The sequence below is a fragment of the Bufo bufo genome, chromosome 4 (assembly GCF_905171765.1).
Source record: "Bufo bufo chromosome 4, aBufBuf1.1, whole genome shotgun sequence".
Taxonomy (NCBI): Eukaryota; Metazoa; Chordata; class Amphibia; order Anura; family Bufonidae; genus Bufo; species Bufo bufo.
In genome coordinates, this window is record NC_053392.1 from 2690312 (window position 1) to 2762400 (window position 72089).

At 46.1% G+C, this 72089-nt stretch overlaps 1 protein-coding gene and 1 long non-coding RNA gene across 2 annotated transcripts; both read left to right on the forward strand.

Annotated features, from left to right (window-relative positions):
• Positions 1-23840: 23840 nt before the first annotated feature.
• LOC120998455 lies at positions 23841-27680 on the forward strand. The gene is made up of 3 exons (XR_005778400.1): positions 23841-23851; positions 23935-24058; positions 27660-27680. It is a non-coding gene; the product is annotated as an uncharacterized LOC120998455 (long non-coding RNA).
• Positions 27681-27956: 276 nt separating this feature from the next.
• LOC120998377 (zinc finger protein 300-like) lies at positions 27957-30927 on the forward strand. The gene is made up of 2 exons (XM_040429047.1): positions 27957-28011; positions 29277-30927. The coding sequence occupies exon 2, from the start codon at positions 29309-29311 to the stop codon at positions 30335-30337; it is 1029 nt and encodes a 342-aa protein (XP_040284981.1). The 5' UTR covers positions 27957-28011; positions 29277-29308; the 3' UTR covers positions 30338-30927.
• Positions 30928-72089: the final 41162 nt, after the last annotated feature.

Here is a 72089-nt window from a genome sequence, read left to right on the forward strand (position 1 = left end):
TTTCTGCTTTCTTCTGTGCAGCCTCAGCTTCCATTTCTGCTTCCCTCTGTGCAGCCTCAGCTTCCATTTCTGCTTTCTTCTGTGCAGCCTCAGCTATCATTTCCGCTTTCTTCTGTGCAGCCTCAGCTTCCATTTCTGCTTTCTTCTGTGCAGCCTCAGCTTCCATTTCTGCTTCCCTCTGTGCAGCCTCAGCTTCCATTTCCGCTTTCTTCTGTGCAGCCTCAGCTATCATTTCCGCTTTCTTCTGTGCAGCCTCAGCTTCCATTTCCGCTTTCTTCTGTGCAGCCTCAGCTTCCATTTCTGCTTTCTTCTGTGCAGCCTCAGCTTCCATTTCCGCTTTCTTCTGTGCAGCCTCAGCTTCCATTTCTGCTTTCTTCTGTGCAGCCTCAGCTTCCATTTCCGCTTTCTTCTGTGCAGCCTCAGCTTCCATTTTTGCTTCTCTCTGTGCAGCCTCAGCTTCCATTTCTGCTTTCTTCTGTGCAGCCTCAGCTTCCATTTCTGCTTTCTTCTGTGCAGCCTCAGCTTCCATTTCTGCTTTCTTCTGTGCAGCCTCAGCTTCCATTTCTGCTTCTCTCTGTGCAGCCTCAGCTTCCATTTCTGCTTTCTTCTGTGCAGCCTCAGCTTCCATTTCTGCTTTCTTCTGTGCAGCCTCAGCTTCCATTTCTGCTTTCTTCTGTGCAGCCTCAGCTTCCATTTCCGCTTTCTTCTATGCAGCCTCAGCTTCCATTTCTGCTTCCCTCTGTGCAGCCTCAGCTTCCATTTCTGCTTTCTTCTGTGCAGCCTCAGCTTCCATTTCTGCTTCCCTCTGTGCAGCCTCAGCTTCCATTTCTGCTTTCTTCTGTGCAGCCTCAGCTATCATTTCCGCTTTCTTCTGTGCAGCCTCAGCTTCCATTTCTGCTTTCTTCTGTGCAGCCTCAGCTTCCATTTCTGCTTTCTTCTGTGCAGCCTCAGCTATCATTTCTGCTTCTCTCTGTGCAGCCTCAGCTTCCATTTCCGCTTTCTTCTGTGCAGCCTCAGCTTCCATTTCCGCTTTCTTCTGTGCAGCCTCAGCTTCCATTTCTGCTTTCTTCTGTGCAGCCTCAGCTTCCATTTCCGCTTTCTTCTGTGCAGCCTCAGCTTCCATTTCTGCTTCCCTCTGTGCAGCCTCAGCTTCCATTTCTGCTTTCTTCTGTGCAGCCTCAGCTTCCATTTCTGCTTCCCTCTGTGCAGCCTCAGCTTCCATTTCTGCTTTCTTCTGTGCAGCCTCAGCTATCATTTCCGCTTTCTTCTGTGCAGCCTCAGCTTCCATTTCTGCTTTCTTCTGTGCAGCCTCAGCTTCCATTTCTGCTTCCCTCTGTGCAGCCTCAGCTTCCATTTCTGCTTTCTTCTGTGCAGCCTCAGCTATCATTTCCGCTTTCTTCTGTGCAGCCTCAGCTTCCATTTCCGCTTTCTTCTGTGCAGCCTCAGCTTCCATTTCTGCTTTCTTCTGTGCAGCCTCAGCTTCCATTTCTGCTTTCTTCTGTGCAGCCTCAGCTTCCATTTCCGCTTTCTTCTGTGCAGCCTCAGCTTCCATTTTTGCTTCTCTCTGTGCAGCCTCAGCTTCCATTTCTGCTTTCTTCTGTGCAGCCTCAGCTTCCATTTCTGCTTTCTTCTGTGCAGCCTCAGCTTCCATTTCTGCTTTCTTCTGTGCAGCCTCAGCTTCCATTTCTGCTTCTCTCTGTGCAGCCTCAGCTTCCATTTCTGCTTTCTTCTGTGCAGCCTCAGCTTCCATTTCCGCTTTCTTCTGTGCAGCCTCAGCTTCCATTTCTGCTTTCTTCTGTGCAGCCTCAGCTTCCATTTCTGCTTTCTTCTGTGCAGCCTCAGCTTCCATTTCTGCTTTCTTCTGTGCAGCCTCAGCTTCCATTTCTGCTTTCTTCTGTGCAGCCTCAGCTTCCATTTCCGCTTTCTTCTGTGCAGCCTCAGCTTCCATTTTTGCTTCTCTCTGTGCAGCCTCAGCTTCCATTTCTGCTTTCTTCTGTGCAGCCTCAGCTTCCATTTCTGCTTTCTTCTGTGCAGCCTCAGCTTCCATTTCTGCTTTCTTCTGTGCAGCCTCAGCTTCCATTTCTGCTTCTCTCTGTGCAGCCTCAGCTTCCATTTCTGCTTTCTTCTGTGCAGCCTCAGCTTCCATTTCCGCTTTCTTCTGTGCAGCCTCAGCTTCCATTTCTGCTTTCTTCTGTGCAGCCTCAGCTTCCATTTCTGCTTCCCTCTGTGCAGCCTCAGCTTCCATTTCCGCTTTCTTCTGTGCAGCCTCAGCTTCCATTTCTGCTTTCTTCTGTGCAGCCTCAGCTTCCATTTCTGCTTTCTTCTGTGCAGCCTCAGCTTCCATTTCTGCTTTCCTCTGTGCAGCCTCAGCTTCCATTTCTGCTTTCTTCTGTGCAGCCTCAGCTTCCATTTCTGCTTTCTTCTGTGCAGCCTCAGCTTCCATTTCTGCTTCTCTCTGTGCAGCCTCAGCTTCCATTTCCGCTTTCTTCTGTGCAGCCTCAGCTTCCATTTCTGCTTTCCTCTGTGCAGCCTCAGCTTCCATTTCTGCTTTCCTCTGTGCAGCCTCAGCTTCCATTTCTGCTTTCTTCTGTGCAGCCTCAGCTTCCATTTCTGCTTTCTTCTCTGCAGCCTCAGCTTCCATTTCTGCTTCCCTCTGTGCAGCCTCAGCTTCCATTTCCGCTTTCTTCTGTGCAGCCTCAGCTTCCATTTCTGCTTTCTTCTGTGCAGCCTCAGCTTCCATTTCTGCTTTCTTCTGTGCAGCCTCAGCTATCATTTCTGCTTCTCTCTGTGCAGCCTCAGCTTCCATTTCCGCTTTCTTCTGTGCAGCCTCAGCTTCCATTTCCGCTTTCTTCTGTGCAGCCTCAGCTTCCATTTCTGCTTTCTTCTGTGCAGCCTCAGCTTCCATTTCCGCTTTCTTCTGTGCAGCCTCAGCTTCCATTTCTGCTTTCTTCTGTGCAGCCTCAGCTTCCATTTCCGCTTTCTTCTGTGCAGCCTCAGCTTCCATTTCTGCTTTCTTCTGTGCAGCCTCAGCTTCCATTTCCGCTTTCTTCTGTGCAGCCTCAGCTTCCATTTCTGCTTTCTTCTGTGCAGCCTCAGCTTCCATTTCCGCTTTCTTCTGTGCAGCCTCAGCTTCCATTTCCGCTTTCTTCTGTGCAGCCTCAGCTTCCATTTCTGCTTCCCTCTGTGCAGCCTCAGCTTCCATTTCCGCTTTCTTCTGTGCAGCCTCAGCTTCCATTTCTGCTTTCTTCTGTGCAGCCTCAGCTTCCATTTCTGCTTTCTTCTGTGCAGCCTCAGCTTCCATTTCCGCTTTCTTCTGTGCAGCCTCAGCTTCCATTTCAGCTTCCCTCTGTGCAGCTACAGCTTCCATTTCCGCTTTCTTCTGGGCAAAAACTGCCTGGATTTTTGAAGCTTCTGCATCAGCGCGGGCTTTGATGAGTCGTTGGCTGAGAGTAGAAGATGTTGATCTTAAGGATTTGGAAGATCGTGTGGAGCGCTTAGAAGTTGTGCGATTTTTACATCTGTTTTTGTCCTTGTTTGTATTACTAGATCGTCTCTTTCAAGATTGAGCTCATTCAATTCCTGTAATTCTTTTAAGGAATTTTCTGTGTTGTACCGCTTTACGAGATCAGCATATTTAGCAGACAGTCTTTGGTAGTTCTCATAGGCTGCATTCAACTGCTTAACAGCGCCCTCTAGGTGCAATACCTTATGAGTTGGTTGAGACAGAGCTGACATGCATTCAATAGTTTTAGACCATGAGTGGCTGATGTTCTGCAGCAGTTCTTCTTTGTCAGCCTCATAGTTCTCTTGGACTTTCCAGGTTGGCTTCACTAAACGTTTTTGTTTTATGTGGCCTTGAGGATCTGACTCCTGAGCTGTTGGAAGTTCAGGTTCTTTCTGTGTATTAGGTTCCTCAGAGTGTACATTGCCTTGCTGGTGCATTGTGATGGCAAGCAGAGGGTTAAATCACAAGGTATGTGTTTGCATAGAAATGTATCAATCTTCTGGTTCTGGGAGAGGGTTTCCTAGGCAACCGGTGGGAGGGGAGTCAGAGAGAAGTTTAGCAATGGCTGCTGCAAAGTTAGTTTTGATTGCATACAGAGCTTAGGCTACTTTCACACTAGCATTCAGAGTGGATCCGTCTGATGTTTCATCAGACGGATCCGCTCCTTTAATGCAGGCGTTCGCATCTGTTCAGAACGGATGCGTCTGCATTAAAACTTAGAAAATTTTCTAAGTGTGAAAGTTGTCTGAGCGGATCCGTTCAGACTTTACATTGTAAGTCAATGGGGAACGGATCCGCTTGAAGATTGAGCCATATGGTGTCATCTTCAAGCGGATCCGCCCCCATTGACTTACATTGTAAGTCTGGACGGATCCGCTCGCCTCCGCACGGCCAGGCGGACACCCGAACGCTGCAAGCAGCGTTCAGGTGTCCGCTCACTGAGCGGAGCGGAGGCTGAGCGCTGGCAGGCGGATGCATTCTCAGTGGATCCGCGTCCACTGAGAATGCATTAGGGCCAGACGGATGCGTTCGGGACCGCTCGTGAGCCCCTTCAAACGGTGCGCACGAGCGGACACCCGAACGCTAGTGTGAAAGTAGCCTTAGATTGACTTGCAGGCAGAATGCATGTGACAATACAGTCTAGGAGCTGATTATATAACAGTTGCATGAACAGTTTCTTCAATAATCTGTGCAGAAAACTGATGAATCTTATGCTGAGATTTACTTGCTGGCTGGAGTATACAGGCTTGTACATATATTCTGCTATATTCCAGTGTCCATATACATCTCACTATACATGCATTGCTAGCAAGGATCCCTTGAAAGATATTTTGCAGATCTTGTAAGATCCCTTCTCTGATTTTTTGACTGTTCTGCCTCTCCAATCTAAGCATTGAAAGTGTGATCTCTGTAACTTACAGTTCTGCTGAGATAGCGATAACCATAACCTTAGGTGAATTGGCTGACAGTGACTCGATCCAAACGACACCTTGTAGATCGTGAAGAAGTTTATTCCAAACTGTGCAGATCATACACCGATGAACAGATGGATAGGTCAAAAAATTATGCTGTGAGCAGCTAACAGAGCAAGTAGCTGAGATGAGGGGTGAAGCCAGAATGAAGAAGAGGGGAGGAGACAAGAGAGAGAGCAGAAGCTAGGGGAAGAGAGAAGGGACACACATAATGAAAAGGCAAACCATGCATGTGTAACATGATATGCACGCAGTGTGAATACCGATCCTTTCTGCAGTGTGAATACCGATCCTTTCTGCATGCAGTGTGAATACCGATCCTTTCTGCAGTGTGAATACCGATCCTTTCTGCAGTGTGAATACCGATCCTTTCTGCAGTGTGAATACCGATCCTTTCTGCAGTGTGAATACCGATCCTTTCTGCAGTGTGAATACCGATCCTTTCTGCAGTGTGAATACCGATCCTTTCTGCACGCAGTGTGAATACCGATCCTTTCTACACGCAGTGCGAATACTGATCCTTTCTGCACGCAGTGTGAATACCGATCCTTTCTGCAGTGTGAATACCGATCCTTTCTGCAGTGCGAATACCGATCCTTTCTGCACGCAGTGTGAATACCGATCCTTTCTGCAGTGTGAATACCGATCCTTTCTGCACGCAGTGCGAATACCAAACCTTTCTGCACGCAGTGTGAATACCGATCCTTTCTGCACGCAGTGCGAATACCGATCCTATCTGCACGCAGTGTGAATACCGATCCTTTCTGCACGCAGTGTGAATACCGATCCTTTCTGCACTGTTCTGCCTCTCCAGTCTAAGCATTACAATGTGATCTCTGAACTTACAGTTCTGCTGAGATGGTGATAACCATAATCTTAGGTGAATTGGTGGACAGTGACTCGATCCAAACGACACCTTGTAGATCGTGAAGAAGTTTATTCCAAACTGTGCAGATCATACACCGATGAACAAATGGATAGGTCAAAAAATTATGCTGAGAGCAGCTAACAGAGCAAGTAGCTGAGATGAGGGGTGAAGCCAGAATGAAGAAGAGGGGAGAAGACAAGAGAGAGCAGAAGCTAGGGGAAAGATAGAAGGGACACACATAATGAAAAGGCAAACCATGCATGTATAACATGATATGCACGCAGTGTGAATACCGATCCTTTCTGCAGTGTGAATACCGATCCTTTCTGCAGTGTGAATACCGATCCTTTCTGCACGCAGTGTGAATACCGATCCTTTCTGCACGCAGTGCGAATACCGATCCTTTCTGCACGCAGTGCGAATACCGATCCTTTCTGCACGCAGTGTGAATACCGATCCTTTCTGCACGCAGTGCGAATACCGATCCTTTCTGCACGCAGTGTGAATACCGATCCTTTCTGCACTGTTCTGCCTCTCCAGTCTAAGCATTGAAAGTTTGATCTCTGTAACTTACAGTTCTGCTGAGATGGTGATAACCATAATCTTAGGTGAATTGGCTGACAGTGACTCGATCCAAACGACACCTTGTAGATCGTGAAGAAGTTTATTCCAAACTGTGCAGATCATTCACCGATGAACAAATGGATAGGTCAAAAAATTATGCTGAGAGCAGCTAACAGAGCAAGTAGCTGAGATGAGGGGTGAAGCCAGAATGAAGAAGAGGGGAGAAGACAAGAGAGAGCAGAAGCTAGGGGAAGATAGAAGGGACACACATAATGAAAAGGCAAACCATGCATGTATAACATGATATGCACGCAGTGTGAATACCGATCCTTTCTGCAGTGTGAATACCGATCCTTTCTGCAGTGTGAATACCGATCCTTTCTGCACGCAGTGTGAATACCGATCCTTTCTGCACGCAGTGTGAATACCGATCCTATCTCCATGCAGTGTGAATACCGATCCTTTCTGCAGTGTGAATACCGATCCTTTCTGCAGTGTGAATACCGATCCTTTCTGCAGTGTGAATATTTAGAAAACCTCAACGGTAAATTGAAGGCCCAAATTGAGGTTAGCAAAACATTCTCCCAAGACCCAGAATTTACTAATAAGGAGAAACAATTCCAATATTATCTAAGAGAACGGAAGCATAGACAATTCAACAGGGATTTGATTGAGTTTAAAGAAAATAAGGTCTACATACTCTTAAAAGATAAATTATCAGTCAGATAAGCAGCATCTGATCTCTCCACTACAGAAACCGATTTCTCTGATAGCGAACATGAACAAGTAGGAAGACCCCTTAAAAATAAAACTGGGAACCCGAATAGGAGAGGTGGGGGGAGAGGAGGTAGAGGTCAAACTACAGGCCTCCCAATCTTTTTTTTAGAACAGGGGATAGCTTATCCCCCAAGGAATTGATCAAGTACAAGGCAACAACAGGTTAATCTATCAGACAGAGTACTGAACATAGAAACATAGAACGTGTCAGCAGATAAGAATCATTTGGCCCATCTAGTCTGCCCAATATACTGAATACTATGAATAGCCCCTGGCCCTATCTTATATGAAGGATGGCCTTATGCCTATCCCATGCATGCTTAAACTCCTTCACTGTATTTGCAGCTACCACTTCTGCAGGAAGGCTATTCCATGCATCCACTACTCTCTCAGTAAAGTAATACTTCCTGATATTACTTTTAAACCTTTGCCCCTCTAATTTAAAACTATGTCCTCTTGTACCAGTTTTTCTTCTTTAAAATATTTAAAAACCCTTTTGAAATGACTGTGTTAAGCAAAGGTCTCTCCTTCGTTCCGACACGTCACTGTGACATTATTACATGGTTTAAGGACTTACATTTATTTGTCCAAAAGCTCAGATGGCATAAATTTTTCAAAAGTATCTATAAGTGACAGTACCAGGACCTAGGAATCCCTCTAGATCTATTATCAGATGTTAGACTTTTACAGAGCCTCACCGATGGAGACAGTAGACCCGAGGGTGAGGGCCCATTTACTTCATTACAAAACAAAAGTAAGAATATGCCCCCATCAGGTGACATATCATGTCTTGATGTCTTTCTCCAGGTTGTGTCGGAAGACTTATCTAGACTTCCTCGAGTCACCTCATCACAAAACTGTACAACAGAGGAATGGTCGGCAATCACTTCCTTGAGAAATGACTCTTCAATGAGAATTAAACCTTCAGACAAGGGGGGTAACACAGTTATCATGAACTCTGGCGATTATCAAAAAATGTGCGAACAGCTATGATGGGATAGGGGGAACTATGACATACTTACCTCCAACCCCACCAAACCATATCTGATTGAACTTAGAGATATCCTTCTTGATGCTAAGTCTAGAAGACTCATTTCTGAGGAATTTGACTTCTTATATCCAAGATTCCCAGTAATTGTGACTTTTTACAGTTTTCCCAAAATCCATAAGGGACTAGCCCTTTAAAAGGAAGGCCGATTGTCTCCGGTGTTGGGAGTATTGGACAAAACCTAGGGATCTATATTGATCGCATCCTTATGCCATTCGTGGTCTAATTGCCATCTTATGCGAGGGACACTATTGACCTCCTCAAAAGATTAGATGGGATTACTATTGGTAGACAGTCTATCCTGGAAAGCATCGATGTTGAAGCACTCTATCCATCTATTCCACATGAGGTTGGTCTTTGTGCCGTCAAATACTACTGAGGGGACGACAATTATGTGAGCATAATATTTTTGTTCTGAGACTCCTCTAATACTTACTCACCCATAATTTCTTTTTTTTCAACAGAAAACTGTACCACCAGCTCAGGGGCACAGCTATGGGCTGTTCTTGTGCTCCATCTTACGCATATTTGCTCCCAGGCTGGTGGGAGTCAACCATTGTCTTTGGTGACGGGTTATCGTTATGTACCGGGGCCATATCACTATGGGCCCGGTACATAGATGACATCTTTATTATCTGGAATGATACTGAATCTGCCTTTTCCAGTTTTGTTGACACACTCAATATCAATGACATCCACGAGTCTAATTCTAAAACCCTTACCTTCTTGGACATACTCATTTCCAGGAAGGGACCACTTCTATCTACAGAAAACCGACTTCGATTAACTCGATTCTCCACTGGAATAGCAGTCATCCTATCCCCCTTAAGAGGGGTATCCCACGTGGACAATACCTGCGCCTTCGTCGTAATTGTTCTGAGAAAACAGACTTTGTCAGACAAGCTAATGACCTCAGGGCTAGGTTTCAATCTCGAGGTTATCCAAACCATACGCTTAGAACAGCATACCAGACAGCACATACTGAATTGCTGGTACCTAAGGACAAGACCAGTGTAGATCAAAAGATCCGCCTGATCACCACATTACCCCCTTTGACGGTGCCGCAAATCAGGCCGGAAGGATCCTAAATAGACACTGGCCTATCCTTCTGATGGACCTGACATCAGGGGTGTTATTCATGAGCATCCACAGGTTACATTTAGAAAGGGTAGCAGTCTCAGGGATCTTCTTGTTTTACCTACATTTATCGAATTCCGGAATACCTTCATAGTATTTATTTACTCCTGACAAACAGTAATGTCTTAGATAATCCCGAGAGAAGATTTATTCCGCTTCACTTTCTGACTGTTTCTTTAATGAAAAGAAAAACAACATTTCGTTATTTCAGGTCACTTAAAGAAGACGAAGACCTTTCACCAGTTTGTACGCGTCAAAGTCATTGAGAAAAAACAGCTCACCTTCTCCCTGGGTGTGACGCGCTACGCTGTGATTGGACAGCGCCACAGCCAGATAGAAGAAACGCCCACGGAGAAAAGCTGATGTCTCCTCCCCGGTGTTCCGATGCTATTAATTAGCATACAGCGCGCCTAAACAGAACGAGGGGCACAGCGGCGCAGCGGAGGAGCGGATCAAGAAAAAAAATAGTGATATCACATCTACTGAACATGGGCTACAGTGTGAGGTATCACTTTTCTAAAGTACAAACTGGTAAAAGGTCCTCTTTAATTCCTATTCTCAGTTTAAGACACAGTTTCTCCCATCTCCACATGCATTTTTCAAAACCTTTCATTCAATGTCCCCTTTCCCTTAGTCTCCTTGGATTTTCTATGCAGCCCCCCCCCCCCCCCCCCCCATATTCTTAAAGGGGTTTTCTGAGATTTTAATATTAATGATCTATCCTCAAGATAGGTCATGAATACCAACAGTCCCATTCACTTCTATGGACGTCTCTGTAGTATTCAAGTGTATAGGAACGAGCCGTCCCATTGAAATGACACTGTAATTACACTGATCACTGCTGCAATTTTGATGGAGAGCAGGTAAACAATGAAGGGAAGCTGCGCTCACGTGAAATGCAGCCTTCTCTTAAACCAGCTGATTGGTGGGGGTGGTGGGTATTGGACCCCCGCCGATCTGATCCTGAGGATAGGTCATCAGCATTAAAATCCTGGAACACCCTTTAAGACTGGGGGATGGGCCTTATCTATGTCCAGTCCAGACAGATCAACCCCTGGATAAAGGGAAAGTCATTCTTAAAGGGAACCGTCCGATACGTCATAGACACTCCACGCAATGCTTGTACCATCTAAGAAGCTTCTAACCCAGTCTCAGCCCAGTTCATCAGCCCATGGTCACTCAACACTTCATTGCATCTAACACATCAAATCTCCAAACTAAAGGTGCTTCAACATCTTCTCACATCCGTTTATCGCTGATTGTTCCTTTACACGTTCAACTCTACTACATGCTGGAACAAAGGCCAGTACCCCATTTTTGCCTATTTTACTTTTGCTGGATCTTATTTTCTACGCTCTTCTCTGGTTCCCAGGACAGATGACAAGCCTCACAAAAGCTACAATACAGAGAAGACCTGGAGTCTCACCTACAGAGAGCTCCTTCTAGTTGCCGGACCCATTGTCCACACTTCCTGTAACTCCCAGGACATTTATCAATAGTTCAAAACAGGGTTTAAGGTACCAAATGTCTCACCTACTGAACCAGACCTAAATCTCCCCAGGCACACGGCACTTGCAGGGAGATTTTATTCTAGGGCAATCTTAATACAGATTATCCCTCTGTCCTGCCCAGACAATTCTCTGCAATGCCCCATACTGGCTCACGAGCGGTTACCAACTTACCCCTGAATGCACCCTCACTACCAGCAAAGCCTATGTTCACCGCAGCGAACTTCCCAGTACAGATATTGCTACTTGCAAGAGGCCTAACAAGTCCTTGACTGACACCTTTGGACAACAGATTTGAGACATCCCAGGTCCTCGCCTACAAAGGACAGTCTTCTGGAATAGGTGCAGGACTTATCAAACACGCATGGCTGTCAATAACCTTACCTCTGATCAAACACAATCTTTACATTAAACATGTCACAATTGGGGCGTGGCCTGAGCATGGATCAGTGAAAACCCACTTTACAGTCCCCCTCATCTGCCTTTTAAACACAACGACACCGCTCTATCAGATTTGAAGAGGATGGTGAGACGTTCCGGCTGCCGCGGGTCCACATATCTGACCTCGGAACCACACATCGCAAGGTATTTCTCCCACACTTCGGCTCACCTGCCCGAATCTTCCAAAATGGCGCCTGCAGAGGAAAAAGTAGCAGCGGCACTCGCTCCCCTAAGCCACGCTCCTTCCCCCAATTTACCGGCTCCAGCGCAGTCGGCCTCCCTGTCGCAGACGACTCCGGCTGCTGGTCCAGCTGCAGTGGCTCCCGCGTCCATAGGCCGCAAGAACAGTCGGCCCTCCCGTCCAAGACGGTGACCTCGGGAGCGCAAGAGATAACTGCTCCCACGCCACAAGATCATACTCAATGCCTTAACATGCCGGCATAATTTCAAATGCCCCCCCCCCTCCCCGGCCTCCTGCATCAGCTACCGGAGACCTTCTCTCACGGCTCCTGGAGATTCCACCTGGCTCTATGGAAGCAGATGATGCCACCTCTCTACCTATGACGGTGAGTGAAATGCCCCATGGCGCCATACCCAGTCCTCACACTTGAACTCTGCCGGCCTCTCCACCTCTCTGCTGTTGTCTGAGACATTGGCCCCACATCCTGGCGGCATCCAACTTCCCCTAGTGGCACAGCCATGTACACTTTCACCACATGCCCAGGATTATTTACCCGCTGCGAACAGGGATGATTGGCCCTCCCAGAGCTCACATGTAGATCTCCCTTCTACTCCTGCTATTTTTCACTCTCCAGCCGTTTCTGACTCTTCAGAGACTCCATCTTCTGCCTCTTCCTCGCTTGGTAGATGTAAAGGATCTCCTGGCACCCGACCGGGTACCTCCGTTGATGGATGCTCCCAGTGCCTCCCGAGGACTCCAAGCACTCCGCTCTACACCAAAACCACTATAGGAACAAGGAACAGGAACAGCTCTTACAAGAGCTAGGGGTTATAGCCAGGGGAATATAGCAAATCTTCAGCGTATAGCAATCCCCACACACATGAGACGAAGCTCTATGTTGAAGGTAAAACAGGAACTCTTTATTGAACACACAGCATTGACTTATATACACGACATACTGAGGACATGACATAGCAGCCAATCCTGTACAGTTTAAACACAAAACTAACCCTATTCAACAAACACACTGGCATTGTCTGTGACGCAATTAACAAACACACTGGCATTGTCTTTGATGCAATCAACAAAATACAATTACCAAAACACATTGGGCTCTGCCTGTGATACAATTACCAAACATAATGGGCTAACTTAATCACTCACAGACAGAAAACACACATTTTCCCCAAAACACAGAAAACACCTCAAAACCCCAAATATCCCCATAATGTATACATCCATGGATAGCTCTGATCTGGGTGAACAACATATCCAAAAATCACCCAGATGCGAGCAGGGGTTCCCGAATTCCATGGAAGTCACATTTGGCCGACCGCAAGCATGGCTTTCCTGCCCAAAACAGTTCCACAGATTTAAGCTGTGCGGCCGGTCTGTCTTCTGCTTCAAAGTTAGTATATGGGCCATAATCCTGAGGCAAGATGCTGGCAAACAGGCCCCTCCAAAACCCAGTGGCGAGGTTATTTTCGCCACAGTAGACTATCCAAGCACCCGAAACTAAGAGATATATGGTCGCTACTCGGTACTCTTCCTACTAAGACAGATCTGGAGGTGATTATACAAAGGGTCGAATCTAAGCATGACCAGGCTACAGCAGAGTTTAAGGCCGACCTATCAGACATTTATACTAAACTGGCTTCACAAGCTCAAGTTTCAACTGAGCTGGATGCTCGTCTCACGAATGTGGAAACAACCACGGCCTCTCAAAAGGCTTTAAACAGACATCTGCTTTTACAGCTGGACAACCAAGAAAACAGGGGTCGACGCAATAATATCAAGCTGCGTGGGATTCCCGAGGAGGTCCCCATAACTGATTTGCGCAAACCTGTGTCCACTATATTCAATTCTCTTCTCTCCAGTTCTGCGGAGTCAGAAATAGAGCTCGATAGAGTTCACAGGGTCCTAGGCCCTAGGCGTCCAGAGAACTCAGCTCCGCGTGATGTTCTGTGTAGAGTCCATTTCTTCAGAGAAAAGGAGGAACTTTATAGTAAAGGCAGGGCCCTAGATTGTTCACTGGATCACAGATTCAAATCCTACCTTATGTGTCTAGGAGAACTTTGCTTATGAGGCGTTCTCTCAAACCTCTCTTGCAAGTTATCACGAATGCTGGAGCCACCTATCGCTGGGGCCATCCGTGCACCTGATCATCCGTAAGAATGGAACGACTTTTGCCCTACACACCCCGGACCAGGCGGGGGATCTTGGACGGTTCCTGGACATCCCGCCCATCTCACTGCCGGACTGGTTTGATGTTCCGATCTTCTCAACTCCAGCAACTGGGCTCCCACCGCGTATGAGAGTCGGACCTCTAAGAGACCGTTCCCAAGACTCGCAATCTCCAGAACAGGGGACTTCCTCAAAAGTAGCCCCGGGACCTATTGGCTGAGGCGGGCCCCCATCAATCGACCTGCAGCGCCTAGTATAGACCTCGATTGAGAGTAAATACAGTGGCCAGTATGTGATACCTGCATCCTTGATGGTTTTTCCGTTGGTGGTTCTTAAACCCTTGTTCTTTACTGTCCTCTGTATCTTCAATCTCCTTTCGTTGTCTGAATATGTCCGGCCCGGGGAAAGGGACGCATCTCAGATTGCTCTCCTTCACCCCTACTAGGACCGTGAGTCTTGGTTCTCTCATTTTGGGCTTGCCAAGAGTCGCATAGCGGAAACCTTCTTCCACAGTTCTGTTTAGTTAAGTTCTAGTTTATTCATTTAGTATATTTTCCTACTACTTAGCTTGTTAATTTTTGTCTTACCTGACCTGGATTAGCTGGTTTGGGTATTTGGCCTTACAGGCATACTTACCTTTCTTTGAATTAAATTTTGTGTACTGTCCACCTATCCTCCTGTTTTTTCCTTCCCCCCTGTTGTTCTTCTCTCCCCCCTTTTGTTCTCTTACAGGCCTTGACTATGTCCGATATTACCTTCGCATCAATCAACGCCAATGGGCTGAATACGCCTGAGAAACGCTCCTCTATTCTCTGGCTCCTGTGGTGTAAAAAGGTACAAATTGCCTTCATTCAGGAGACGCATTTTCGCAAAAATGTGATACTGATTTTTAGATCCCCCAGACACCCCGATGCATACCATAGCTGTTACAATGTATTGAAATCGAGAGGCGTGAGTATCCTCATTGCTAGATCCACCCCCTGGGAATTGTTGGATACTAGCTCTGATGACACTGGCAGGTTTCTGTTTGTCAAAGATCATATAGCGGGTCAATTGTATACCTTGGCCAATATATACTGTTGTGCCTTTTCATAGGTAAATATATTCATATCCAATTCATTATTGTCAAGATGGATGTTCATTACCTTTAAGAGCCATGCTCGACTATAGTTGCAATTTTGTATGTCTTGAGTAGGCCGAAGTAAGGTCACACAAAGGTTTCTGCTCTTTAATGTTATTTTTCTCATGAATGTACAAGTCTGAGAAGATGCCTCCTTGTCTACTTATAAATTTATGACGGGAGATAAAGATAAGCTCTATGCAGCTGGTGATAATTACCTATACAATTAGGCATTTATTAATGAAGCAAAATATATAATATTCATGTATTCATATAATGAGCCTTAGTTAGTCCTTAGCATAAGACAATCAGTAGGACATATATATATATATATATATATATATTTGTTTATATTATATTGTTATATGTTACGAAGACAACATGTATCCAGTATATTATATATATATTTCTCATTAGCAGAATATCTGTCTCAAAAAGAGTGTCTGTGAAGATGTCTGTTTTGTAACAATTAATCACATCTTTGGTATGACAGAGGAGGTACTGATATCTCTGTGAGAAAACAAGGCCATTTATGATCCATAAATCAACAGTGTGAGAAACATTCAAAGAGACGCCTAGAGGTCTGTCTCTAATTGCTACAAGTGTCAGAATTAATCCCTATAGCTTTGAATTAAAGCTTCTAAGGTCAAAATGTATATTCAGACTTACATAAGTTAACCCTTTATACTATGATGCAAATAGCTTACACAGCAGTGCCACCTAGGTATGAGTAGGTGACATTACAACAGTAGCAAAAGTGCATTCTGGGTAAGGTTATGATGTCACATTTTTATCAATGGTCACGCCCATCTGACAATGATTGGAACGTTCCAAACTAGAAAGGTGTGTCTAACTGATAAGTTTGTGATCATAAGCCATACACAGGTAGGTAGGAGAAAAGGAGAGAGAAGAGAAGTTGAGCTCTCTAGAGAGGTCTATCAAGATGAAAGCCATGGTGAGATGTGCTATGATGGACCACCCAGCTTTCCTAGGAGCAGAAGTGAGATTCCTACTAGGACTTGGTAAGAGACACAGAAAATTATATTTCATTTTATTAAGACTAATTTGATAGTGTGGGCGAAATTATACCATCTAGATTGGCGAATAAATAAATGATTAAATTAATTGATCATCTCCATATTGAGATGTAGTCTTAGGATATTGTGAGGCTTCATTCTACCTGCAGAAGAATCTAGACTCATAATCTAGCAAAGCATTAAATAATTGCTTATATATATATATATATATATACATATTGATAGAACATTCTTCGCCAAGCTAAGTGATGGATTCCCACAGGAAAGACTTGTTTCAAGTCCTTCCCATTTAAGATCCTAGATCCCTGTTATTTGTCTTAATAGTCTTACCAAAGTTATATGTGTGAAAATAGTCCAGGATGGGGCGGAAGGATACAGTTATCTCTTCTAAGTTATATCCTTGGATGGATTTACCCATCTTGAAGTCATGTGATGTGTAGTTGGTTAGAGGCGGGAGGAATGTATTTAGCATTCTATATTGATGTCTAGGATTAGACATGCCCATCCTGATATCATGAGGTTTTCTCTGAACAGAAGTGATATATATAACTTATGTTCCTACTTTGATATCCTAACCTAATAATAGCTTGATTATAATGTGACAAGTTATTTCCACTCACATGTATTGTTAAGCTTGTAATGCTTTATATTAACGCTATATATATTCATTTGCATGTATCATTGTGTTTATTTACTTATATATGTTTATAATCTTGTAACCAATAAATCTGCATATTTTTATAATACCTGTGTATTATTGTATAATGCAGAACTACATTTTATCATTAACGTCATCTCACGTCAAAAAGAACTTATTTATCTGAGGAAATAGTCGGACTCAGATGTGAATTGTATCAATTAGGTTGTCTACAATTCACCAGGTCATGATTTTAAGAATTTATGACAAATTTAATTTAATAACAAATTTAATAAATTTAATTTTTTATGGTTAATTATTTTTATGACCATAATTAATCATTCTTAATTGAATTATTACCCCCCGACAATACTTGCCCAATATTAAGCAATCAGGGCCCTGGCAGGTATCCTATCTAAATTGGACAGCTTTGCAGAAGGCACACTTTTGGTCGGAGGAGTTTTAAATGTCGCTTTGGACCCACTTGAAGATGTCTCTAGAGGAATCTCTCATCTAGCTTACTCCTATCTCTGTCGCATTAAAAATCTGGTGGATGTGTGGCGAGCGGTCAACCCAGACGCTAGAGACTTCACCTACTACTCTGCAGCTAGGGACGTTTACTTCAGATTAGATTATTTTCTGCTGAGACACTCGACCGTTCCACTCATCGCCTCTTCCTCAATTGATCCCATGACGTTCTCGGATCATGCCATGCTCCATGTTTCTTTGAAATCCCTCTTCCGTCTCCCAGATCTTGGCAATGGCGCCTGAACGAATATCTATTACAAGATTTGGAAGTCTCTCAAGAGTTTAGCTCGGTTTTATCTCGCAATTTTGAGGAAAATCAAGTTGACAATGCCTCTCCTCTTACGGTATGGGCTGCACACAAATGTGTAGTAAGGGGGAGTTCATCAAACATGGAGCTCGGCGTAAGAAAGAGAGGGCGTTTGAAATATCCCAGATTCTGACGGAAATTGCCGATCTAGAGCAGGCACATAAACGTTATCAGCTGGTTACGATAGCTCCCATTTCGACCAAGGCCTTCTTACAGATGACACAAAGTCTGTGAATATTTCTTTAAGAATTGGAGCGCTCCAGTGGAAAAATCTTTCTATACAGAAACCGCCGAGCACAGTTCCCGCGATACCTCGCCAGAGTCACGGACTAGAGGTACGTCACAGATCACGTGAGGCGTGGGCGTTCTGGGATACGAACAGTCCGGTCATCAGTTCCCACGATACCTCGCTACGGACTAAGCCAAAAGCACGCCACAGACCACGCGACTTCGGCGTTGACCTAAACAACGCGGGACTGTGTATATCATAGTAGTTAGGTATGCAGTATTAATCCCTACTTTGAATTATCATCTGGGCCAAGGTAAGATCTATTTTTTCTACCTCCGAGCATACAGCACTTTATTCACCCACTGAATTGGGTTGCGACTAAAGCTATTTTGGGAACCGACTTTATATAAAGTCCTTTTCAAATTGCGGACAGGGCTCGCAACCACAGAACTAAGTGATATTCCTCTCTATACATACACTTCTTGAGAGGAAGGACATTCAACTTGTTTTCTTCCCATTAAAGGAACCTCATGCAAAAGAATATTATTGGATTTATTTGACCATAAGAACCCAATATTATTGGATCACTTTTATGAAACATCATATATCATTGCTGCAGCAATTTTTCAGTTTATTTTAAACTATGGACCTTATTTTAAATCGAGTTTTATACATATGTATTTTGGCAATTTTATTGTAATTTGAGTTTTTGTGAATTAAATTGTGTGATCACTTTATATCATATTATATATTTTGCTTCATTAATAAATGCCTAATTGTAGAGGTAATTATTACCAGCTGCATAGAGCTTATCTTTATCTCCCGTCATAAATTTATAAGTAGACAAGGAGGATTCTTCTCAGACTGGTACATTCATGAGAAGAATAACATTAAAGAGCAGAAACCTTTGTATGACCTTACTTCGGCCTACTCAAGACATACAAAATTGTAAATATAGTCGAGCATGGCTCTTAAAGGAAATGAACATCCATCTTGACTAGAATGAATTGGATATCAATGCATTTACCTATGAAAAGGCACAACAGATTAAAAGAGATGAAGGCACAGACACGGTGAGATTCAGAGAGATGAAGGCACAGACACGGTGAGATTCAAAGAGATGAAGGCACAGACACGGTGAGATTCAAAGAGATGAAGGCACAGACACAGTCAGATTCAGAGATGAAGGCACAGACACAGTCAGATACAGAGATGAAGACACAGACACTGTGAGATTCAGAGATGATGGCACAGACACAGTGAGATTCAAAGAGATGAAGGCACAGACACGGTGAGATTCAGAGATGAAGGCACAAACATGGTGAGATTCAGAGATGAAAACACAGACACAGTGAGATTCAGAGATGAAGGCACAGACACGGTGAGATTCAGAGATGACGGCACAGACACGGTGAGATTCAGAGATGACGGCACAGATACAGTGAGATTCAGAGATGAAGGCACAGACACGGTGAGATTCAAAGAGATGAAGGCACAGACACGGTGAGATTCAGTGATGAAAACACAGACACGGTGAGACTCAGAGATGAAGGCACAGACACGAGTGGGATTTAGAGATGAAGGCACAGACACAGTGAGATTCAGTGATAAAAACACAGACACAGTGAGATTCAGAGATGACGGCACAGACACGGTGGGATTCAGAGATAAAGGCACAGACACAGTGAGATTCAGAGATGAAGACACAGACAGGGTGAGATTCAGAGATGACGGCACAGACACGGTGAGATTCAGAGAAGAAGGCACAGACACAGTGAGATTCAGAGATGAAGACACAGACACAGTGAGATTCAGAGATGAAGACACAGACACGGTGGGATTCAGACATGACGGCACAGACACTGAGATTCAAAGAGATGACGGCACAGACACGGTGAGATTCAGAGATGAAGGCACAGACACGGTGAGATTCAAAGATGAAGGCACAGGCACGGTGAGATTCAGAGAAGACGGCACAGACACAGTGAGATTCAAAGAGATGAAGGCACAGACACGGTGAGATTCAGAGATGAAGGCACAGACACGGTGAGATTCAAACTTACTCTGATTGAAGACACATACAAAGCCTTTACAGACAATCACATTGACTGTTTTCTATGACATTTTATTGGACAATCAGAAGACAGAGTTACTGAACCAATCATCAATCTCACAGAGAGGACCTATAGGTACATATGGCGCAGAAGACAATTATCACCTCAACTTCTTGGAACGTGCGAGCTTCTGCTTCTTGTGATAAGACTTGACCACCAGAACTGCTGCCCTCAGCCAGTACTTTAAGTTCATGAGCTACTACAACGATCAGAGACACAAAATGGGGGGTGAGAACGGAGACGTCAGCCAGGTTGTCCTCACTTAGGCTCCATTCAGACGTCCATATGAATGGTCCGGGTCCGTTCCGCAATTATGCCAAACAGGTGCGGATCCATTCATTTTTAATGGGGCCGGAAAAGATGTGGACGGCACACAGTGTGCTGTCTGCATCCGCACTTCTGTTCCACGGCCACAAACTTCCGTTCCGCGGCTCCGCAAAAAAATAGAACATGTCCTATTCTTATCTGCAATAGCGGACAAGAATAGGCGTTTTCTATTATAGTGCTGGCTGTAAATCGCGGTGCCTAAGAGAAAGGGGCAGCCGTCCCTAAACCCCTTATAAACATCCCGGCCCTACCAACTCCACAACCAATCAAGAACCAGGGGAGGAGGGTGATATAGAGTGCAGTGCCTCCCTAACTTTCCTGTCCTGCTCTACCTGACCCCCCCTCTTATCAGATAACACCACTAGCCTATCTGCTGCTAACTAACTTAACCCTGAAGCTCCCAAAAATTCTCGACAGTCCAGGTTGCCATCTTTTAACCCCTCTGCGCTAACTAGGATCCGCAAAACACTTATGGACGTGTGAATGGACCCTAAGGACTCATGCACATGAATATATTTTCTATCCGTGTCTAATCCGTAATTTTTTGCGGACCACATACGGAACAATTTATTTAAATGGGTCAGAAAAAAAAACTGAAGGTACTCCATGTGCATTCCGATTCCGTATTTCTGTTCCGCAAAAAAATAGAACAAGCATTACGGAGAAGGACAGGACTATTCTACCAGGGGCGGCTGTTCAGTTCCGCAGAATACATACGGTGGTGTGCATGAGGCCTAACAATGTGATAACCCTGCCCCGGCTCTCTCCTGTCTGGCTGGTGCACTTCACATCTCACATCACAATCTCGTAGGAACCTCGCCAAGAATTCCCCTCTACCATGGGCTGTGTGCCCGGGACTAACGCTCCGACTTCTACGGGCTGATCACTTCTTCTGCGCTGGGCCTCCTGCAGATATGACAGCAGCTATAGATCCTGGCGTCTGGCCGATATCCTCTAGGACACTGGGATATGGAGTAGACGCTGCCTCCCATGTGTCCAATGTCCAACGCCCCTGGGATGAAGACCCTGAAGACCCCAGGACACCTCTCTGATGGACCCCAGTAACTACGGTAACAGGCAGTCCAATCACCACCATCCTTCTCACTCACTTATCTCACTACATGCTTCACACATTACAGGAGAAGGTAGAAGAGGGGAGGACTACAACCCCCAGCAAGTCCAGGACATCATGTGATCTCAGAGGACATTACAGGAGAAGGTAGGAGAGGACTACAACTCCCAGCAAGTCCAGGACATCATGTGATCTCAGAGGACATTACAGGAGAAGGTAGGAGAGGACTACAACTCCCAGCAAGTCCAGGAAGTCATGTGATCTCAGAGGACATTACAGGAGGAGGTAGAAGAGGACTACAACTCCCAGCAAGTCCAGGACATCATGTGATCTCAGAGGACATTACAGGAGGAGATAGAAGAGGACTACAACTCCCAGCATGTCGAGGACGTCATGTGATCTCAGAGGACATTACAGGAGGAGGTAGGAGAGGACTACAACTCCCAGCATGTCCAGCCTGTTATTATGTGATATCAGAGGACATTACAGGAGGAGGTAGAAAATGGGAGGACTACAACTCCCAGCATGTCCAGCCTGTTATTATGTGATATCAGAGGACATTACAGGAGGAGGTAGGAGAGGAGAGGACTACAACTCCCAGCATGTCCAGCCTGTTATTATGTGATATCAGAGGATAATACAGGAGGAGGCAGAAGAGGACTACAACTCCCAGCATGTCCAGCCTGTTATTATGTGATATCAGAGGACATTACAGGAGGAGGTAGGAGAGGACTACAACTCCCAGCAAGTCCAGGACGTCATGTGATCTCAGAGGACATTACAGAAGGAGGTAGAAGAGGAGAGGACTACAACTCCCAGCATGTCCAGCCTGTTATTATGTGATATCAGAGGACATTACAGGAGGAGGTAGGAGAGGAGAGGACTACAACTCCCAGCATGTCCAGCCTGTTACTATGTGATATCAGAGGACATTACAGGAGGAGGTAGAAGAGGACTACAACTCCCAGCATGTCCAGCCTGTTATTATGTGATATCAGAGGACATTACAGGAGGAGGGAGGAGAGGACTACAACTCCCAGCATGTCCAGCCTGTTATTATGTGATATCAGAGGACATTACAGGAGGAGGTAGGAGAGAACTACAACTCCCAGCATGTCCAGCCTGTTATTATGTGATATCAGAGCACATTACAGGAGGAGGTAGGAGAGGACTACAACTCCCAGCATGTCCAGCCTGTTATTATGTGATATCAGAGGACATTACAGGAGGAGGTAGGAGAGGACTACAACTCCCAGCATGTCCAGCCTGTTATTATCTGATATCAGAGGACATTACAGGAGGAGGTAGGAGAGGACTACAACTCCCAGCATGTCCAGCCTGTTATTATGTGATATCAGAGGACATTACAGGAGGAGGTAGAAGAGGACTACAACTCCCAACATGTCCAGCCTGTTATTATGTGATATCAGAGGACATTACAGGAGGCGGTAGAAAATGGGAGGACTACAACCCCCAGCAAGTCCAGGACATCATGTGATCGAAGAGGACTACAACTCCCAGCATGCCCAGCCTGTTATTATGTGATATCAGAGGACATTACAGGAGGTAGGAGAGGAGAGGACTACAACTCCCAGCATGTCCAGCCTGTTATTATGTGATATCAGAGGACATTACAGGAGGAGGTAGGAGAGGACTACAACTCCCAGCATGTCCAGCCTGTTATTATGTGATATCAGAGGACATTACAGGAGATAGAAGAGGAGAGGACTACAACTCCCAGCATTTCTCTGGCTTTCATCTCTCACTCTTCTCCCTTTTTGTCTGTCCTTACAAAGCTCCGCCCCTCCTGATCACATGGCAGTGACGTCATCACAGGTCCTACATTTCCTCTACTCCCCACTGCTGAGCTCCGCCCCTCCTGATCACATGATGGTGACATCACAGGTCCTACATTATTCTCAGCCCCGCCCCTCCTGATCACATGGCGGTGACGTCATCCCAGGTCCTGCAGCTCTTGCAGTGCACAGATACAGAGCAGGTCCTGGTCAGGGTCTCTCTTCTTCTCTCCAGAATCCCCCTTTATCCCCGGGGTCTCTCCTTGTCCTGGAGCATCTCCTCCAGCTCCTCCACCAAGGATGGACAGGAAGGAGATCAGCAGAAGAATATTAGACCTCACCTTGGAGATCATCTCCCTGCTGAGCGGAGAGGTAAACCTTTCTAGATTTCTCTCCTCTTTATTGTATTCTGGAGAATCCATCATAGGAAGTGATAGGAAGAGGCTCCTGGAGAACGGCCTCCAGACCTTCCAAGGGACGGAGAAGCTGAAGATCGGCCACCGCGGAGCCATGAGGAGGGAAGTAGGCAGGTTGTCCCCAGTGTGGCCTGGAGGGAGGATTTCTACCACTAGTCTGACATCTAGATGATACTAGAAGGAGGCCTCCACTACGTCTAGAGGAAAGAAGGCTTCTCCACAACATAGAGGAGGAGTCCTCACTGTAAGAGCAGGGGGACTATGGAGCTCTCTGCCAGAGGGAGGGGGATGGGGGATTCTCTAGAAGAGTCCAGAAGGGGCTGGAGGGGAAGAATATTCCAGCTTCTAGGGACTAGATTACTGGAGATGGGGCCATGATCCCGGGAGGGATTCTGAGGGGAGATCTGGAGTCAGTGTCTCTCTCCATCCACAGGATTACACCCTAGTGAAGAAGACATCGGGGAGGACTCCCATCATCCAGGAGTCAGGAGGGTGGACCCCCATCACAGAGCCTCCCCCCCTGATACATGAGGAGAAGGTCCTAGAACTCACCCACAAGATGATGGAGCTGCTGACTGGAGAGGTGACCCTGCTGGGAATACTGGGAGGTTCTCCAGTAACAGCACTGGAGGAGTCTGGGTGATGACGGTGTCATTGTGTTGTCAGGTTCCTGTAAGGTGTCAGGATGTGGCGGTGTATTTCTCCATGGAGGAGTGGGAGTATATAGAAGGACAGGAGGATCTGTACGAGGAGGCCATGATGGAGGAGCCCCGGCCTCTGACATCACCAGGTGAGAGGAGACCTTCCTGATGATAGAGGTGTAAGGCTCTTCTGGATAGTACTGTAATAGAAATAGAAATAGTAGAAATCCGCTCTCATCAGACTTTGTGTAAGGAAAGGTAAATCTCTCAACCGCAGTCAGACAAAGGTGTTACCATCTTGAGTTCTGCTGAGCTCTCCCCCTCCTCCCCAGTCTGCTCACCTTTTATTGTTTACTCACAAAAGGTGTAACAATAGAAAAGGGGCTGGCCCATTACTCGACCACTTACTTCATGTAACAAGGATACAGGAAGTGATGACACATAGAAACATAGAATGTGTCGGCAGATAAGACCCATGTGGCCCATCTAGTCTGCCCAATATATCTGAATCCTATGAATAGTCCCTGGCCCTATCTTATATGAAGGATGGCCTTATGCCTATCCCATGCATGCTTAAACTCCTCCACTGTATTTGCAGCTACCACTTCTGCAGGAAGGCTATTCCATACATCCACTACTCTCTCAGTAAAGTAATACTTCCTGATATTACTTTTAAACCTTTGCCCCTCTAATTTAACCCTATGTCCTCTTGTAGCAGTTTTTCTTCTTGTAAATCTTCTCTCCTCTTTTCCCTTGTTGATTCCCTTTATGTATTTAGCAGTTTCTCTCATCTCCCCTCTGTCTCGTCTTTCTTCCAAGCTCTACATGTTAAGGTCCTTTAACCTTTCCTGGTAAGTTTTATCCTGCAATCCATGTACTAGTTTGGTAGCTCTTCTCTGAACTCTCTCTAGAGTATCTATATCCTTCTGGAGATATGGCCTCCAGTACTGAGCACAATACTCAAAGTGAGGTCTCACCAGTGTTCTGTACAGCGGCATAAGCACTTCACTCTTTCTACTGCTTATACCTCTCCCTATACATCCAAGCATTCTGCTGGCATTTCGTGCTGCCCTATTACATTGTCTTCCCACCTTTAAGTCTTCTGAAATAATTACTCCTAAATCCCTTTCCTCAGATACTGAGGTCAGGACTGTGTCAAATATTCTATATTCTGCCCTTGGGTTTTTACGCCCCAGGTGCATTATCTTGCTCTTATCCACATTAAATTTCAGTTTCCAGAGTTCTGACCATTCTTCTAGTTTTCCTAAATCTTTTTCCATTTGGCGTTTCCCTCCAGGAACATCAACCCTGTTACATATCTTTGTGTCATCAGCAAAAAGACAAACCTTACCATCGAGGCCTTTTGCAATATCACTTATGAAGATATTAAACAAAATTGGTCCCAGTACAGATCCCTGTGGAACCCCACTGGTAACATGACCTTGTTTTGAATGTTCTCCATTGACTACAACCCTCTGTTGTCTGTCACTCAGCCACTGCCTAATCCACTCAACAATATGGGAGTCCATGCTCAATGATTGCAGTTTATTGATAAGTCTTCTATGTGGGACAGTGTCAAAAGCCTTACTAAAATCTAGATATGCGATGTCTACTGCACCTCCACCGTCTATTATTTTATTCTATAAGATTTGTTTGACATGATCTCCCTGAAGTAAACCCATGTTGTTTTTCATCTTGCAATCCATGGGATTTTAGATGTTCCACAATCCTATCCTTTAATAGGGTTTCCATTAATTTGCCTGCTATTGATGTCAGACTCACTGGTCTATAGTTGCTCGATTCCTCCCTACTACCTTTCTTGTGAATGGCACGACATTTGCCAATTTCCAATCTTCCGGGACGACTCCTGTTACTAATGATTGGTTAAATAAATCTGTTAACGGTTTTGCCAGCTCACCACTAAGCTCTTTTAATAATTTTGGGTGTATCTCATCAGGCCCCTGTGACTTATCTGTCTTCACCTTAGACAGCAAACTTAGAACATCTTCCTCTGTAAAGATACATGCGTCAAATGATTTATTAGTCATTCTTTCTAGTGGAGGTCCTTCTCCTTCTTTTTCTTTTGTAAAAACTGAACAGAAGTATTCATTAAGGCAGTCGGCTAGCCCTTTATTCTCTTCTACATACCTTCCGTCCTTTGTTTTTAATTTAGTTATTCCTTGTTTTAATTTCCTTTTTTCATTTATATATCTGAAGAATGTCTTATCCCCTTTTTTCATAGACTGAGCTCGTTTTTCTTCTGCCTGCGCTTTAGAAGTTCTTATAACTTGCTTGGCCTCTTTCTGCCTAATCTTGTAGATTTCCTTATCTTCATTGCTCTGGGTTTTTTTATAATTACAAAATGCTAGCTTTTTATTTTTAATGATTTGGGCCACTTCTGCTGAGTACCACAGTGGTCTCTTCCTTTTTTTGCTTTTATGACAAGTCTAATGCAATTTTCTGTTGCCTTCAATAATGCACCTTTTAAGTAGTCCCATTTCTCCTGGACTCCATGTAATCCGTTCCAGTCTGATAAGGACTCATTTATGACTAATTTCATTTTTGAAAAGTCTGTTTTTCTAAAATCTAAAACTTTTGTTTTTGTGTGGTGGGACTCTTTCACAGTTCTTATATTAAACCACACTGACTGGTGATCACTAGATCCCAAGGTTTCGCCTACAATGACATCATATACCGAATCCCCGTTTGTGAATACCAAATCCAAAATGGCCTCCCTCCGGGTTGGCTCCTCAACCACTTGTTGTAGAGATAACCCCAGTAGGGAATTTAGAATATCTGTACTCCTGGTAGAACTTGCTATTTTGGTTTTCCAGTTTATATCTGGAAGATTGAAATCTCCCATAATGATAACTTCTCCTTTCATTGTCATTTTAGCTATTTCTTCAACTAGTAGATCATCTAGTTCTTTAACTTGACCAGGTGGTCTATATATCACACCTACACGAGTTACTGCATGGTTAGCAAACTGCAACGTAACCCAAACTGACTCTATGTTGGCCTCACCAACTTGTATTAGGTTAGATTTAATGCTATCTTTCACATACAGGGCCACTCCTCCTCCTTTCTTGCCTTCTCTGTCTCTTCTGTATAAAGAGTACCCCGGTATGGTTATGTCCCAGTCATTTCTTTCATGACACACAGGAAGTGATGACACACAGGAAGTGATGACACAGGAAGACAAGACACCATCATTTAGAATAACATAGCCAACAAACACATGTATCCTATAACCACTGGAGGTAACCCCATCCATCCTTGCTCAGTGATCAATGTCAGATAAAGTTACTATGATCCTCATGCATGTTTATGTACAGGACAGCGTCATTATCTCCAGCGGCTGATCAGGCGCACTAGAGGCAACAAACGCACGTTCCTTTCATATATTGTTCTAACAAATGCATCCACGCCAAGCCAATAAATCTGCGTCTTGCTCAGGGGCCCTAGCCGGCGTCCATACATCAGCCAAGAAAACCCTGCTCTGCTGAACACATCAGTCTCCCCCGGCCCACAGCCCAGCGCTTAGCACATGGACCATTCGCCGACGGAGACCTCTGCGCCCGGCAGCTGTGACAGGACATACACAGGAAGATATCCACTTTAATGGTTTACCCTGACACTGAGAGACATGATGACAATACACAATATATTAGAAACACAACCTAATAAAATTTCCACAACACTACTCCCATCATCTCATATATAATACAGTCTGTGTGTTATCTCCTATAGGTTCTGACTCCAGGAGGAGAGATCGCCCCGAGAGATGTCCCCGTCCTCTGTATTCCGAGGACTGTCCAGAGGAGAAGCTCCCAGAGAACCATCAGGTAGATGGAGCTGAGCCCTATACACATCTATATAGGGGAGTCCTGCAGTCATAGAGGGGTCATAGATGGTGGGGGTCTCTTATGTGGATCTGTTAGATTTCCCACCTGTCTGCTGTATTGTCCTGAATTGTTACAGATGACAAATCAGGGGGAAGATGTGACTGATATTAAAGTGGAGGATGAAGAAGAGCGGATGATGGGCGATCCCCCGTGTAAGAGTGAGGTGGAGGAGGACATTCCAGTCCATGTGACCACAGGTATGGAATCATGAATGGAGGACGGTAATTGGGAGGTTTCTTCAGGTGAGGCTCCACCTTAGAGCTGCAGTAAAGGAGCACTCCGGGCAGTGACCCCTGTGTAATGTGCAGGAGCGGAGGGAGATGTGACTGCACATAGACATCCTCTCCAGCATCTTCTCTCCATCCTCTCATGGTCCAGGCTGGACACTCAGCTTAGTATCAGGTCTTGGGGGCACCTAGAAGCCTCGGAGCAAGAGCCTGCTAGTGCCAATAGTGCGGACACAGAGGTCGGTGAGCGCTTCTGTCAGTGTCTCCAGTGACTCCATCACTGTATATGCTCCTCACCTCCTCCAGTCTCTGTACCTCTCTCCTGACTTACCTTCTTTACTGATCCCATTCCTTCACACCTCCTCCAGTCTCTGTACCTCTCTCCTGACTACCTTCTCTACTGACCCCATTCCCTCACCTCCCCCAGTCTCTGTACCTCTCTCCTGACTACCCACTCTACTGACCCCATTCCCTCTCACCTCCTCCAGTCTCTGTGCCTCTCTCCTGACTACCTTCTCTACTGACCCCATTCCCTCACACCTCCTCCAGTCTCTGTACCTCTCTCCTGACTACCTTCTCTACTGACCCCATTCCCTCACACCTCCTCCAGTCTCTGTACCTCTCTCCTAACTACCTTCTCTCCTGACCCCATTCCCTCACACCTCCCTCACAAAAAATATTGAACCTCTCTCTCTCGTGATTCCTTCTTCTCCTCCTTCATGGATGCTGGCATTACCCTATTACTAAAAATATCAGTTAAGCCCGTTCTGTGCAACTAACTACCAACTTGTCTCTAATCTCCCCTTCATGTAAAAACTCCTGAAGCACTTGGTCTATTCTTGCCTCAATCTCTCTGTTAAGGCCTGTTTCACACCTGCAGTAAAGAGATGCGTCCGGCTGTTCAGCAGGGAATCTCTCTGCATTCTGGCATTGACGGAAGCAACCCCATCGCCGTTTGGCTTCATTCGCTATAATAGGGACCGACAGCCAGACAGATACCGCCGTACAAATCACAGTGAACTCCATGACAAATACAGATCATGTTGTTCTGACCTATATTTCACCATTTAAACATGCCCTTAAAGTCGTACCTGGAAGGAAGAACTTTCTGCTGAATCTAGTTATGTCTTTGGTCATTTCCAAAATCTTGTGTTCCAGCCTTTTTGGAATGAAATAAATTTATCAGCTCAATGGTTTGAACAGGAAATCATGAAATCTATTTTTAATCCTAACAGGAAATCCCAATAAGAATTCTGAAGGAAACGTCATGTTATCACTAGATCATAAAGAAGAAGATCAGGACATCATGCAGCATTCTTCAGGAGAAAACCTCATTACACTGATCGGATATCTAGGACCTCACAGTGCAGATCTATCATACAATCCTCCTAATCATGAAGAACCTTCTCCTGACCAATCACAGATTGTAACCACAAGTCCAGATCTGTCACATAATCCTCCTAATCATGAGGAACCTTCTCCTGACCAATCTCGGATTGTAACCACAAGTACCGGGCAGAAAGGAAGTAAAAGGTTTCATTGTGAAGAATGTGGAAAACTGTTTACAAGAAGGTCAGTTCTTTCTGTGCACAGAAGAATTCACACAGGAGAGAAGCCGTATTCATGTTCAGAATGTGAGAAATGTTTCACAGACAAATCAGGTCTCATTAAACATCAGAGAATCCACACAGGAGAGAAGCCATATTCATGTTTAGAATGTAAGAAATGTTTCACAGACAAATCAGGTCTCATTAAACATCAGAGAATCCACACAGGAGAGGAGCCATATTCATGTTCAGAGTGTGGGAAATGTTTCGCACGAAAATCAAGTCTCCTTCTCCATCAGAGAATTCACACAGGGCTAAAGCCATACTCATGCTCCGAATGTGGGAAATCTTTTACAGAAAAATCAAGTCTCCTTATACATCAGAGAATTCACACAGGGCTAAAGCCATACTCATGCTCCGAATGTGAGAAATATTTTACCCAGAAATCAAATCTTATTATACATAAGATACTTCACACAAGAGATAAGCCATATTCATGTGCAGAGTGTGGGAAATGTTTTAGAGATAAATCGGGTCTCCTTATACATGAGAGAATTCACACAGGAGAGAAGCCGTATTCATGTTCACATTGTGGGAAATGTTTTACAAGGAAATCACATCTTGTTATACATAAGAGAAGTCACACAGGGGAGAAGCCATATTCATGTTCAGAATGTGGGAAATGTTTTAAGCAAAAATCACATCTTGTAAAACATGAGCAAATTCACACAACAGAGAAGCCGTATTAATATTGTATATTAGAACAATGATTGTAAGTAAATGTAAGACGACATTGGGGGTTTTACTTTACACATGAGGCCGTTATAGTTGTGTCCCCTCCACAGAACAGGGTTTAGGCCTCTTTCACACTTGCGCTGTTTTCTGGTATTGAGATCTGTTCAGGATGCATCAGAATGTCTTCCGTTCCGGCAGCATTCCGCTTTTTGAGCGGACACAAACCTGCTGCAAGCTACGGTTTTGTGTCCGGTCATAAAAACGGATCCAGCACTGAAAACAATGTAAGTCAATGATGGCAGATCCGTTTTTTTTCACCCATTGACTTTCAATGTATTTAGTGATTAATCAGTTTTTTCCGTTTTGATTTTACACAACTGCATCCTAATGGAAGCGACGCATCCTGACCTGCAAAATCAAAATGCATCCGTTTAATTCCAGTATTGAGATCCTCTGCCGCAAGTGTGAAAGTAGCCTTACATGAAGTGTTCCTGACATATCTGCACAATCATCCCCATCATCTGCTGCTCTATGTTATGTGTGACACAGCCGCACAGTTATCCCCATCATCTGTTCTCTACATTATGTGTGACACAGCCGCACAGTCACCCCCATCATCTGCTCTGTACATTATGTGTGACACAGCCGCACAGTCACCCCCATCATCTGCTGCTCTATGTTATGTGTGACACATCCGCACAGTCACCCCCATCATCTGCTCTGTACATTGTGTGACACATCCGCACAGTCACCCCCATCATCTGCTCTGTACATTATGTGTGACACAGCCGCACAGTCACCCCCATCATCTGCTCTCTACATTATGTGTGACACAGCCGCACAATCACCCCCATCATCTGCTCTGTACATTATGTGTGACACAGCCGCACAGTCACCCCCATCATCTGCTCTGTACATTATGTGTGACACATCCGCACAGTCACCCCCATCATCTGCTCTCTACATTATGTGTGACACAGCCGCACAATCACCCCCATCATCTGCTCTGTACATTATGTGTGACACAGCCGCACAGTCACCCCCATCATCTGTTCTGTACGTTATGTGTGACACAGCCGCACAGTCACCCCCATCATCTGCTCTGTACGTTATGTGTGACACAGCCGCACAATCACCCCCATCATCTGCTCTGTACATTATGTGTGACACAGTCGCACAGTCACCCCCATCATCTGCTCTGTACATTATGTGTGACACAGCCGCACAGTCACCCTCATCATCTGCTCTGTACATTATGTGTGACACAGCCGCACAGTCACCCCCATCATCTGCTCTGTACATTATGTGTGACACAGCCGCACAGTCACCCCCATCATCTGCTCTGTACATTATGTGTGACACAGCCGCACAGTCACCCCATCATCTGTTCTGTACATTATGTGTGACACAGCCGCACAGTCACCCCCATCATCTGCTCTGTATGTTATGTGTGACACAGCCGCACAGTCACCCCCATCATCTGCTCTGTACATTGTGTGTGACACATCCGCACAGTCACCCCCATCATCTGCTCTCTACATTATGTGTGACACAGCCGCACAATCACCCCCATCATCTGCTCTGTACATTATGTGTGACACAGCCGCACAGTCACCCCCATCATCTGCTCTCTACATTATGTGTGACACAGCCGCACAGTCATCCCCATCATCTGCTCTGTACATTATGTGTGACACAGCCGCACAGTCATCCCCATCATCTGCTCTGTACATTATGTGTGACACAGCCGCACAGTCACCCCCATCATCTGCTCTGTACATTATGTGTGACACAGCCGCACAGTCACCCTCATCATCTGCTCTGTACATTATGTGTGACACAGCCGCACAGTCACCCCCATCATCTGCTCTGTACATTATGTGTGACACAGCCGCAGTCACCCCATCATCTGCTCTGTACATTATGTGTGACACAGCCGCACAATCACCCCCATCATCTGCTCTGTACATTATGTGTGACACAGCCGCACAGTCATCCCCATCATCTGCTCTGTACATTATGTGTGACACAGCCGCACAGTCATCCCCATCATATGCTCTGTACATTGTGTGTGACACATCCGCACAGTCACCCCCATCATCTGCTCTGTACATTATGTGTGACACAGCCGCACAGTCACCCCCATCATCTGCTCTGTACATTATGTGTGACACAGCCGCACAGTCACCCCCATCATCTGCTCTGTACATTATGTGTGACACATCCGCACAGTCACCCCCATCATCTGCTCTGTACATTATGTGTGACACAGCCGCACAGTCACCCCCATCATCTGCTCTGTACATTATGTGTGACACATCCGCACAGTCACCCCCATCATCTGCTCTGTACATTATGTGTGACACAGCCGCACAGTCACCCCCATCATCTGTTCTGTACGTTATGTGTGACACAGCCGCACAGTCACCCCCATCATCTGCTCTGTATGTTATGTGTGACACAGCCGCACAATCACCCCCATCATCGGCTCTGTACATTATGTGTGACACAGTCGCACAGTCACCCCCATCATCTGCTCTGTACATTATGTGTGACACAGCCGCACAGTCACCCTCATCATCTGCTCTGTACATTATGTGTGACACAGCCGCACAGTCACCCCCATCATCTGCTCTGTACATTATGTGTGACACAGCCGCACAGTCATCCCCATCATCTGCTCTGTACATTATGTGTGACACAGCCGCACAGTCACCCCCATCATCTGCTCTGTACATTATGTGTGACACAGCCGCACAGTCACCCCCATCATCTGCTCTGTACATTATGTGTGACACAGCCGCACAGTCACCCCCATCATCCTGTCATGATAGAATTTTTTAATAAAAGGCTTTTTCTCCTGTTTCTTATACTTGAGGTTCGGTGAATTGGGTTTCGTCAGTCTCTCTTTCGGGTACGGCCACAAGAGGTGGATTTTGATGCAGGTTTTTTATTCTGCTGGAAAGTGCGTTTATTTCCCCCAAACTTCGGATGGGAGAGATTGGTAGAAGAAATGCCGTTATCCCGTGAATGTGTCCTCAGAACATCACATATCATGGAAAAGATGGCTGACAACTGGAGTATGCAGAGCGGGCGCGAGTGCATAACAATCAGCATAGAATGCACCGGTCAAGATGTCCCCTTATCTTATATAGAAAATCTACAGTAAATATCAAAAACATCAGATGAGGCCGGGGGGGGGGGGGGGGGACATGTCCAAATAGAGGTAAATGTGACTGGTGGCACAGTCCGGGCCCTTGGATATCATGGCTGCCACTTGTCTCATAACGTCTAGTGTCAAATGGTGATAAACCTATACGGGATCGGCACTTAGCTGTGACCGCCCCGCTGCTGTTCACCCCCCCCGTCTGGAGTCACCACACCATAAACCTCTCTTCAGCAGCTATATGTGGCTACGGTATATGAGGGGGGCACATATATTAGATGCAGCACGGAGCGTCTTCCCCGTGCGTTTCCTGCACATGCTTTTTCTCCATGGCATCTAGAGGTAACTACCGCACATGCGGTGTACAAAGTACTGCAGTAAACATACCGCGAGCATAGAAAACGTGTGGTGGCTGCTTCCCAAATACAAGTAGCTGTCAAAGACTCCTGTAGTCCATGGATTTGTGCCCTAAAACCTGGATGGGACTGTGCTGTGTGTTTAAAATGAGCACAAATTGCAATAACCCTCCCTGCCTCGTACAATAAAATGTAAAATTAATGTTACAGCAGCGGCTGCGAGGCACCGCTGCTCAACTCGCCTCACCCAGCGACCTGGACTCACCTCGCCCGGCAGCTTGGACTCTCCTCACCCAGCGACCTGGACTCGCCTCACCCGGCAACCTGGACTCGGCTCACCCAGCGACCTGGACTCGCCTCACCCGGCAGCCTGGACTCAACTCACCCAGCGACCTGGACTCACCTCACCCGGCAGCCTGGACTCGGCTCACCCAGCGACCTGGACTCGCCTCACCCAGCGACCTGGACTCGCCTCACCCTGCGACCTGGACTCGCCTCACACGGACAGGAGATGGAGGAGACAGAAGCACTGGCCCATAAAATGTAAGTGCCAACCATGGGAACGCTCCTCTCATGTGCAGATTCTATGAGACGCCCTCTGAAGCCACAGAAATCTGATCATCCAGGATAGATGGGATTATGCCACAACATTGTCCCTATGATTGTCTTATTGACCTTGTGCCAGGAACTACTCCTCCACATGGCTGTGTCTACCTGTTGCCTCTGCATGAAACACAAGCCATGTCTTAGGATTATTTAAGAAAACCTTGAGAAGGGCTTAATTCAGAAGTCTTCTGGACCAACAGATGCCGATTTCTTCTTTGTCAAGAAAAAAGATGGTTCCACCTGGCAGGGCATCAATCACCACGGATTATGTTGTAGGCAAATTTATTTGCCGTATTTGTGGAAAGGGAGGGTAGTTAAAGGCCCTATTTAGGGACGTCCTCGGGCCTTAGGGTGACGTCAGCACGCCGGCTTTTCACTTCCGGGTCAGCGTGAGGGCGGTCTCGGCCGAGTCTCGTGGCCACACATCAGCGGCGTCTCAAGTGCGGAGCAATGAGAGAGCCCTTTTCCGGCTCTGGGGAGCCACGGCTGACTTGGTAAGATCGCGGTTGGGGGGTGTGGGGGGATTACGGCCATAACGCCATCCTTCACTAGTCTTTGCTTTTTCTTCTATATATATGAATTGGGCCCTTCATTACCCACTTTGTGGTCCTACAACACTGTGTTTTTACCAAACAGCTCTACTCTACTCCCTATAATACTGAACTGGGCATCTTATCACCATTTTTATCTCTTAAATTCAGGGCTGCTGTTCCATAACTGTAGCAACCCTACATGTATTAAATACCAAGCATGTTGGAACTACCAAGCGCTGGTGCTCCTCATTTTCTGTCGCTTATTTCATTATTAACCATTTAGCCCACTCCACTCGGGGGGAGTACAATAATCATGTTGTACCAATTATGGAATCATGCCATTTTGTTATTGTGGAACTTGCATCTACTTCATTGTTCTCGGAAAAGAAAAAAAAAAGGTTCGGTGCTGGCTCACGGCGGCGGGTGATGTCGGCACAGCCGGGGGTCAGGTGCCGTGCTTAGGGAATGTTTTTTCAGCGTGGATGCGATATGCTGAGGGGCCACGCTCACGGTCGGACGCAGTCATGTACGGAGTCGGGGTGTTTGTGTTCTATCTTTCTGGTTGGGGGTGGCAGCGTTGGCCCGGTACTTAGTTAGTGTTCATACGGTGTATATATATAAAAAATAAAAAAAAGGAAAAACGAAAGAAAGGTTTTTTTTTTTGTTGTTGTTACTAATTGTGTGATTCCAGCCAGAGGTGTAGAGTCAGCTCAGCATGCATGTTGGGCCCTGCAATTCCTGGGTTGAGGCGAGTGGACCCAGCATGCATGTGGTAGTGCACTCCCTGGGTGATTTTGTGGCCCTTGTGGCGCATCATAGGTAGTGTCTTGTGGGGATCGCCGGGGCGTTTGGTAAACTGTCCCAGAGGGTCAGGTGCGAGTGTGTTTGCCGAGAATCTCGGGTTACAAAGGGGAGCAGCATTGGCACCAGTATATTTTCTGTCTGGGAAAAAAAAATATATATATATTGTTTGTGTTTTTTTTTTTTTTTTTTTCTCTTCACAGTATGGTTAGTCTGTCTATCAGGGATCGGCATTTAGAATTCAGCAAATTAGGTGTGTATGCTTGCACGTACTTAGGGGGCACGTTCAGGGCGCTTTTCTGACCTTTATGTATATGTTTTTGTTAGGTCTGTGGGTGTCTTCTTCGGTCAAATTGGTGTCATATCAGTATTATTGCTTGCCAGAGGGTAGGTATGGTCTGGATGGTCGAGTCACTGTAGGGGTGCACTAGGTTTCACTTAGGTGATTCGCGGTGGTTGTTTCAGGTAGATCCCACATAGTAGATCTTACTGGTTGGCGTGGTGGATATGTGTAGTTTTGTCACAATTCAGGCGGTAACTTCTATAAGACACGATTATACGCAAGACCTGTCACGACTACAGGCACGATGTTACAAGTCCTGTCACGACTACAGGCACGATACAGTCCTGATCAAAAGTTTAAGACCACTTGAAAAATGGCAAAAAATCATATTTTACATTGTTGGATCTTAACAAGGTTCCAAGTAGAGCTTCAACATGCAACAAGAAGAAATGGGAGGGAGACAGAACATTTTTTGAGCATTCAATTAATTGAAAATAACGATTAAACTGAAACAGGCTGTTTTTCAGCTGATCCACATTTTAGGACCACATGCCTTTAAAAGGCCAAATCTGTGCAAAGATGTGGATTCATTGTCATTTTCTGTCAGGTAGTCACACGTTGTGATGGCAAAGGCAAAAAGGTCGGGTTGTTGAACTGCATAAGCAGGGTCTCTCACAGCGCGCCATAGCTGCTGAGGTGGGACGCAGTAAGACAGTCATTTGGAATTTCTTAAATGATCCTGAGGGTTATGGAACAAAAAAGTCAAGTGGAAGACCCAAAAAAATTTCATCAGCACTGAGCCGGAGGATCCAATTGGCTGTCCGTCAAGACACTGGACGATCCTCGACCCAAATTAAGGCCCTTACTGGTGCTGACTGCAGCCCCATAACCATCAGACGGCATCTGAGACTGAAGGGCTTCAAAAACAAAAAACGTCTTCAAAGACCTCGTCTCCTTGAACGCCACAGAACTGCTCATTTGGACTTTGCAAGAGAGCACCAAACATGGGACATTCAAAGGTGGAAGAAAGTTGAATTCTCTGATGAGAATTTTTTTTACCTTGATGGTCCTGATGGTTTCCAACGTTACTGGCATGACAAGCAGATCCCACCTGAGATGTTTTCTACGTTCCACAGTGGAGGGGGCGCCATAATGGTCTGGGGTGCTTTTTCCTTCAGTGGAACAATGGAGCTTCATGAAGTGCAGGGGCGTCAAACGGACGTTGGTTATGTCCAGATGTTGCAGAGAGCATTCCTCATGACTGAGGGCTCTCGTCTGTGTGGTAACGACTGGGTTTTTCAACAGGACAACGCTACAGTACATAATGCCCGCAGGACAAGGGACTTCTTCCAGGAGAATAACCTCACTCTTTTGGCCTATCCTGCGTGTTCCCCTGATCTAAATCCAATTGAGAACCTTTAGGGATGGATGGCAAGGGAAGTTTACAAAATGGAGAACAGTTCCAGACAGTAGATGGCCTTCGTGCAGCCGTCTTCACCACTTGGAGAAATGTTCCCACTCACCTCATGGAAACGCTTGCATCAAGCACATGCCGAAACAAATTTTTGAAGTGATGAACAATAACGGCGGAGCTACTCATTACTGAGTTCATGTTTGGAAGTTGGATTTCTGTTTTGGGGGGGGGTTAGTTTTTTTTTGGAGGTGTGGTCCTAAACTTTTGATCAGCTGAAAAACAGCCTGTTTCAGTTTATTCGTTGTTTTCATTAAATTGAATGCTCAAAAAATGTTTTGTCTCCCTCCCATTTCTTCTTGTTGCATGTTGAAGCTCTACTTGGAACCTTGTTAAGATCCAGCCATGCTAAATAGGATTTTTTGCCATTTTTCAAATGGTCTTAAACTTTTGATCAGGACTGTCTTACGTAGTCTGTCACGACTACAGGCACGATATTATGAAGTCTGTCACGACCACCAGCACAATATTACGAAGTCTGTCACGATGACAGATACGAGGTTACGTAAGTCTGTCATGTCTACAGGCATTATGGTTACGATGGTCTAGTCACGACTACAATGTACAGTAGAGGAGTGATATTAGTCCTGACAGGACTATAGCCATGATTATTAGTTGATTGGTGGTGGGTATAGGCACAATATTTTCGATATCCATGTCTACTGGCACAGTTATGGTAGCTGGTCACGTTACAGGCACTAGGTGGCAAGGGTTTGTTAGAGATGTCACGAGTAGGGGTCTGGTTAAGGTCAGTTACTTTTTCATTTATGTCATTCATCTTGTTTTTAGTTAAACAATGTCACACGCCTCCGACATCGAGGGAACATTTTCGTTACATGGAAGTGTTGATCTCCAATCTGAACAGGGAGATGTTCCTTCAATAAGGTCTTGGACTATACCTAAGTTGACGGTGGAGTTGTCGAAGAGAGGGATACCTTTCCCAGCAACAGCTAGCAAAGCAGAACCTTTCCGCCTCCTCTCCTCAGAGACTGCAGGTCCCAGTCAGGAAATAGTGTCTATGAACACTATACAGACATCTCTTACCCAACTTCATGCAGTGATCAATTCAATGGCCATGTCCATTTCAGACATTCAGTCTAGGCTGTAGAATGTGGAGAGTAGGGATGTTTCATCTAGCTTAGTGGTACAGAGACCTCCAGTGGCCTCAACATCACAAGCTAGGGTTGCTGGTGGTTCAGCTAATTTTGCCAACATAGCACAGTCACATTTTATTCCAGCTAACATCCGTCAGGACATCCTTGAGGGGAATGATGTTAATTTAGCTTCACTACTTGTAGCATCGCATGAGGTCCCTGACAATAAGACTATAGCCTGTGAGGAAGTTTCCATTATTCTCAAATCCAAAGATGTAAGACTTAATAGGAAGTTAAATGTTTCTGAATTTGTTCTAGCATTTAGTCTAGTTTGTGATGTTATCTGTTCAGTCAGTCACATAGGAGGGAAGAGTTGGACCTTTATTTATAGAAGGTGGTGGATTCAGGTCATACATACGGGGGTACGTCTTTTTATGACTACCACCGTTCGTTTTCAGCTAAAGCAGCAGCTGCTCTTGCACAGTTCCGTCACGTCACTGATTGGTCTAATATCGACACAGAGTTGTTTTGCCGCCACTTTGCGGGTCTTAAAGCATCGGCGTGTGCGACGTGTAATTCTTTCTCGCATACAGCTGAATGATGTTCCAGTCTTAATTTACTGTCAGAAACGGCACAGACTAGGAATGTTCCAGGTCCATCGCCTAGCAATAGCAGGGTCGGTTCAGGGGTTGATAAATTGGGCTGGCCGATTAAGTATCTTGGTAGGTCGCAAGTTTGTAATAATTTTAATTATACAGCATGTTACTACAGTCAGTGTAGGTTATTACTAGGGTTGAGCTAACCCGAATATTTCCGTAAAAGTTCGGGTTCGGTGTTCGCCGCTTTCTTGGCGCTTTTTGAAAGGCTGCACAGCAGCCAATCAACAAGCGTCATACTACTTGCCCCAAGAGGCCATCACAGCCATGCCTACTAATGGCATGGCTGTGATTGGCCAGAGCAGCATGTGACCCAGCCTCTATATAAGCTGGAGTCACATAGCGCCGCACGTCACTCTGCTGTTACAAGTGTAGGGAGAATATGCTGCTGCTGTGAGGGAGAGAATAGGAGAGAATCTAACTCAGCGATCTACCTAGAAATAGTTGTGTGGGTGCAGGGCACAATCGTTTCACCCTGCCCTGAGCACATCGACCAAAAAATACTAACTTTTAGAATTCTGTTAGGTGGGCGGCGGCGGCCATTTTATGCATGCTCAGTGCACCAGCACTGCATCTGAGCTTTTGGGACATTGCAAATCACCATTTTTTGGGGGCAAACTACAACATCTGGATTAGTCAGTGTGCAATTTAAGCTAGAAATACACCCATCATTTTCTGAGGTTTTAAAATCACACTTTTTTTTCTTCAAAAAACTGTATTTTCCAGATCTGCAAGTGTTAAATTCAAGTTTAATATCTACAGCTTTCATATTCTGTTAGCAAAAAAAAAACTTTTTGGGCAATCTACAACATCTGGATTAGTCAGTGTGCAATTTAAGCTATAAATACACCCATCATTTTCCGGGGTTTGAAAAACACACTTTTTTTCTTCAAAAAACTGTATTTTCCAGATCTGCAAGTGTTAAATTCAAGTTTAATATCTACAGCTTTCATATTCTGTTAGCAAAAAAATAACTTTTTTGGGCAATCTACAACATCTGGATTAGTCAGTGTGCAATTTAAGCTATAAATACACCCATCATTTTCCGGGGTTTGAAAAACACACTTTTTTTTTTCAAAAAACTGTATTTTCCAGATCTGCAAGTGTTAAATTCAAGTTTAATATATACAGCTTTCATATTCTGTTAGCAAAAAAAAACTTTTTGGGCAATCTACAATATCTGGATTAGGCCTCATGCACACGACCGTTGTGTGCATCCGTGGCCGTCGTGCCGTTTTCTGTTTTTTTTCGCGGACCCATTGACTTTCAATGGGTCCGTGGAAAAATCGGAAAATGCACCGTTTTGCAGCCGCATCCGTGATCAGTGTTTCCTGTCCGTCAAAAAAATATGACCTGTCCTATTTTTTTGACGGACAACGGTTCACGGACCCATTCAAGTCAATGAGTCTGTAAAAGAACACGGATGCAAACAAGATTGGCATCCACGTCCGTGATCTGTGGCTGTAGGTTACTTTCACACAGACGGATCCGAAGATCCGTCTGTATGAAAGCTTTTTCAGAGCTGAGTTTTCACTTCGTGAAAACTCAGATCCGACAGTATATTCTAACACAGAGGCGTTCCCATAGTGATGGGGACGCTTCTAGTTAGAATATACTGAGAACTGTGTACATGACTGCCCCCTGCTGCCTGGCAGCACCCGATCTCTTACAGGGGGCTGTGATCCGCACAATTAACCCCTCAGGTGCTGCACCTGAAGGGGTTAATTGTGCATATCATAGCCTCCTATAAGAGATCAGGGGCTGCCAGGCAGCAGGGGGCAGACCCCCCTCCCTCCCCAGTTTTAATTTCATTGGTGGCTCAGTGTGCGGACCCCCCCCTCCCTCCCTCTATTGTATTATTTTCATTGGTGGCACAATGTGCGGCCCCCCCCCCTCCCTCCCTCTATTGTATTATCATTGGTGGCCAGTGTGCGCACCCCCCCCCGGCCCCCCCTCTATTGTATTAATATCATTGGTGGCCAGTGTGCGGCCTCCCCTCTCCCCCCCCCCCCCCCCCCCGATCATTGGTGGCAGCGGAGAGTTAGAAGCATCATACTTACCTGCTGCACTGTCTGTGACCGGCCGGGAGCTCCTCCTACTGGTAAGTGAGAGATCATTAAGCAATGCGCCGCACAGACCTGTCACTTACCAGTAAGAGGAGCTCCTGGCCGGGCACAGACAGCGCAGCAGGTAAGTATGATGCTTCTAACTCTCTGCTGCCACCAATGATCGGGGGGGGGGGAGAGGGGAGGCCGCACACTGGCCACCAATGATATTAATACAATAGAGGGGGGCCGGGGGGGGCGCACACTGGCCACCAATGATAATACAATAGAGGGCGGGGGGGCCGCACACTGTGCCACCAATGAAAATAATACAATAGAGGGCGGGGGGGGGGGGCGCACACTGAGCCACCAATGAAAATAATACAATGGAGGGGGGAGGGGGGGGCCGCACTGGCCACCAATGAAATTAAAACTGGGGAGGGAGGGGGGTCTGCCCCCTGCTGCCTGGCAGCCCCTGATCTCTTATAGGGGGCTATGATATGCACAATTAACCCCTTCAGGTGCAGCACCTGAGGGGTTAATTGTGCGGATCACAGCGCCCTGTAAGAGATCGGGTGCTGGCAGGCAGCAGGGGGCAGTCATGTACACAGTTCTCAGTATATTCTAACTTGAAGCGTCCCCATCACCATGGGAACGCCTCTGTGTTAGAATATACTGTCGGATCTGAGTTTCACGATGTAACTCAAATCCGATGGTATATTCTAACATAGAGGCGTTCCCATGGTGATGGGGACGCTTCAAGTTAAAATATACCATCGGATTGGAGAAATCTCCGATCCTATGATATATTAACTCCTGACTTTACATTGAAAGTCAATGGGGGACGGATCCGTTTGAAATTGCACCATATTGTGTCAACGTCAAACGGATCCGTCCCCATTGACTTGCATTGTAATTCAGGACGGATCCGTTTGGCTCCGCACGGCCAGGTGGACACCAAAACGACTTTTTTTTTATGTTCGTGGATCCTCCAAAAATCAAGGAAGACCCACGGACGAAAAAACGGTCACGGATCACGGACCAACGGAACCCCGTTTTGCGGACCGTGAAAAAATACGGTCGTGTGCAGGAGGCCTTAGTCAGTGTGTAATTTAAACCCTTAAGGACTCAGCCCAATTTCACCTTAAGGACTTGGCCATTTTTTGCAAATCTGACCACTGTCACTTTAAGTGCTGATAACTTTAAAACGCTTTGACTTATCCAGGCCATTCTGAGATTGTTTTTTCGTCACATATTGTACTTCATGACACTGGTAAAATGAAGTCAAAAATTATTATTTTTTTTGCATAAAAAAATACCTCATTTACCAAAAAAATTTAAAAATTTGCAAATTTCAAAGTTTCAGTTTCTCTACTTTTGTAATACATAGTAATACCCCCAAAAATTGTGATGACTTTACATTCCCCATATGTCTACTTCATGTTTGAATTATTTTGGGAATGATATTTTATTTTTTGGGGATGTTACAAGGCTTAGAAGTTTAGAAGCAAATCTTGGAATTTTTCAGAAATTTACAAAAACCCAATTTTCTAGGGACCACTACAGCTCTGAAGTCACTTTGCGAGGCTTACATAATAGAAACCACCAAAAAATGACCCCATTCTATAAACTACACCCCTCAAGGTATTCAAAACTGATTTTACAAACTTTGTTAACCCTTTAGGTGTTGCACAAGATTTAATGGAAAATAGAGATACAATTTCAAAATTTCACTTTTTTGGCAGATTTTCCATTTTAATATTTTTTTTTTCAGTTACAAAGCAAGGGTTAACAGCCAAACAAAACTCATTATTTCTGGCCCTGATTCTGTAGTTTACAGAAACACCCCATATGTGGTCGTAAACTGCTGTACGGGCACACGGCAGGGCGCAGAAGGAAAGGAATGCCATACGGTTTTTGGAAGGCAGATTTTGCTGGACTGTTTTTTTTTGACACCATGTCCCATTTGAAACCCCCCTGATGCACCCCTAGAGTAGAAACTCCAAAAAAGTGACCCCATTTTAGAAACTACGGGATAGGGTGGCAGTTTTGTTGGTACTAGTTTAGGGTACATATGATTTTTGGTTGCTCTACACTGCGTGCAGAATTATTAGGCAAATGAGTATTTTGACCACATCATCCTCTTTATGCATGTTGTCTTACTCCAAGCTGTATAGGCTCAAAAGCCTACTACCAATTAAGCATATTAGGTGATGTGCATCTCTGTAATGAGAAGGGGTGTGGTCTAATGACATCAACACCCTATATTAGGTGTGCATAATTATTAGGCAACTTCCTTTCCTTTGGCAAAATGGGTCAAAAGAAGGACTTGACAGGCTCAGAAAAGTCAAAAATAGTGAGATATCTTGCAGAGGGATGCAGCACTCTTAAAATTGCAAAGCTTCTGAAGCGTGATCATAGAACAATCAAGCGTTTCATTCAAAATAGTCAACAGGGTCGCAAGAAGCGTGTGGAAAAACCAAGGCGCAAAATAACTGCCCATGAACTGAGAAAAGTCAAGCGTGCAGCTGCCAAGATGCCACTTGCCACCAGTTTGGCCATATTTCAGAGCTGCAACATCACTGGAGTGCCCAAAAGCACAAGGTGTGCAATACTCAGAGACATGGCCAAGGTAAGAAAGGCTGAAAGACGACCACCACTGAACAAGACACACAAGCTGAAACGTCAAGACTGGGCCAAGAAATATCTCAAGACTGATTTTTCTAAGGTTTTATGGACTGATGAAATGAGAGTGAGTCTTGATGGGCCAGATGGATGGGCCCGTGGCTGGATTGGTAAAGGGCAGAGAGCTCCAGTCCGACTCAGACGCCAGCAAGGTGGAGGTGGAGTACTGGTTTGGGCTGGTATCATCAAAGATGAGCTTGTGGGGCCTTTTCGGGTTGAGGATGGAGTCAAGCTCAACTCCCAGTCCTACTGCCAGTTTCTGGAAGACACCTTCTTAAAGCAGTGGTACAGGAAGAAGTCTGCATCCTTCAAGAAAAACATGATTTTCATGTAGGACAATGCTCCATCACACGCGTCCAAGTACTCCACAGCGTGGCTGGCAAGAAAGGGTATAAAAGAAGAAAATCTAATGACATGGCCTCCTTGTTCACCTGATCTGAACCCCATTGAGAACCTGTGGTCCATCATCAAATGTGAGATTTACAAGGAGGGAAAACAGTACACCTCTCTGAACAGAGTCTGGGAGGCTGTGGTTGCTGCTGCACGCAATGTTGATGGTGAACAGATCAAAACACTGACAGAATCCATGGATGGCAGGCTTTTGAGTGTCCTTGCAAAGAAAGGTGGCTATATTGGTCACTGATTTGTTTTTGTTTTGTTTTTGAATGTCAGAAATGTATATTTGTGAATGTTGAGATGTTATATTGGTTTCACTGGTAAAAATAAATAATTGAAATGGGTATATATTTGTTTTTTGTTAAGTTGCCTAATAATTATGCACAGTAATAGTCACCTGCACACACAGATATCCCCCTAAAAAAGCTAAAACTAAAAACAAACTAAAAACTACTTCCAAAAATATTCAGCTTTGATATTAATGAGTTTTTTGGGTTCATTGAGAACATGGTTGTTGTTCAATAATAAAATTAATCCTCAAAAATACAACTTGCCTAATAATTCTGCACTCCCTGTATATTACACTTTTTGTGCGGCAAGGTAACAAGAAATAGCTTTTTTGGCACCGTTTTTTTTTTGTTATTTACAACATTCATCTGACAGGTTAGATCATGTGGTAATTTTATAGACCAGGTTGTCACGGACGCAGCGATACCTAATATGTATACAATTTTTTTTATTTATGTAAGTTTTACACAATGATTTCATTTTTGAAACAAAAAAAAGTTTTAGTGTCTCCATAGTCTAAGAGCCATAGTTTTTTCAGTTTTTAGGCGATTATCTTAAGTAGGGTCTCATTTTTTGCGGGATGAGATGACGGTTTGATTGGCACTATTTTGGGGTGCATGTGACTTTTTGATCGCTTGCTATTACACTTTTTGTGATGTAAGATGACAAAAAATGGCTTTTTTGACACCGTTTTTATTTTTATTTTTTTACGGTGGTCACCTGAGGGGTTAGCTCATGTGATATTTTTATAGAGCCGGTCGATACGGATGCGGAGATACCTAATATGTATATTTATTTTTTTATTTATATAAGTTTTACACAATGATTTCATTTTTGAAACAAAAAAAATCGTGTTTTATAGTTTCCATAGTCTAAGAGCCATAGTTTTTTCAGTTTTTGGGCGATTATCTTGGGTAGGGTATGATTTTTGCGGGATGAGATGACGGTTTGATTGTTACAATTTTGGCGTACATGCGACTTTTTTGATCACTTTTCTTACCTTTTTTTGGGAAGTAAGGTGGGCAAAATTTCTATTTTATCATAGTTTTTTATTTTTTATAGCGTTCACCGTTCGGGTAAAGTAACATGATCGTTTTATAGATCAGGTCGTTATGGACACGGCGATACCAAACATGTGTAGGGAATTTTATTTTTTTCATTTTTAATCAGTGATAAATGTGTTTTTTCATTTTTTTTTTTCATTTTTTTTTACCCAGACCCACTTGGTTCTTGAAGATCCAGTGGGTCTGATGTCTGTATAATACAGTACAGTACAGTACACTATATAGTGTATTGTACTGTATTTTACTTACACTTTGTCTGAATAGTTCTATGCCTTTAGCACAGATCTGTTCAGCACCATGGACAGCAGGATGCCTGAGAAGGCGTCCTGTTGCCATGGGAACCTTCCCCGTCTGCTCAGTTGTGGCCACAACTGCGCAGACGGGGAAGGGTAAGGACTGGGGCTCTCTGGGGGCTCTCTCCCTCTCCATCGGGGGGCTGCAAAGGCACAGCAGCCCCCCGATGGGAGAGGGAGGGAGCTCCCTGAGCTGTTAACCTGTGCTTTTCCATACCGCGGTCCGTACGGACCGCGGTATGGAAAGGGTTAAACGGCTGACATCGCATCACAGATGTCAGCCATTTATACCAGGCTGTCAGCAATGTGCTGACACCCTGGTATACCCACTAGACGCCAACGATTACTTCAACACCTGGTATACCCACTAGACGCCAACTGCCTTCAACACCTGCCCGCACCGCCTTCAACAACCTGCACCTCCCGCCGCCATATCATCATTCAGGGGTGAAGGGGGGGTGACACATAAATCATTTAGGCATATAAAAGTTTCTGATCCCCGCGGTCAGGGACCGCGGGGATCAGAAACTGTAGAAAGCGCATCAAACCGCAGGTCTGAAGTGACCTGCGGTTTGTTGCGATCGCCGACATGGGGAAGTCACGGGACCCCCCCACGCATTTAGCTGAGGTGCCTGCTCAATGATTTGAGCAGGCACCTTGTTCCGATCACCGCCGGCCGAGCGGCAGTGATCGGAACAACACATGACATACCGGTACATCATGGGTCCTTAAGGACTCTGGAAACATGCCGTACCAATACGTCATGCGTCCCTAAGGGGTTAAGGTAGAAATACACCCATCATTTTCTGGGGTTTGAAAAACACACTCTTTTGACAAAAACACTATTTTCAGGCCTTGCAGCATCAGCACGTGTGAAATTCCAGGCTAATATACTGCTGTCAAGTTCAGTTGTTAAACAAACACTCATTTGGGCACAAAAAATTTATTTGGCAGCCTTTGATGCAGATGTCATTGTGAGATACACCCTTAATACATTTGGGTTACATTCAGAGATTTTAAATAACGCCATTTGGTGCACCAATATTGAATTCAGTCCTACACTGGTTCAGACCGTGTGAGATACACCCTCTACATACAGGGGTTTGAATTAGGCATTTGAAATACAGCCATTTTGTGCTAAGAAATATTGAATTGAGGCCTAGTCTGGTTCAGGCCGTGTGAGATACACCCTTTACATACTGTCGTTCTTTTCTACTATTAATTAAACACCCATTTAGGGCAAGATCCTAAATTCAAAAAATATGAGGAGAGCGTCAAATAAGGGACATGGCCCAGGTCGTGGTGCTGCTGGTGGAGCTCCTGTTGCAGGGAGAGGACGTGGTCGATCTGTGCCAGCTACACGCACAAGTGACACCCCTTCCTCAGGCGCGAGTAGGCGACAAAACCTGCAGCGGTATTTGGTCGGGCCTAATGCTGCTCTACGAATGGTGAGGCCTGAACAAGTACAGGCGATAGACAGTGGATCCAGTTCCTTCACATTGTCTCCCACCCAGTCTCCTGCTGAAAGACCACAGTCGGCACCTGCAGCCGATGTCCATCAGTCTTTGACCTCACCCCCTTGCAAATCAGCCAAGCAGTCTGAGCCCCAAGTCATGCAGCAGTCTCTTCTGCTTTTTGATGACTCTGTTAGCAGGGTTTCCCAGGGCCATCCACCTAGCCCTGCCCCAGAAGTGGAAGAAATTGAGTGCACCGATGCCCAACCACTTATCTTTCAAGATGAGTACATGGGAGGACCATCGCAGCACGTCTCGGATGATGACGAAACACAGGTGCCAACTGCTGGGACTTTCGAAAGTATGCAGACCGACAAGGATGTCAGGGGTGAAGACTGGGTGGAAGATGATGTGGAGGACAATGAGGTCCTCGACCCCACATGGAATCAAGGTCATGCGAGTGACCGATGTAGTTCGTAGGAAGAGGCGGTGGTCGCACAGAGCCACCAGCACAGCAGAAGAGGGAGCAGGGTGCAAAAGCGGAGCGGCCGTCCTCTAGACAGTACGCCTGCTACTGCCCACCGCAGCAAGGGACCGAGCACACCAAAGCCAGCTCCAAGGAGTTCCCTGGCGTGGCAGTTCTTCAGACAATGTGCTGACGACAAGACACGAGTGGTTTGCACGCTGTGCAATCAGAGCCTGAAGCGAGGCATAAACGTTCTCAACCTGATCACAACCTGCATGACCAGGCATCTAAGTGCAAAGCACGAGCTGCAGTGGAGAAGACACCTCAAAAACCAAGAAAGGTCTCTGGCTCCTCCTGCTTCCTCTTCTGCTGCAGTCTCGGCCTCTTCATCCACCTCTGGAATGACAGTGCCACCTGCCACCCCGCAAATAGAGGATCTGTCAGCAACACCACCACCTGGGTCACCAAGCATCTCCACAATGTCCCACGGAAGCGTTCAGCTCTCCATATCCCAAATGCTGGAGAGGAAGAGGAAGTACCCCCCTACCCACCCGCGATCCCTAGCACTGAATTCCAGCATTTCTAAATTACTGGCATTTGAAATGCTGTCATTCCGTCTGGTGGAGACGGATAGTTTTAAAGGCCTTATGGCGGTGGCTGTCCCACAGTACATCGTGCCCAGCCGCCACTACTTTTCAAGGCGAGCCATCCCTTCCCTGCACAACCAAGTAGGGGACAAAATTAGGTGTGCACTGCGCAACGCCATCTGTGGCAAGGTGCACCTGACTACGTATACGTGGACCAGTAAGCACGGTCAGGGCCGTTATATCTCCATAACAGCACACTGGGTAAATGCAGTGGCGGCTGAGCCTGAGGCAGATAGCAGTTTGGCGCATGTCCTTCCACCACCGAGGATTGCAGGGTGCTTCAGTTTGCCTCCTGTTGCTTCCTACTCCGCTTCCTCATCCTCTACCAGCTCCTCATCCGGTCAGCGTAACACCTTCACCACCAACTTCAGCACAGCCAGGGGTAAACGACAGCAGGCAGTTTTAAAACTTATCTGTTTGGGGGACAAACCCCACACCGTGCAGGAGCTGTGGACGGGCCTTGAACAACAGACCGATGAGTGGTTTGTGCCAGTCAGCCTCAAGCCCGGCCTGGTGGTGTGCGATAATGGGCGAAATCTCATAGCAGCTCTGGGACTAGCCGGTTTGACGCACATCCCTTGCCTGGTGCGGGTCGTGTGTGCGCGCTTTAGGCGTTCTCACCCTGCTGCGTAACTTCGGCCTTCCCGCTCACCGCCTCATATGCAACGTGCCCACAAGGCTGAACTCCACCTTGCATATGCTGGCCAGACTGTGCGAGCAGCAGCAGCAGGCGATAGTGGAGTTTCAGCTGCAGCACGTACGGGTGAGTCGCTCGGCGGAACAGCACCACTTCACCACCAATGAATGGGCCTCCATGCGAGACCTGTGTTTCTTGTTGCGCTGTTTCGAGTACTCCACCAACATGGCCAGTGCCGATAACGCTGTTCTCAGCGTTACTATCCCACTTCTATGCCTCCTTGAAAAAATGCTCCTGGCGATGATGGAAGAGGATGTGGAACAGGAGGAGGAAGAGGGATCATTTCGTAGGGTTTCCGGCCAGTCATTCCTAAGTGGCTCCGAGGGTGGGTTCCTGCACCCACAAACGCCAGGTACACAATTGTCCAGCCAGGGCACAGTTCTGGAGGATGACAAGGTGGAGGATGAGGAGGTGGAGGATGAGGAACCATGTTCACAGCAGGGTGGCACCCAGACCAGCTCATGGCCATCACTGGTGCGTGGCTGGGGGGATACAGAGGACACAGATGATACACCTCCCACAGAGGACAGCTTTTCGTTGCCTCTGGGCAGCCTGGCACACATGAGCGATTACATGCTGCAGTGTCTCCGCAACGACCTCCGAGTTGCCCACATTCTAACTTGTGCTGATTACTGGGTGGCCACGCTGCTGGACCCTCGTTACAAGGACAACGTACCATCCTTAATTCCGTCACTGGAGCGTGATCGTAAGATGTGCGAGTACAAGCGCACGCTGGTAGACGCGCTGCTGGTGGCATTCCCACATGACAGCGGGGGCACAGTGGAAGCACAAGGCGAAGGCAGAGGATGAGGAAGAGGTCGCCAACGCAGCTGGGGCACCGCCAGCACCTCAGAAGGCAGGGTTAGCATGGCCGACATGTGGAAAAGCTTTGTCAGCACGCCACAACAACCAGCACCACCAGCTAATATGGAACGTCTTAGCAGGAGGCAGCATTTCACCAACATGGTGGAGCAGTATGTGTGCACACGCCTACACGTACTGAATGATGGGTCTGCCCCCTTCAACTTCTGGGTCTCCAAATTGGGCACATGGCCTGAGCTTGCCCTTTACACCTTGGAGGTGCTGGCCTGCCCTGCAGCCGGTGTATTGTCTGAATGTGTGTTCAGCACGACTGGAGGGTTATATTTCCCAATGTTTTGGGGTGTACCCTAATTTAAAAGAATAAAAATAAATTTAAAACAAAAAAGCAGTGTAGGCTACCTCCTCCTCCTCCACCGCCACTTCCACCTACACCGCCACATCCACCGCCTCCTCAACCTCCTACTCCATATGGACCTGGTTCTCCTAGATCAAGATTATTATTTTTTATTTTTACGTATTTTATGTTATTTTAAGTAATTTGCCTATCCACCCTGCACTTTGTTTGCAGAGCACTTGCCATGCTCTTAACCACATTTTGACGCCATTTGCAGTCCTCTAGCCCTTTCCATGACATTTTTACAGCCATTTTAATGCTCAAAAGTTCGGGTCCCCATTGACTTCAATGTGGTTCGAACTTTTTTCCGAAGTTCGGCCGAACCCATCGAACCCGAACATCCAGGTGTCCACTCAACTGTAGATATTACACTTGTGTTCCATATGTTTCAGGGCCCCGTGTCGCTTGTCCATGGAAGAACCACACAGCATGACTAAGCGTGGTAGACACTGAACTGCTTGAATCTCATTTAAGAGACCATCCTGAGCCTTGTTGGGTTCAGTATGTAGTTGACGTCTTAGAAAATGGATTCCATACGGGTTTGGTTGCGTTACCTCAGTCATTTTATGAGTGTAGAAACCTTCTGTCGGCCCTCAAAGACCCAGGGTCAGTCTTGGAGCGGATTCAGAAACAGTTAGATAAGGGGTATCTGATGGGACCATTGAGTCAGCCTCCTTTTGACTGTTGGAGGGTAAGCCCTGTGGGGGTGGTAACCAAAACATTTTCGAATAAAAAACGGTTAATATACGATTTGTCAGCGCCACATTCTTTGCCTATCCCTAGTCTGAACTCCTTGATACCATCAGAGGAGTTCTCTATGAAGTACTCTTCTGTTGACGAGGCTATCCAGATGATACTCCTTTTAGGTAAAGGTGCATGGTTGTCAAAAGCGGATGTTACAGACGCGTTTAAGTTACTCCCGTTACAACCTGAGTTATGGCAGTGGCACGGTATTAGGTGGGAAGGGCGATATTATTTTTCAAATAAGTTATCCTTCGGTTCAAAATCCAATCCATGGTTATTTGACCAATTTGCTAAGGCCCTGCACTGGATTTTGGCTAACAGCTTCCATGCCAATTATGTCATTCATTACTTGGATGACTTTTTGTTAATTAAACCTCCGTCACAAGCCCGTCGAGACCTGCATATGTTACTTTCCGTGTTCAGGGATCTCAGAGTACCAGTGGCGCCTAATTATGTGGAGGGCCCCAGCACTTCAGTTACCTATTTGGGTTTGCAGCTACAGTAAAGATGCAGGCTAGTCTTCCGCAAGATAAGTTGTGTAGGATCAGAGAGGTGGTACACAGGTTAGCACATGTTAGGATCACCACGAGGGTGAACCTCCAGTCCCTCCTGGGCATAATGAATTTTGCTATGCGTATTATTCCTCAAGGGAGGACGTTTATATCTAGGCTACTGAAGCCGCTTCCTTCAGCCCCAGATCAAGACAGTTCAGTGTATCTGGATCAACAAGCTATGGCCGATTTACTCATGTGGGACACCTTTTTAGCACAGTGGAATGGTATTTATTTGTTCCTACAGTGTCAAAGCAGTCCCCCTGTGTCTATACAGATGAGGCGTCATCAGTGGGGTTTGCTGCCATATATGGGAAACATTGGTTAGCGAGTCCTTGGCCACCTGAGGTGGCAAACATTCCAGGTTTTAGTCAGTCATCTCCTTTATTCGAGATCTACCCCATAGTGGGGGCAGCACAGGCCTGGGGTAGACAGTGAAGAAATCGTACAGTTTTGTTTTTGACAGATAATGCTGTTACTGCAGACATTCTTATGAAGGGCAGATCAGGTTCCGTAGAGATAATGGTGTTTGTTAGCAGGTTGGTGGCCGACACTACAGCACGGGTTTCATTCCGTGTGTACACATATTAGTGGTGATAAGAATGTTGCAGCAGACTCTCTTTCCCGGCTTAACTTTCTGCTCTTCTTCCAGGTATTCCCAGAGGCAGACTCCTTGCCGACACCAACGCCTCATCACAATCCACTGGTGATGGATTAGCGTTGCACCTCGCCGCGGCCAGGAGTCTTGTTGCTAAGTCATTATCCAGCAACACGGTTAAAGCGTATAAGACCGCTTGGGTGTTATTCAACGAGTTTAAGGGAATGTACCCACCTGGTGGCATGGGCCACATATCCTATTTGATGGCTTTTGTAGCTTTTTACCACTCTGACCTTAAGGTAGCGCATAGTACTATTAAAGTATACCTTGCTGTCATACCGCATTACTACTATGTTCAACACCCCGATCAGCGGTCTCTTTTTTCAGCGCATCCCATCAAAGCATTGTTAAGAGGAATTCAGAAAGTGACGGGCAAAAGTCAGCCTACTCGTCAGCCAGTGTCAGGGCAGATGTTTAGGTCATTATATGACTTGTTACAAAACGAACCCTTCGGCTGTACTGTTAGTTTATCGATTAAAACAGCTATGTATTTAAGTTTCTATGGTTTCCTTAGGCCGAGTGAATTTACCCGTTCAGCATTGCCGAAAGCTTTCTTACGGAAAGGTCAGCTTGTGTGGCGGGACTCATTATATTTTAACCTTGGATTCGTTAAAAACATCTCAGCCTGGGGAACTAGTAGATGGAAAATACTTTGCCACAAGTAACAATTGATGCCCAGTCAGGGTCTTTCATGAGTGGTTAGAGTTAGACAGGTATGCTCCGGAGGAGTCGCCGTAGTTAGCCATTAATGGCGCCCCCTTAGTACTCAGACCTTCATGAAGTACATTTGAATTTTGTTAGTCAATTATATACTTTCTATATAGTGCATTTAGTGCAGCGTTTGTTTGCAGTTTTGCTGCGTTACCTCAGCTACACAGAGTGACAAACGCTATTGGAACAAATAATTTCTACTGGTGTGATTTACCAGTTGCCCCCCCAAAAAACTGATTGAAGCAGGGGTGTGATATACCTTCTTCCACAAATACTGCTCTTCTATAGGGACTTTTGTCACAGGGTCATTTTGAAAATGACAGCCAGAGGAAGAGGCAGGGATGGTAGGGTCGGGCAGGTGCACCAGGCTGGAGCCTAAGTAAGAAGTTGCAGAAGGTGTGTGTGATTACGTCAAAGGACGCACCAGAGTTGGTTGAGTGGCTCACTCAGCCTTCCGCTTCTGCACCCTCCTCATCCTCTGTATCTGCACCCTCTTCACTCTCTGCTGTGTGCACCCCCAAAGACACCACCACCACCACCACCATATCCTCTCCGCTCCCCATCCATTCCCAGACCTTACCGATGCGCAGCCATTCTTGGCATCAGATCAGGAAGAGGAGGTATCAACGGTCGCCACCCAGCAGTCTGACGACAGTACCTAGATCAGCCCAATGAGGGTGGTCCCCGCTGTTGCTGCCTACTCCGAGATCTCTAATGTCAGTGGTGGTGAAGGTGACGAATCCGATGATGACGTGTCGATGGACGTCACGTGGGTGCCCACAAGAGAGGAAGAGGAGGGGAGTTCAGAGGGAGAGACGGAGCAGCAGATAGGGAGGAGAAGCAGGTAGAACTTACAGTGCACAGGAGGCAAAAAGTAGACTGCTAATGTATCTGTAACAAGCCATCCACCATGCACAGTCACATCTGGCGCTCCCAGGAAGCCGGCACATGACAATAGTGTTGCCATCTGCAGCCTGTGCTCAACGCATACGTCGCTGTGTAGCTTTGGTGTTACCACAGCAGATTGCATGCAAGCCTGCCTCTTCTTCTCCTCTTCACACATATAACTGGTTCAGTATACAGTTGTAATCACTATATTAACAGTAGGAACATTATATAACTGTTTTAAATATCTATTTTGGTCTCTCTGCTTCCATAAAACACAGCTCTTAGTGGAGTGAATGTCTGTTCAGCTTCTCTCTCTGGTGTAATGATTCTAGCAGCTCCTGCTAGGGGAATTTCCCACACAGGCTATGTGTAAGGCTGGCTGTGATTGGTCAAAACTCCAGCTGTGTGTGAGGCTGGCTGTGATTGGTCAAGACTCCTGCCCAGCAACAACAGTTTAACTCTATGCTTTCTGTTATTTCTGCTGTGTCATTGAGCTTACCTTACATTATATAATGAATCTTAAAAGCATATGATCTTTTCTGCTTCTGTGAACACAATATATAACAGTTATATGACATCCAAACATGAAGTCACAGTAAATAACTCTGCTTTTGTCTTTAAAGGGAACCTGTCACCGGGATTTTGTGTATAGAGCTGAGGACATGGGTTTCTATATGGCTGCTAGCACATCTTCAATACTCAGTACCCATAGCTCTGTGTGCTTTTATTGTGTAAAAAAAAGATTTGATACATATGCAATTAATCTGAGATGAGTCCTGTCCCTGACTCATCTCACGTACAGTACTCATCTCACATACAGGACTCATCTCAGGTTAATTTGCATATGTATCAAATAGTTTTTTTTACACAATAAAAGCACACAAAGCTATGGGGACTGGGTATTGCGGATGTGCTAGCAGCCATCTCGCAACCAATGTCCTCAGCTCTATACACAAATTCCGGGTGACAGGTTCCCTTTAACACACAAACATAGGAACTGTATTAAGGTTATTGGCATGTTTAGCTGTATAAACATATAAGCTATATTAGCAAACTAGGACAGGTCTTAGCTGGTCAGCTACACTCTCTGCTGGCTTTACTATAAAATCATTAAAAAATGTGGAGGTGTCTATATAAAAACGGGATTTATCTTTTATACTAGAAAGTGCTGAACGTAACTGAAAATACAGAAACCAAGATAAATTGGATATATTTCCTCTTTGTGCTAACTCCAAAATAGAAAAAACTTGCCCGTTCCCAACCACCTATGCAAGATAACAAATATTATTGTTTTGCCAATACTGATCCCCAACCAATTCATCTAAGGCCTGTAAATAAGAATTATGCCAAAGGGATCCCTTTATTCCCAACCAGTCTATAATGGTACTCCAGGACTTAGTAAGTAGCTTCACAGCAGCTCTATATTCCTGTTGGGGGCTGATTAATTGGCCAGATTCCAATAAGGCAAAGATATTATCACGTGGTGAATTCTTCTCCAGAGTTGTACAAAGTGGGCTCTTCTCCCATTCATAGTATAGCCATGGCTGTGATGCTATAAATTAGCCCTTGAAGCAGGGAAGGTTTAATCCTCCCTGTTCCATCAGCTTATAAAAATACTCCAATTTAAGCCTTACTCGCTTTCTCCCCCAAACTAGATAATTAATGATTCTCTCAATCAGCTTAAAGAATTTATCCTCGATCCATACTTGGGAGTTTCTGAGAATATAGAGTAATAGGGCCAAAATCACCATCTTCACCAGGGATATTCTTTCGGCTCTGGCTAGCAGGAGTCGAAGCCTTGTCATTATTTTAGATCTCAGTTTAGTTATCAATGGAATCAGATTAAGCTGTAAAAAATGTTCAATCTTAGAAGAAGTAGTAATCCTCAAATATTCAAGTGAATCAGAGATCCTCATATTACTAACCAACTCCTCAGTAAGAGGTTCTAGTCTAGTCTATCTAAGGGGAAAGGAATAGTTTTAGACCAATTAATGTCAAGACCTGAAACTTCAAAAGAGTTAACAACTCGAATAACCCTCAAGAGTGTAGTATTAGTATGTTGTAGGTAGAATAAAACATCCTTGGCATATAAAGAAATACAATCTTCTGTTCCCAATGTCCTGAACCCTTCAATCCCAGGATCCTGCCCGACCCTAACAGCAAGGGGCTCAATATAAATATCAAATAGCAATGGAGAGAGTGGACATCCTTGACGAATGCCTGTCTCCAAAAATATACACGCTATAGGCATCTTAATAATATTCAGCCTCGCCTTGGGGGATTTGTACAAAAGCTTAACCATATTTATGAACTTAATCCCAAATCCCATCTTCTCTAACTTCTCCACTCCACCCTGTCAAAGGCATTAGATGCATCCAAGGACAGGATGGAGCGAGAGACATCCCCCCCGGAGGACTGAATATTGGCAAAAAGGCGGTGTAAATTACAATGAGTGCCCTTGTTAGGAATAAAGTCATTTTGGTCAGGATGTATAATAGATGAAATAACTTTAGACAACCTAGTAGTAAGAATCCTTGAGAAGAGCTTAACATCTGTATTTAGTAAAAAGATCGGCCTATATGAACCCATATCTAGAGGATCTTTGCCTTTTTTTTTTTATTAATACTATTACCGCTTCTGTCATGGATTCCGGAAGACTACCTTCCTCTATTGCCTCAGTAAATACCTTCAGGAGACGGGGAAGAACAACTTCCCTGTATTTACGATAGAATTCGTATGGGAATCCATCAGAACCTGGAGAAGAGTTTCCCGCACATGCTTTCAAAGCGGCCTCTAGCTCTTGCAAAGAGAGGTTCGCATCAAGGGATTCTCTTTGAATATCTGTAAGAACTGGAAAAGAGATAGAATCCAGATATGAATCAATCGCCTCATCTGAAATGATATTTTCTAATTTGTACAATTCCAAAAAATATTTCACAAATTTCTCTTTAAAGGGCTTCTGTCACCCCCCCATTTAGCAATTTTCACTATCGGACATTAGTTATTTGCTTATGTCAGATGAGTCCATATATACCCCTCTTACCTCTGGCTGTGCTGCAATTTCAGTACAAATCTTACTTTTGTGATATGCAAATTCCTTCACTGCGCCGATGACGTCGCCCTACACCCAGGTTCTCCAGGTGTAGGCTTACGTCATCGGCGTAGGGTCACTGAGGAAGGAGCGGGCAAGTGAGCGTCCTTCTCTCAGAGCACCTGTTTTTATGATCCTGACTGAATCATCTTTCGTGCCTGTTCATCTGAAGGATATCTCACCTGACAAGACATTTTTTTACCCATGTCCAAAGGGAAGCAAGTCTGAGTCTGGGGGCATCATTCCAAAGTTACTGGTCAGCCTGGTCTCCACAAAACAATAAATAAGGCCGCCTTCTATTTCAATGGATGTTCAAGCCTTAGTTGCCATCTGTCCCGACAATTCTCCAAAACAAAAACCCGCCAATCTTCAACATTCTTTGACATTGCCAGATGTCCTGTGGCCACATAGCGCCATGGACTGTATCACCATCCTGCTTTTGTAACAGCGTCTGCTGTACGCCGCTGTTCCCCTGCTTACCACCGTGGTCCTGGGCGCCCTGCTTAGCGGTGATCCTTTCTGTCCACCGCTACAGTCCTGGGCTCTGTCGGTGTACGTGCTGTGGTTCTGAGGATTCTTCTCCACAGTTTCCACTCAGCCCTGGCCACAGCATGCTTGCTGCTGGTTTCTTGTTACACTGCCCTAGGGGCAACACGCATCACTCGCTGAGCTGCATGGGTTGGGTCATGTGACCTCACTGACCAAACCTGGCTCTCCTGCATGTACTAAAGTGGCTCAGAATTGCCTGACCTGTTCCTGTGCCGCCTGCCCTGATCTTTTGCCTGTCTGACTATGCCTCTGCCTCATCCTTCAGTCCTGCTCTGTTGTTCAGGGTAACAACTCCGCCTGCCTGACTACACTTGTACTTCTGGTACCTAATCAGGTACCTCCTGGTCAGCCTTGACCAGCAGCCTTGAGTGCCTACCCTCCTCAAGAGGTAGCAACCTTGTGTTGCCCTCAGGAAAGTCTATCCCCACCATCAGGGGTACTGTGAAGAATCGAGGGGTTCACTTAGACAATGCCCTTAGAGGAGGTAGGACACATGATACAGTGGGTTCACACCTGCTGGTTCGTGACAGCCTTCTTCCTCCAAATGTACAGTAATCTAGGTGGTGGCTGATGGTTTACTAAGTACCTCTGCCTGGTTTCCCGTCTGCCAGTCAACAGTACATGCTGTTTGTGGAACACATTTAGTGGTTACGTGGGTTGCCTTTGCACATCGTGACTGGTTGAGGAGTTCAGTTTACCTCTTAAATGTGGAGCTGTTGGATGTCAAACTGGACTTTTCCTTTGCCTACTATCCACAAGTATTAGTCAACTACCAGCAAGACATTATTTCTGCACGTCATGATAACTGGGCTACAGAATTTTCTTACAAGAAGCCTTTTCTTCATAGTACATGGCCGGCAATTCAGGGTGATCTTCCTGTGACTGTCTTCTCTGGATTCCTGACAGCTGATTCCACATCACACCACAGCTGAGGCTACAGCTGGACTTTTTATCACACTATGGCTGAGGCTACACCTGGACTTTTTAGCACACTACAAAATAAAAAAAAACTGTGGGGTTTCACTCTGGTAGATAGGGTAAGTGGGCGCAGTACAGAGGCAAAATACAAGTTTTTAACTCAAAACGTCAGTGTTTATTCACAATTACTTGAGGCAATTGCACAAAACAGCAGTAACTTGGTGTTAATTCACACACAATGGAAAATTCCTATAACCCAAATCACCTTGCTGGCAGTTCTACTCCAGTAGTCCACAGCAGGCTTTAGGGGGCCTGTTTCCCCAGCATGCGGCTCTCAGCCGTCCAGCACGGCACAAAGCCTCAGATCCCAAAAACAGAGACACGGCTTCTGAGCCCAGCTGCCTATTTAAGTACAGCCAGGTGCTGCCAAAACCCGGACCAGCACTTTAACTGCGGTCCGGTATTTGACCTCACCTGGCTGGAAACCAGCCCAGCCGCACATGCTGGGAGGAAAATACCTGCCTTGCCAGACACAACCCCTCACTGTGTCACATTCCCCCCCACACGCCAGACAATGCACCCGGGACAGGGCATACGCGTTTCCCTGCAACCGGCCTGCTCTTTGTTCTACGGAGAACTTAAAGTTCTGCAGAGACAAAAACCATCTGTTGACCCGGGTATTCCTGTCTTTGGCCTGGCTCATCCACTTGAGAGGGGAGGGGTCAGTCACCAGGCGGAAGTTTCTCCCCAACAAATAGTAGCGGAGAGACTCGAGTGCCCATTTGACAGCCAGGCTCTCTCTATCCACTATACTGTACCTGGTCTCGGCTGGGGTGAGCTTGCAGCTTAGGAAGACAACGGGATGCTCCTTCCCGTTGACTTCCTGAGACAGTACAGCACCGAGGTCTACTTCGGAGGCATCCATTTGTACCACAAACTCCCTCTTTAAGTTGGGCGTCACCAAAACCGGGGACCCACACAGGGCCGACTTGAAAGCGGCAAAAGCTTCTTCCGCCCGATCATCCCAGCGAACCATCACTTATTTTTTTCCCTTCAAGAGCCCTGTCAAGGGTGCGGCTAGAGTAGCAAAGTGGGGAACAAACCTCATGTAATAGCCCACCATTCCCAAGAATGACTTTATTTGCCTCGTGGTGACATGTCGGGCCAATTCCGTATCGCCTCTATTTTGTTCACTTGGGGTTTGATGACTCAGCGCCCAATGACATACACTAGGTACTTAGTCTCTTCTATCCCTATCGCACATTTCTTTGGGTTAGCGGTTAGGCCAGCTTTCCAAAGGGAGTCCACTACAGGCTGCACTTTGGGTAGGTGACTTTCCCAGTCGGTACTGTGGATGACAATATCGTCCAGGTAAGCCGAAGTGTACCGACGATGTGGACGAAGTACGATGTCCATTAGTCGCTGAAAAGTGGCGGGGGCGCCATGCAGACCAAAGGGTAGGACCTTATATTGATACAACTGCGGGGTTTCGCTCTGGTAGATAGGGTAAGCTGGTACAGCACAGAGGCAAAATACAAGTTTTTAACTCAAAACGTGTTCATTCAACCTTGAGGCAATTGCACAAAACAGCGCGTAACTTGGTGTTAATTCACACACAATGGAAAGTTCATATAACCCAAGTCACCTTGCTGGCAGTTCTGCCTCCAGTAGTCCACAGCAGGCTTTAGGGGGCCTGTTTCCCCAGCGTGCGGCTCTCAGCCCTCCAGCAGGGCACAAAGCCTCAGATCCCAAAAACAGAGACATCTCTGCTGAGCACAGCTGCCTATTTAAGGACAGCCAGGTGCTGCCAAAACCCAGACCGACACTTAATCTGGTATTTGACCTCACCTGGCTGGAAAACCAGCCGCACATGCTGAGAGGAAAATACCTGCCTTGCCAGACACAACCCCTCACTGTGTCACAGAACCTACAAAAATAAAAAACCTTATTGTCCAGAGTCCACTGTGTTTTGGTGCTGCAGGATCTTTGTATCTTCCATACTATTCCATCTTAAATAACACACATAGCAAATGTAACATTACTACTAAAAATGCATTTATAATTCATAAAACTATTTCATAGGCTCCTTCAGCCGCATTCACACACTTCACACAGATCACATGTTTCTGGCAACTAATCCTCCTCGGAGTTCCCCCTTAACATCAATACTCAACACCACACTTGGTTTTACATATACCCACCTCCTGCTTATAATAAACACGCCCCTTCTTAGTTCATAAACCTGATCCTGAGACCGCACTCTCCTCTCCTGAGACCGCTCTCTCCTGTGACTGCGCCCTCCTCTTCTGAGACCGCACTCTCCTCTCCTGAGACAGCACTCTCTTCTCTCCTGAGACCGCACTCTCCTCTCCTGAAACAGCACTCTCCTCTCCTGAGGCCACTCTCTCCTCTCCTGAGGCCGCACTCTCCTCTCCTGAGGCCGCACTCTCCTCTCCTGAGACTGCACTCTCCTCTCCTGTGACCGCCTTAGAATCTCACTCATCCCTGTGAACAGACAGAGAAGTCCTGGGCTCAGTAGTCGTTGGGAACAACTATCTACCACTAGCTAGAAAACCTCAACAGTAAATTGAAGGCCCAAATTGAGGTTAGCAAAACATTCTCCCAAGACCCAGAATTTACTAATAAGGAGAAACAATTCCAATATTATCTAAGAGAACGGAAGCGTAGACAATCCAACAGGGATTTAATTGAGTTTAAAGAAAATAAGGTCTACATACTCTTAAAAGATAGATTATCAGTCAGAGAAGCGGCATCTGATCTCTCCACTACAGAAACCGTTTTCTCTGATAGTGAACGTGAACAAGTAGGAGGACCCCTTAAAAATAAAACTGGGAACCCGAATAGGAGAGGTGGGGGGAGAGGAGGTAGAGGTCAAACTACAGGCCCTCCCAATCTTTTTTTAGAACAGGGGATAACTTATCCCCCGAGGAATCGATCAAGTACAAGGGAACAACAGGTCCAGAAATAGTCAATCTGACAGAGTACTAAACCCTTTAGAAATGACTGTGTTAAGCAAAGGTCTCTCCTTCGTTCCGACACGTCACTGTGACATTTTTACTTGGTTTAAGGAATTACATTTATTTGTCCGAAAGCTCAGATGGCATACATTTTTCAAAAGTATTGATAAGCTACAGTGCAAGGACCTAGGAATCCCTCTAGATCTATTATCAGATGTTAGACTTTTACAGAGCCTCACCGATGGAGACAGTAGACCCGAGGGTGAGGGCCCATTTACTTCATTACAAAACAAAAGTAAGAAAATGCCCCTATCAGGTGACATATCATGTCTTGATGTCTTTCTCCAGGTTGTGTCGGAAGACTTACAGTAGGTGTTTGTGATATTGTGCTTTTAGCACGACAGCGTCGCGCTGATACTCGGCGACATGGTGCCGAGATCTCGCACTCACTGGAATAGTGACAGCACATCCCAGCAAGCGCGTCATGGAAGCGACGGGAGATCCGACTTGGATTCCCGCCAATTCTACACGTGTGCGGCGTTTGTTATGAATCCTGAGGGGGAAGTCCCCGCCGGATTTTAAATAAAAATCCGGCATGGGTCCCCCCCTCAGGAGCATACCGGGCCCTTAGGTCTGTTATGGGTTGTAAGGAGAGCCCCCCCTACGCCGAAAAAAACGGCGTAGGGGGTCCCCCTACAATCCATACCAGACCCGTATCCAAAGCACGCTACCCGGCCAGCCAGGAAGGGAGTGGGGACGAGCGAGCGCCCCCCCCCCTCCTGAGCCGTACCAGGCTGCATGCCCTCAACATGGGGGGGTTGGGTGCTCTGGGGCAGGGGGCGCACTGCGGCCCCCCCACCTCAGAGCACCCTGTCCCCATGTTGATGAGGACAGGGCCCCTTCCCGACAACCCTGGCCGTTGGTTGTCGGGGTATGCGGGCGGGAGGCTTATCGGAATCTGGGAGCCCCCTTTAATAAGGGGGCCCCCAGATACCGGCCCCCCACCCTAAGTGAATGAGTATGGGGTACATCGTACCCCTACCCATTCACCTGCAAGAAAAGTGGTAAAAACACAAATAAACCACACAGTGTATTAAAATATTTTATTTTTCTGCTCCGGAGGCCGCCCCCTGTCTTCTTTATTAGCTCTTTTACCAGGGGGGGCTCTTCTTCTTCCGCTATCCCGACGGGTCTTCTCCGCTATCCGGGGGGTCTTCTCAACTCTCCGGGGTTCTCCTTCTGTCTTCGCCGCTCTCCTGTTGTTGACTCGGCGCACCCCGGTTCTTCGTCTCGCGAGATCTCGGATTTTAAATAAAAATTTAGCGAGACGAAGAACCGGGGTGCGCCGAGTCAACAACGGAGAGCGGCGAAGACAGAAGGAGAACCCCGGAGAGTTGAGAAGACCCCCCGGATAGCGCAGAAGACCCGTCGGGATAGCGGAAGAAGAAGAGCCCCCCCTGGTAAAAGAGCTAATAAAGAAGACAGGGGGCAGCCTCCGGAGCAGAAAAATAAAATATTTTAATACACTGTGTGGTTTATTTGTGTTTTTACCACTTTTCTTGCAGGTGAATGGGTAGGGGTACGATGTACCCCATACTCATTCACTTAGGGTGGGGGGCCGGTATCTGGGGGCCCCCTTATTAAAGGGGGCTCCCAGATTCCGATAAGCCTCCCGCCCGCATACCCCGACAACCAACGGCCAGGGTTGTCGGGAAGGGGCCCTGTCCTCATCAACATGGGGACAGGGTGCTCTGAGGTGGGGGGGCCGCAGTGCGCCCCCTGCCCCAGAGCACCCAACCCCCCCATGTTGAGGGCATGCAGCCTGGTACGGCTCAGGAGGGGGGGGGGGGGGCGCTCGCTCGTCCCCCCCCCCTTCCTGGCTGGCCGGGTAGCGTGCTTTGGATACGGGTCTGGTATGGATTGTAGGGGGACCCCCTACGCCGTTTTTTTCGGCGTAGGGGGGGCTCTCCTTACAACCCATAACAGACCTAAGGGCCCGGTATGCTCCTGAGGGGGGGACCCATGCCGGATTTTTATTTAAAATCCGGCGGGGACTTCCCCCTCAGGATTCATAACAAACGCCGCACACGTGTAGAATTGGCGGGAATCCAAGTCGGATCTCCCGTCGCTTCTATGACGGCTCTGTCTCCATCGCGGCAAGCCAGCTCGGCGCTGGCTCCCGCAATGGGGCTCGTAGGTGCTCAATCTCGCCGAGAAAGAGAGCGAGATTGACACAAAATCGGGTTCACCTACTGTATCTAGACTTCCTCGAGTCACCTCATCACAAAACTGTACAAAAGAGGAATGGTCGGCAATCACTTCCTTGAGAAATGACTCCTCAATGATAATGAAACCTTCAGACAAGGGGGGTAACATAGTTATCATGAACGCTGGCGATTATCAAAAAATGTGTGAGCAGCTATGACGGGATAGAGGGAACTATGACATACTTACCTCCAACCCCACCAAACCATTTCTGATTGAACTTAGAGATATCCTTCTTGATGCTAAATCTAGAAGACTCATTTCTAAGGAGGAATTTGACTTCTTATATCCAAGATTCCCAGTAATTGTGACTTTTTACAGTTTGCCCAAAATCCATAAGGGCACTAGCCCTTTAAAAGGAAGGCCGATTGTCTCCGGTGTTGGGAGTATTGGACAAAACCTAGGGGTCTATATTGATCACATCCTCATGCTATTCGTGGTCTCATTGCCATCTTATACGAGGGACACTATGGACCTCCTCAAAAGATTAGATGGGATTACTATTGATAGACAGTCTATCCTGGGAAGCATCGATGTTGAAGCACTCTATCCATCTATTCCACATGAGGTTGCTCTTTGTGCCGTTAAATACTACTGAGGGGACGACAATCTTTTTAGCATAATATTTTTGTTCTGAGACTCCTCCAATACTTACTCACCATAATTTCTTTCTTTTCAACGGGAAACTGTATCACCAGCTCAAGGGCACAGCTATGGGCTGTTCTTGTGCGCCATCTTACGCAAATTTTCTTCTGGGCTGGTGCGAGTCAACCATTGTCTTTGGTGACGGGTCATCGTTATGTACCGGGGCCATATCACTATGGGCCCGCTACATACATGACATCTTTATTATCTGGAATGATATCGAATCTGCCTTCTTCAGTTTTGTTGACACACTCAATATCAACGACATCCACGAGTCTAATTCTAAAACCCTTCCCTTCTTGGACATACTCATCTCCAGGAAGGGACCTGAGGAATTGTCCACTTCTATTGTTCTGAGAAAACAGACTTTGTCAGACAAGCTAATGACCTCAGGGCTAGGTTTCAATCTCGAGGTTATCCAAACCATACGCTTAGAACAGCATACCAGACAGCACATACTGAATTGTTGGTACCTAAGGACAAGACCAGTGTAGATCAAAAGATCTGCATGATCACCACCTTTGACGGTGCCGCAAATCAGGCCGGAAGGATTCTAAATAGACACTGGCCTATCCTTCTGATGGACCTGACATCAGGGGTGTTATTCATGAGCATCCACAGGTTACATTTAGAAAGGGCAGCAGTCTCCGGGATCTTCTTGTTTTACCTACATTTATCGAATTCCGGATTACCTTCATAGTATTTATTTACTCCTGACAAACAGTAATGTCTTAGATAATCCCGAGAGAAGATTTATTCCGCTTCACTTTCTGACCATTTCTGTAATGAAAATAAAAACAACATTTCTTTATTTCGGGTCACTTAAAGACGACGAATACCTTTCACCAGTTTGTACTTTAGAAAAGCGATACCTCACACTGTAGCCCATGTTCAGTAGATGTGATATCGCAAATTTTTTTCTTGATCCGCTCCTCTGCTGCGCCGCTGTGCCCCTCGTTCTGTTTAGGCGCGCTGTATGCTAATTAATAGCATCGGAACACCGGGGAGGAGACATCAGCTTTTCTCCGTGGGCGTTTCTTCTATCTGGCTGTGGCGCTGTCCAATCACAGCGGAGCGCGTCACACCCGGGGAGAAGGTGAGCTGTTTTTTCTCAATGGCTGTGACACACTGTGACATTAGCATACAGCGCGCCTAAACAGATCGAGGGGCACAGCGGCGCTGCAAACTGGTGAAAGGTCCTCTTTAATTCCTATTCTCAGTTCAAGACACAGTTTCTCCCATGTCCACATGCATTTTTCAAAACCTTTCATTCAATGTCCCCTTTCCCTTAGTCTCCTTGGATTTTCTATGCAGCCCCCCCCCCCCCCCCACACACACATTCTTAAAGGGGTTTTCTGAGATTTTAATATTGATGACCTAACCTCAAGATAGGTCATGAATACCAACAGTCCCATTCACTTCTATGGACGTCTCTGTAGTATTCAAGTGTATAGGAACGAGCCGTCCCATTGAAATGACACTGTAATTACACTGATCACTGCTGCGATTTTGATGGAGAGAAGGTAAACAATGAAGGGAAGGTGCGCTCACGTGAAATTTAGCCTTTTCTTAAACCAGCTGATTGGTGGGGGTGGTGGGTATTGGACCCCCGTCGATCTGATCCTGAGGATAGCTCATCAGTATTAAAATCCTGGACTGGAAGATGGGCCTCATCTATGTCCAGTCCAGACAGATCAACCCCTGGATAAAGGGAAAGTCATTCTTAAAGGGAACCGTCCGATACGTCATAGACACTCCACACAATGCTTGTACCATCTAAGAAGCTTCTAACCAAGTCTCAGCCCAGTTCATCAGTCCATGGTCACTCAACATTTCATTACATCTAACACACCAGATCTCCAACTGAAGGTGCTTCAACATCTTCTCACATCCGTCTATCGCTGATTGTTTCTTTACACGTTCAGCTCTACTACATGCTGGAACAAAGGCCAGTACCCCATTTTTGCCGATTTTACTTTTGCTGGATCTGATTGTCTACGCTCTTCTCTGGTTCCCAGGACAGATGACAAGCCTCACAAGAGCTACAATACAGAGAAGACCTGGAGTCTCACCTACAGAGAGCTCCTTCTAGTTGCCGGACCCATTGTCCACACTTCCTGTAACTCCCAGGACATTTAGCAACAGTTCAAAACAGTGTTTAAGGTACCAAATGTCTCACCTACTGAACCAGACCTAAATCTCCCCAGGCACATGGCACTTGCAGGGAGATTTTATTCTAAGGCAATCTTAATACGGATTATCCCTCTGTCCTGCCCAGACAATTCTCTACAATGCCCCATACTGGCACAGGAGCGGTTACCAACTTACCCCTGAATGCACCCTCACTACCAGAAGAGCCCATGTCCACCGCCACAAACTTCCCAGTACAGATATTGCTACTTGCAAGAGGCCTAACAAGTCCTTGACTGACACCTTTGGACAACAGATTTGAGACATCCCAGGTCCCAGATTTGAGACATCCCAGACTGAAAATCTATACCTAACTGACAGAGGTTCGGTAGGAAATCTGAGTGGGGGGTCACATACCCGTCTGGAAGTCCCTTCTAAGGATATGTGAGGTGAGCAATAAAGTTGTAACTTACCTGGGTTTTGGATGTCAGACATCTGTGAAGTCACTCCGGATAGTCGGGTTTCGGCACCACTGTACTGTCAGGGAAATCACCTCGATGCTGAGGCTTAGGCTTCCCAGTCTGCCCGACGGTTTCCAAGTAGATGTAGACTTAAGGCACAGACATGGTGAGATTCAAAGAGATGAAGCCACAGACACGGTGAGATTCAAAGAGATGAATGCACAAACACGGTGAGATTCAAAGAGATGAAGGCACAGACACAGTGAGATTCAAAGAGAGGAAGGCACAGACACAGTGAGATTCAAAGAGATGAAGGCACAGACACGGTGAGATTAAGAGATGAAGGCACAGACACAGTGAGATTCAGAGATGAAGACACAGACAGGGTGAGATTCAAAGAGATGAAGGCACAGACACTGTGAGATTCAAAGAGATGAAGGCACAGACACTGTGAGATTCAAAGAGATGAAGGCACAGACACTGTGAGATTCAAAGAGATGAAGGCACAGACACAGTGAGATTCAAAGAGATGAAGGCACAGACACGGTGAGATTTAAAGAGATGAAGGCACAGACACAGTGAGATTCAAAGATGAAGGCACAAACACGGTGAGATTCAGAGATGAAGGCACAGACACAGTGAGATTCACAGAGATGTGTAACGGTCGCGTACACACACACACAGGGAGGAGGGAAGTGACCACTGCGCTCCACCCTTACCCCTGGCCCTGCCTACTTGCCTCGCGAGTCCTAATGACAGGGGACAACTGGACGGCAATCCTTAACTTGGAATAAGTGCAGGGATGACAGACAGACAAACAACAGGACGTGAACGGACCGAGTCAATACCAGGAAAGCTACAAAGTACAAATGGAGCAAGCAGAGAATTGTCGGGAGAAGCCGGGGTCATAAATACCAGGAGAGACGTGAAGTACCAAAGGAGTCAGCAGAGGAACATTAGGAGGAGGCCAGGGTCAGAATACCAGGAGAGCAGCAAAGTACACAAGGAGCAGGCAGAGGATCGTCAGGAATTCAGCAGGAGGTAAGTACGCCAGGAAAGACCAAATCACAGGTGGAACCTAAATTAACAGGCAACCTGTGGCCAGCAGGCTGCCTGTATTTATAGTGGGGAGTGAGGGTCATGTGACGTGGCCAGCGTCACATGACCGACAGACAAACCAGTCGAGCACCGAGTGATCAGCTCGGCGCTCAAGGCAGACTAGGAGCAGGGAGCCACCCAGCTAGTAAAGCCGCCCTGGGAATGAGGTCAAACACAGATCCTCATTCCCAAAGCTAAGCAACAGGTCTGCGGGCAATGGGGGACCGAGTGCACCCTCGGAACCCCGTTACAGTACCCCCCCTTTTACGAGCGGCCACCGGACCCAAGACTTCAGGCGATGGCTTTTCAGGGTGTTCTAAATGAAATTATCGAACAAGTCTAGGAGCATGAACCTCCTTGGCAGGTACCCAAGATCTCTCTTCAGGTCCATACCCCTTCCAGTGAATCAGGTACTGCAAGGAATTACGCACCTTCCTGACATCCACTATTTTAGACACCACATACTTGACAGCATCATTAACAAGAACCGGCGGAGACGAGGCTTTTGATGGTACTACCGGTTCAAAATATTTTTTAAGTAGAGACTTATGGAACACATTATGAATGTGGAATGACTCGGGCAGCTCCAACCTAAAAGATACCGGGTTAATCACCTCCGTGATCTTATATGGTCCAATAAAACGAGGAGCAAACTTTTTAGAATCTACCTTAAGAGAGAGATTCTTGGAGGACAACCATACCTTATCCCCAACCTGAAAATTTACCCCCCTTTAACGTCTCCTATCGGCCTTGAGTTTCTGAGAACTTTGAGCCTTTTCTAAATTCGATTAAACCCGGGCCCAAACTGTGCACAGTTCAGAGGAGAGCCTATCCGCCTCAGGGTTAGAGGAGGAGACGGATGACCCAGAATGAAAACGGGGATGGAAACCATGGTTACAAAAGAAAGGTGAAACCCCAGCAGAAGAATTGACACGGTTATTCAAAGCAAATTCGGCCAATGAAAGAAATTTCACCTATAATTGCTGGTCATCAGCAACATACGACCTCAATAATTGTTCGACAGACTGATTAAGGCGTTCAGTCTGCCCATTACTCTCAGGGTGGTAGACAGAGGAATAAGACAATGAAATTTTACATCTTTGACAGAAGGCCCTCCAGAATTTGGACACAAACTGCACACCCCTGTCAGAAACAATATTTTCCGGGATACCATGCAATCAAACAATTTCTTTCACAAAAATAGACGCCAGGGTTTTGGCATTCGGGAGTTTAGACAGGGGAATGAAATGGACTATCTTGCTAAACCTATCGACCACTACCCAAACTACAGTCTTACTCTCCTCCGGCGGTAGGTCAGTTATAAAGTCCATTGAGATATGGGACCAGGGTCTACTGGGAATGGGTAGGGGTCGTAGGTTACCATCAGGGCGAGTCCTAGGTGTCTTGGACCTGGCACAAACCTCACAGGCTGACACGTAGGACTTGACATCCCTGGTCAGAGTGGGCCACCAATAAGATCTAGAAACCAGATCCTTAGTGCCCTCAACACCCGGATGTCCACAAAAGGCAGAATCGTGACACTCACCCAACAGCTGGAGACTAAATTGTACGGGAACAAACAACTTATCTGTTGGGGTGGATACCGGTGCCAGATGTTGTTCAGACCTAATGCGAGCCGAGATATCCTGGGTAAGAGCTGCTAAGAAGATTTTTGCTGGTAGGATGGATTCAGGTGGTACCTCAGTAGGTTGAAAAGCCTGGAAGCTCCGAGATAATGCGTCCGCCTTCACATTTTTACTTCCCGGCCTGAACGTGATGGAAAAATCTAAACGAGTAAAAAACAGAGCCCATCTGGCTTGACAGGGATTCAACCTCTTAGCAGACTCGAGAAACATAAGGTTTTTATGGTCAGTGACAACAGTTACACAATGCCTTGCCCCCTCCAGAAAATGCCTCCACTCCTCAAATGCCCATTTAATGGCCAGCAGCTCCCTATTCCCTATGTCGTAGTTTCTCTCCGTGGGAGAGAATTTCCTGGAGAAGAAGGCACATGGTCTCAGATTAGTGAGGCTAGCAGGACCTTGTGAAAGGACTGCTCCGGCGCCGTCCTCGGACTCATCCACCTCCACAATAAAAGGTTTCTCCTGATCACGCTGGATCAGAATGGGAGCGCTACTGAATGCCTTTTTTAATTTTTCAAATGAAGAAATGGCCTCAGTAGACCAATTCTCCAAATCCGCCCCTTTCTTAGTAAGGTCGGTCGACGGTTTAGCAATTACGGAAAAATTCCTAATAAATTTACGATAGTAATTGGCGAAACCTAAGAACCGTTGTAAGGCCTTTAAGGATGAAGGTCTTACCCATTCCTTAATTGCTACTACCTTACCAGGATCCATCTTGAAGGCGTGAGGAGTCAGAACATGCCCTAGAAACAGAATCTCCTGTACACCAAAGACACATTTCTCTTGTTTAGCGGATAGCTGATTCTCCCTCAACGCCTCTAATACTTGTTTAACATGAGACACATGGGATTCGAAGTCAGGAGAGAATATCAATATGTCATCAAGATAGACAATAACAAATTTACCTAAGAACTCCCTAAGAATGTCATTCATGAAGTTTTGGAACACAGCTGGGGCATTGCTGAGTCCAAAAGGCATCACCTGATATTCAAAGTGTCCTACCGGAGTATTGAACGCCGTCTTCCATTCGTCTCCCTCCTTGATTCGGATTAGATTGTATGCCTCTTTCAGGTCAATTTTGGAAATCCAGGTTGCCCCCAGAACCTAGTTAAATAAATCCGGAATCAATGGGAGGGAGTATCTATTCTGGACAGTGATTTTATTTAATCTCCGGTAATCGATACATGGCCTAAGACCACCATCTTTTTTCTTAACGAAGAAAAACCCCGCCCCCATAGGAGAGACAGAAGGTCTAATATGCCCTTTACCAAGGCTCTCCTTAATATAATCTTCCATGGCCTTGCGTTCGGGCATAGAAAGATTATAAATTCGTCCTTTAAGAAACTTGGCCCCGTCTACTAGCTCTATGGTACAATCATAAGGTCTATGGGGGGGTAGAACCTCCGGGGTTGGTGATGAGAATACATCAGAATATTCTTTAACAACAGTGGGTAAAGTATCAGACTTTACTGAGACCCCAGCCTGTACCACGGACAAGCACGAGTCACACTTAGGCCCCCATCTCACCAACTCCCCATTGGGCCAATCTATAGTGGGGTTATGTAGTCGGAGCCAAGGCAACCCTAGTACCACCTCAGCCGGTAGGTTCTCCAGGACTAGAAGCAAACATCTCTCTGAGTGGCACACACCCACGGTTAGAGAAATCTCCGAGGTACATAAGCTCACCGTACCACCAATAAGAGGAGTAGCATCAATAGCCATGACATGGATAGGAGTTGGTAAGGCAAACATAGGAATACCCAATCTTACAGCATACTCAGAGTCAATAAAGCTAGCCGCTGAGCCAGAATCAATTAAGGCCTTACCCGGCCATTTATCTACTCCCAGAGAAATCGTAATGGGTACCGAGAGCTTACATTTAGAAAATTCAGGGTGTACCTGGTCTTTAGGTTGCCTTGCCTTAGGAGACTTGACAGAGAGGACCTTCTTAGGACACTGGTTGATCCAATGGTCAGGATCTCCACAGTAAAAGCATTCTCCACGTCTGCGGCGAAGATTCCCTCGGGTCATGCCAACCTGCATGGGTTCCTCGGTGGAGACCTCAGCATTGTCTCTGGGATAGGCCTTTGGCTGGACCACCATCTGGGAAGAGAACTGTTGTTGCTGTCGTCTCTCTCTAACCCGTGGGTCAAGTCGGACAACAAGGGTCATCATCTCCTCTAAGGTCTCTGGAAGTTGATAACTGACCAGAAGATCCT

Coding starts and splice junctions, on each gene's coding strand:
- LOC120998377 (XM_040429047.1), top strand. CDS start 29,309: ATGTTATCACTAGATCATAAAGAAGAAGATCAGGACATCATGCAGCAT.